The sequence below is a fragment of the Saccostrea cucullata genome, unplaced genomic scaffold (assembly GCF_032062105.1).
Source record: "Saccostrea cucullata isolate Sc308-1 unplaced genomic scaffold, CSIRO_AGI_Scuc_v1 ctg5796, whole genome shotgun sequence".
Taxonomy (NCBI): domain Eukaryota; kingdom Metazoa; phylum Mollusca; class Bivalvia; order Ostreida; family Ostreidae; genus Saccostrea; species Saccostrea cuccullata.
The window spans coordinates 5141-77229 of NW_026937612.1; the positions used below are offsets into that span (position 1 = coordinate 5141).

The 72089-nt window shown below is 33.5% G+C and overlaps 3 protein-coding genes across 3 annotated transcripts; all 3 read left to right on the forward strand.

The window, feature by feature from the left end:
* The first annotated feature begins 10017 nt into the window (after positions 1-10017).
* Positions 10018-16148, forward strand: LOC134248488 (dynein axonemal heavy chain 6-like). Its single transcript, XM_062730880.1, has 9 exons — positions 10018-10381; positions 10819-10875; positions 11386-11429; positions 11903-12007; positions 12444-12558; positions 13041-13420; positions 13771-14017; positions 14282-14445; positions 15446-16148. Exons 1-9 carry the CDS (start codon positions 10165-10167, stop codon positions 15539-15541), a joined length of 1425 nt encoding a protein of 474 aa, XP_062586864.1. The 5' UTR covers positions 10018-10164; the 3' UTR covers positions 15542-16148.
* Positions 16149-18998: 2850 nt separating this feature from the next.
* LOC134248489 (uncharacterized) lies at positions 18999-49515 on the forward strand. Its single transcript, XM_062730881.1, has 2 exons — positions 18999-19060; positions 48479-49515. The coding sequence occupies exon 2, from the start codon at positions 48487-48489 to the stop codon at positions 48964-48966; it is 480 nt and encodes a 159-aa protein (XP_062586865.1). The 5' UTR covers positions 18999-19060; positions 48479-48486; the 3' UTR covers positions 48967-49515.
* Positions 19001-21398, forward strand: LOC134248487 (uncharacterized). The gene is made up of 3 exons (XM_062730879.1): positions 19001-19055; positions 19405-19823; positions 19970-21398. Exons 2-3 carry the CDS (start codon positions 19816-19818, stop codon positions 21396-21398), a joined length of 1437 nt encoding a protein of 478 aa, XP_062586863.1. The 5' UTR covers positions 19001-19055; positions 19405-19815.
* Positions 49516-72089: the final 22574 nt, after the last annotated feature.

Consider the following 72089-nt stretch of genomic DNA (forward strand, 5'->3'; position numbering starts at 1 on the left):
AATAAGAAAAAACAATTTATTAAAAGAGTACACATGTATTTATTTAAAAAAAAATGAAAATACCGGGAATTGTGATTTATTTCTTTTTCGTTTTGCTAGTGTTTACCTGGCCGATTAATGTTTATAAGATGGTATCAACACCCATTGTTTCAATCGCCCTTGGGCAGAAAAATCGATATATGTTATTTGGGTATTTGTATCAGTGTTACACCTCATTGAACTTGCTGGTAAACAATGACCCTAATTTCAATTTATTTAATGCGAAAAAATGTGATAAATGAAATGTGTATTAATTTCATACGGGATTAATAAATTTTGAACATAATCTGAAGCTTCCATTCTGGTGATTTACAGATGTCATATTTACAAATAAAACACTTAAAACTGAATTTTATAGAGCTAGGCATTAACGATAATTAAATTGACATGTCAGTAAAAATAATCATGACTAGAAAATAATACTTGGCAAAATTAACAAAGATTTTTTTCAAAGCCCCAATACTTAAGAAAACTCTAACTTTAGAGTATCCCGATAGTGTAAATTGGCCATATAATGATAAGCTCTATTTAAAGCTTCATCTGGTGGAAAATTATTAATTCACGTTTAATTTTCTGTATTAAAAATAAATATGGGAACCAGTATCAATCACAAAAGAATTATTTATATACCCAAGAATTGTGATTAAATGTTCATGTTCAGTGTAATTCATATTTATGTACATGTAAGTGTGAGAGCCTTCTTCCTCCAATAAATATTATAATTATTTCAATTTTTATGCGCGTACATGTTCTGTTCATAAATGACCTTCGCGTACATGTAAGGATCCCTGGCATACTACCCAGAATCAATTTCTACTGCCTTTTATAGTTCCATTATTTATTGGAAATATTTCTGAGTTAGCTCCGCCCATTAAATTAATAAACCCCGCCCACTGGGACTGCTGGGACTGCTTTCTGGGACTGCTGGGACTGCTCTCTGGGACCACTGGGACTGCTGGGACCGCTCTGGGACTGCTCTGGGACCGCTGTGGGACTGCTCTGGGACCGCTGTGGGACTGCTTTAGCAGTCCCAGAAAGCAGTCCCCGGAACTGCTCTGGGACTGCTTTGTGTCAGGTTGGGTCTGGTCGGTACTGTATGTACGTGATCACCACAGAGATATTTCGTGGCAAATCCTGGGAATCTGTCAACAAATCTGCAGGGACTTCCAGGGAGCTCTAGAATCTTACCAACATTCGTTACAACAAAATCCATTTCACATGATTCAGGAAGCAACACTATTTAGAATGAATACACTTTCTTAATGATTGGTGTATTAAAAAAAAAATCCATATAATTGACCTCGGGGGGAGGTTTTTATCGCACCAGTTTTGACTGTTTTTAATATTAATTGAAAGATCTGTTGTAATGTTAAAAAAACATTTATTTTTTTTTATCATAAATGCTGTTCGTTATCTCCATTTGTTTCATCATTAGTATTCAATTGTATTTTTTATTGCTCGTAACTTTCTGTATACAATTTTTTAAAATTTTAATGTTTGATTATTTTGCGTTTTATTTTATGTGTAAGTCTGTGACATGCTTCTAAGATTCGAAAATACTGTTGTTGAATTGTTGAGATGATTAATATGGAGAATACGATTAGATTTCAGTCTTAATTCCCCTTCTCCAATCTTTTTAATTTTACAAAAAAATGTTGGGGGCATCGATAAGCAATCTTGAATATATTAAAGAAATTTAGCGTTCAATTTCATGTTATAATTTTAAGCAACATGAAACATCATGTCAGAGAGATTTTTTCTTTGTCAGTATCAATGTGTTGAACATAATAAAATTGAATTTGTGATTTACGTGAAGATTCGTAGAAACTAAACTTTATAAGTAATATTGATATTTGATTTCAGTATCAATGCATGAAATCAAAGCGAATTCTTTATTTTTGTGCTATATACATGTTTTGTTTAAAGGACGGGAATGTGTTGAAAAGTAAATATATAAAAAAAAAACAGATCCTTGATAAATGTTTTCTTTTTAAGTCTTATTTTTTCTGTTCATATTCTTTCTGGAATTGAATTTTCCTCACTAATGGATATTTGATATTAAATATTTACAAAGAATGTGATGAGTAGTAATTTTAGGCTCAAAAGTAATGAAGCGATTTATGATTAAATGTCCAGAGTTACAGGCATTTGTATGCAATGCTCAGACTAGTCAAGCTGTGTTGGGGTAATTAAGAGTAGAGCAGTGTCTAGTGTGGTCAGGAATAATGAGTCTTTAATGAGTGGAGCAATGGGAGCTATTGTTCGTAGAATCGGGAGCCATGTATTGAGTTAAGGTCAAGCTAGATTATGACAGTTTGATAAGGATTTGATAAAGATATATGTAGAGTTGGAGTAAGTTAATTAATAGGATGGAGCTAATGTTTTAGATAATCATCTGTTGGAGCTAAGACTCGTATATAATGAGTGTGACATTTTTAGAAGGGGGGAGTGCTTTGCTAAGATTTAGACAGTACATATGCTAGCATAAATGTAACATCTTTCGTTTGTATTGTGCCTCCTCATTGTATATATGTAAATAAATAAGTGCACTGTTTAAAGAGTTTTTATTAGATTTAGCATTACAGGAATTACCATGATTTATTAACCAAGGATATCTTAATTACAATTGGATATATACACAGTGGAATTAAAAAAGTTATAATTGCTCGGTCACCTCCGTGACATATTTTTGGTGTCAGAAGTTGGATTCCAGCATTCACTTGATCTGGAAGTATATTAAAACCTGTGTCTTTTTAAAAATTAGATTATTGTGTTTGCGTTTGAAAGAATTTAATATTCATTGGATTAATTTGTGAACATTCATTGGGATAATTTGTGAATTCTGTTAAAAATGGGAAGAAAAGGAAGGCAAAGAAGTGTATCTCCGATTTCGTCACCTACGATGTTCACTAGTCAGCGTGAAACTACCAATGATAGAATAGAGTCAAAATCTCATGTTACGCCATTCAAATTCTATGGAGATGTTGGAGATGATTTCGAGAGCTGGATCAAAACATTTGAAAGGATAAGTCTTGCTAACAAATGGAGACCTGAGAGGAAAATTGAAATGCTACCTGCATATTTGAGAGGTCGTGCAGCTGATTTTTATGAAGATTTAGATCAAGATGTTCAAGAGGATTTTGATAATTAAATTACTTGATCGCATGAAGGAGATATTTTGTCCAAAAGAGCAGCAGGGAATGTATTACACAGAATTATTTCAAAGAAAACAGGTAGCTGAAGAAAATGTTGAAGATTATGGAAGTGCTATTTTGAAGTTGGCTAGACGTGCACATGGAGGAGTTTCTTTAGATGAACATGACAGGCTTGTCATGGAGCATTTCTTGCAAGATTTACGTCCTGAGCTACGTCGTTATGTCATAATGGCAGATCCTCAAACTTTTGAACAGGTTTTTAGAATTGCAAATAGAGAAGAATGTAACGAGCAAATAATAATTAGTAGCCAGCCAGAACCTGCTAAAGTCAATGTACATGTAGTTGCAAACGAAATGAAAGTTATTATGGATTCCTCTGAGAAGATGACAGGGAAGATGGATACCATTGCAGGAAAGTTAGATGGTCTTAATCTTACATCAATGAAACGTGTTGGACCTACTCGCCATGTTCCATCTCAAGTAATTTATGAGTCAAGAAATCGTCAGATAAGACGTTGTTATAATTGCGGACGAAATAATCACCTTGCCAGAGGATGCCGATTTGCAACAAGCACTCCAAGAAAATTTGTAAGGATTCCGCAGCGTACAGGTTTAAACTAAAGCAGACCTCCTTAGGAGAGGGTAAGGTGGTCATCAGTGAAAAAGAAAATGCCTCTGACAAATGGATTTTATGTAAAAACAGTGAAAAAACAAAATGTGAAAATATTGTGAAAGTACCTTCTTTAGTTAAAGGTGATTACCAGGGAATACAAATTAAAGGGGACATTTTTGGAATTGATGCTGTTTTAATGTTGGATACGGGAGCTGTAGTTTCTTTGATAAGTGACAGATTTATTGGCCCAGAAATGAGAAATAAATTGACTTCGACAGACAGACGTATAGTATCAGCAACTGGTCAGGCTATTGATGTGATAGGCATTGTTGAGTGTGAAATTGAAGTTAATTGTGAATTATTCAAACATAATGTGTACGTTGCAAGAAACCTTTGTTATGATGTGATTATTGGAACAGATATTTTGAAAAGTGTTGATGCAGTTCTTGACATGGAGGATGGCTCAGTATATTGGAATGGAAATTATGTCAAGTTTTTGAGGGAAAACTGTAATGTTAGATGTTCTGTTCATTTGGCTGAAACAATTAAAATACCTGAAAGATCCCAAGTCGTGTGTAATGCAAGAGTTAGTCCAGAATTTTATGGAAAAATTGGAATTGTGCAGCGTAAGAGCGATTTTATGGAGAAGTATAGTGTTATTCCAGCAAGTGTATTAAGCAGAGCGTGTGAATTGATGGCAGTTACAGTTGTAAATTCATCAAGTCAACCTGTGATTCTACATGAAAAAGTGAATATTGGAAGTTTCTGTGAAGTGTGTGAAATTCACGACAGTGATGCAGTCAATGAAATATCAGAGAAAGAAAAGGAGAGAACTGACATTTTGAAGAATCTTAATATAGACATAGGAAAAATGTCCGAAGAACAGAAATAGGAAATCAGAAAATTATTTAGCGAATATCTTGATGTTTTCGCAAAGGATGATAATGATTTAGGAGAAATAAGTTTAGTCAATCATCAAATTGACACGGGAGATGCTCACCCTATAAAACAGCGACCTTATCCAATACCATTTGCACAGAAAGAAGAAGTAAGGAAACAGATTAAGAGTATGCTAGAAAAAGAAGTTATAAGACCTTCAAGTAGTCCATGGGGATCACCTGTAGTTTTGGTGAAGAAGTCTGATGGAAGTTATAGGTTTTGCATAGATTGTAGAAGAGTGAATGCAGTCACTAGGAAGGATGTGTACTCCTTGCCTAGAATAGATGAGATGTTAGAAGTGTTTCAGAAAGCGAAGTTTTTTTCTGTCATGGATGTATTAACAGGTTATTGGAATGTACCTGTATGTGAAGAGGATAAAGAGAAAACTGCATTTGTAACGTCTGAAGGATTATATGAGTTAAATTGTCTCCCGTTTGGATTGTGCAATGGTCCTAGTACATTTCAGAGGTTAATGGATTTGGTTTTATCAGGAATACAGTGGAAAATGGCGTTGGCATATAATGATGATATCATAGTTTTCTCAAATACATTTGAAGAGCATATTGAAAGATTGGAGGACGTATTCAGAAGATTAAGGGGAGCAAATTTAAGATTGAAGAGAAGAAAGTGTTCGTTTCTCAAAAGTGAAGTGGAATTTCTCCGACATATTATATCATCAGAAGGAGTGAAAGCAGATCCAAAGAAAGTAGAAGCTGTGCGCAACTTTCCAAAACCAACTTCCATATGATTTTTAAAAGCATTCCTTGGACTGGCCTCATATTACCGCAAATTAATTCCCAACTTTGCGAAGATTGCAGATCCATTAAATAAACTTTTACACAAGGAGACATTATTTTCCTGGGATCAGAAGTGTGAAGAAGCTTTTCAAAAATTGAAAGAGTTGATGACTATTGCTCCAGTGTTGTGCTTTCCTGATTTTGGAAAACCATTCAAACTCAGTACTGATGCCAGTGATCAAGGGAGTAGTTCTTTCACAAGAAACTGATGTTGAAGAGCGCCGTATTGCATATGCCAGTAGAAGTTTGAAGAAAAGTGAATTAAACTACCCTACCATTGAAAAGGAAGCTTTAGCTGTTGTGTGGGGAATTGGAAAATTTAGACAGTATTTATTTGGACATAAATTCACTGTCATTACAGATCATAATCCTTTGCGTTGGCTTATGGAGATAAAGAATTCAAGTGGAAGATTAGCAAGATGGGCTTTAGCTATCCAGGAGTATGATTTTGAAATTCAATATAAACCTGGTAAGAAACATGGAAATGCTGATGGATTGTCGAGATGTGGTAGTGAAGAACCAAGAATAATGTCCTTAGAAGAGCTACCAGAAAAACCTCAATTAAAGAGTATAAGTGAAATGCAAATGAAGGATCCAGAGTTACGAGATATTATTGACTACCTGAAAGATAATAAACTTTCAACAGACGAGGGGAGAGCTAGACGAGTTATGGCTTCTGTTTCATTTCATGAGCTAGTGGATGATGTGCTTTATCATATTTGGGCACCAGATGTTAAAGGAAAGCGTAAAGAAGACACTGACGGATGAAGTTTTAACGTGGTGTCACAATGACCATATAGCAGGACACATGGCATTCCACAAAACCTATTATAAAATTCGATCGAGATTCTTTTGGGAAGGAATGTATAAAGAGATAGATTTCTGGTGCAAATCATGCCTAAACTGTGCTAGTAGAAAAACACCTAAAATGAGAAAACGAGCTCCAATGTTTCCCATACCTGTTGATGGACTATTTGACAGAGTTGCGGTTGATGTTTTAGGACCTTTACCACCAAGTTTGAAAGGCAATTCTTATATAGTAGTGTTTTCAGATTACTTGACAAGATGGGTAGAACCATTTCCAGTATCAAATGCCGATGCGAAAACCACAGCAAAACTGTTCGTTGAAGAAATTATTTGTCGACATTCAGCTCCTCGTACATTACTTTCTGACAGAGGACGAAACTTCACTTCGAGTTTGATGAAGGAAGTATGTGATTTAGTAAATAAAAAGAAGATATTTATAACTGCTTATCATCCTCAGTGCGATGGATTGGTAGAGAAATTCAATGACACTTTAACAACTATGTTGTCAATGTTTGCGAATGATTATCAGTGAGACTGGGATGTTTTTATTCCATATGTGTTACATGTACGCATGTTTTCTGTAAATTTCAAGAACATTGCAATTTCTGAAACCTGTTTTATAATATCCGGATTCTCAAAACAAAATTTTGTTATCGAAAATGATAGCACCAAGTGTCTACTTTATTTTGATATATGAAATTGGAAAGAGGGTGATAGTTAATAAATTGATATATGTACATGGCCATTTTATGCATAAGATGGCTCTTACTCTTTGTCAGGTGTTTTAACCAGATTTGTGGGATCAATGAACGCTCAAGAGAAGTTAAGTTTAGTGTGCTCATACTTTATCGTAAAATCCAAAATGGCGGCTGCGCAGTTGTAGCTCCACATATTTGCAAATCTTAGTACCTGGAAAATAAATTATATTTTATATGTCTGTGTAACTTTTATTCATTTCTTGGATTCAAAGTCAAAAGTAGTAGTGAGTTTTGGGGCGCTGACAGTTGAACTAATACAAAAAAAATACGCACAGAATCAAGTCAGGGGCAAGGTTTAGTACCTTTTATTATTCGTAAACGGTAAAAGTCGTATTACTCAAAATATATTTGATGAAAACTGCATTGATATACTTCATTTTAACACAGGACATGTTTTATTTCAAACAATGGAGAGCTATATAAAAGACCGAATATTCAGCCGTATCATGTGAATAAAAATCTTAAGTGAATGTCGATGATAGCATAATCGGACAAAAACCATGCTCGTAAGCAAACCATACAATTAATAATGGAATTGATAAACAGTATCATAGTCCTGTTCTACGTTTTGCGTGTAACAAAATTCTTTGAAATAAGCCTTTGGCAGCACTTTTACAATCGTCTCGTATGGATAAAAACTCGCAACTTTACAGTTTATATTGTGACGTCATTTCCGGAGTAATTGAACCATAAAAATTATACAGTAATGTCACAATATGTGTATATTTTTCCCAATGATTTCCGTAAAACGGTAATTTTTTTATCATGCAGACAGTTGCCAGAGGCAAATCGGTTATAACAAATTAAATTTGTTATAACGAATTCAATGAATTTGTTATTACAAATTAAATTCGTTATATAACGAATTCCCAAAATCTGTTATAACAAATTAAATTCGTTATAACGAATTTGAAAAAACGTTATGACGAATTCAAAAAATATTTTTAATAGGTTCTAAATGGTCTTCCGTACTTGTCCGTCTTTATACCGAGAATTTTTTATGTATAACATGAGCCGTGATAATTTAAGGCAACATGAGCTGTGACAATTTAAGGTTGCCAATAAACACCAAATACCACATAAATAAGAAAAATTAAAAGGTAAAGTTTCTTGTGTTTAGAAGAATTTTATGAGTTATATCTACATACCCCTGGTATTTTTACGCTTGAAATAAGCAGTTTGAAGGATGCAGAGGAGACACATACAATTTATCTTATTGCCCATCAATTCATTTGTATGAAATACATGGATGTGAAAAACATATAAAAAAAGGTTAGAACAAGGTTGATTTATTTTTCAGTAAAATTTCCAAACATGAGAGAGATGACTTGGCATTTGTGGCATCTTTCATTAAATGCTCAGCATGAATGGGAAAAGTTGTTTTGAGCAATACGTTGTCCATATATCTACATTTTGAATTGAGGCTTTACATGTGCTTTCTGTGTTGTGTACTAATGAAGACTTTTGTTAATAGGACTTCCATGAATGCAAGCTTTATTTTTTTTTTTTACATAATTAATAAAATGCTGAATATGAAGCTATAATTATCCCTGTTCTATGGCAAAAAGATGTTAATCGTTTGCAATATATTTTTCTACCACGGCTTTAAAGGGGAAGGGTTCATGTATATAATGACCGAGATATTCGTCCATATATTACGTGTACGTTTTGGGTTACATGTACTCATCCCATATCTGCAGCTCTTTCTTTAACATTGAATGGAATCTTAAGAGACTCCAAGGAATTGCTTGTTACACTATATTTTATTGCACTATGTTATTTTGGTCTTTGATTGGAAACATATTTCGGGTTTCTCACACCAAAAATTGACGTGCCATTCGTTCCATCATATCTAAAAAAAAATAATGATATTTTCACCGATTCCTTTCAACATAATGTAATTGGGCTCATTTTCTTCAATTTTTGATCAGAATTCGGTTTTTTCAAATGTACTTTGCTACAATGATCATGTTGGGGACCTGGAATTTATTTAGGTCTTTGGTCATATTTTCTCTACTTTTATTCTAGAATGCAAAGTTACTTGTTAAAGCTATTCAACAAAATGCAGTTAAGTGATATTAATAATATAAGCCGTATATCAGGTAGGGTAGTCAGTGACAATTCAAATGTAGGTCTCCCTAATATATCTACAGACACTGGACTACTCCAAATTATCAGTGTTTTATCTAACCCAGAAAAAAATCGTCAAAAAAGTTATCATTTTGGGGAGAAATTATTTCAATATTTCTTAGGCACACGGCATACGCCCTGGATGAATTAATAAGGCAATTGTCTGAATTTAGATTATACAGTCATATGAAAATTATAAGCACAAAAATAGCTCTGAAAGGGAGTAACACACTCAATATAAAGGTAAAAAAGGTCAGATATATAAACTTTCTAAAAAGTCTAAAGTGTAAGAGAACTAGTTTTTCATTATATTAAATTTCAAAAATATATATAGATTATCATGTTCATGAAGGGATCTGTTAAAAAAATACCTAAAAAAATCCAGCTTGAATTTTTGTTGATACAAACAAAGCATATGTTTTAAAAAGCCTTGATGGGTGGACCATAAGATGAGTAATAGGAAAGGAAAATGCGCCGTACCAGATCGGGATTCGAACACGGGCCCCCTGAAACTCCGGTCAGGTGCTCAACCATTAGATCTATCTGGCCACCGGCAATCGAACCCGGCTGACCGCCACATTTCTCCCTCCTTAAAGGTATTTGGCACTCCAAAAACCCCAACACATGTATTTTAACCAACTGATCTAGTAACCAACTGATCTAGCAAAGAATTAACATATTACAGTGCAAGACAATTGCTTAATAAATTCATGATATCAAATAATTATATAACATTATGTGATAACTTTCCAACTCACATTATACAATACTGATACATGTTTATTTAATTGATTCAATCATTTTACAGTGTTCAGTCCATCTTTCTGGGTCAAGGACAGGGACCAGTTGCCGAGAAACTAATCCATGCCGCCGTGAAAACCGGTGATTGGGTGTTCCTCCAGAATTGTCACTTGGCAGCGTCGTGGATGTTGGCCATGGAAAACACAGTGAAAGGAATGTCTGAAAAACCAGATGAAATCCATGAGGACTTCCGACTTTTCCTCAGTTCCATGCCAGCCAGACATTTCCCTGTCAGTGTCCTTCAGAACAGTGTCAAGGTCACTAATGAGCCGCCCAAGGGCATCCGTGCCAACATGAGGAGAGCTTTTGCTGAAATTACACCCCAGTTCTTTGAGGAGCATGGTAGGAGGAATTTTTTTATTACCTAGCATTAATTTTGTTTTAACTTTTTAGCTGAGATATGGAAGTGCACAGCTCAAAATAGCATTTTTTTACTGATTTTATGTTATTGTTAGGTTATACATGTTAATATTTTCATAAGAGATTTTGTCAGCTATATTGAGTTAAAAATAATAATAATTCTACATGAAAAAAAACAATAGTTTGGACATTTTTTATCATATTAAGAGACTTAAATTAATCTGATTTTTTTTATGTATTATGTCTTAATACACACATATCATATACATATATATACACCCAATTATACAAAATAAAGTAAATTTTCAGGGCTAAAAATGTTGTGCTGTATTTTTATCTAGTATAATATAAACAAAACTGCTGGCCTCTGACTGACTTTATTACTGATTTTACTGATATTGAATTGTGACCTTTTTCAGTGCTTGCGTCCAAATGGAAGAGGATGATCTTTGGTGTCTGTTTCTTCCACGCTGTTATTAGTCCCCTACCGGTGAAACCGAAAGGGACTATAGGTTTCCTCTGCGTCCGTCTGTCCGTCCGTCCAAAAGAGCGGTAGTAAGTTGATAACTGTCCCCGTCAGTCTCACTTGGTTTTCCGACTTTTTTCTATTGCAGATATTTTGAATTTTTACGTGAGTGTATCTTAATGAGTTACAGCTCAAGTTTAATTTTGCTTTTCATTGATTTTTGACAGAATTATGGCATTTTGAATATTTTTCATAATCGCTTAATTAAGAACGGGTTCGAACTGCGCTAACTTCCGATTGTCGACAAAAATATGAAGCGAGGAAAAGACGGTGGTTAAATGAGTTGAATTGTCGTCTTATTAATGTTGATTATTTTATTAGTTGTAAGGCATTTACAACTTGAAAATCTTTCAGTTTAACCTTGGACATGACTTTTACACATTAAAAAATAACATTCTGAAGAGAAAGGGGAATCCGGTAGGGGACATGTATTGCTTATGCAATACTATCAGAATGCTTGTTCTGGAGAGGAAGAAGTTCGGTCCACTGGGCTGGAATATCAGGGTTGGTCTTACTACGTCTGGCTATCTTGTGTTTCTATTTAGGAAAAGCTACTTCCTCTATACAGAACTTTTGCTTTAGTTGATTTATGAAATCATTAATTAAAGTTGACTTACTGGGTATATTTCACTCCAAGTACCTTTGCAAAATGGGAGAAGGAACTGACAAAGAGTGTGTTTGTGAAAGACATATTTAATCATATATATTTTATTAACAGTTTGGTTGGGCTCATTACTATATTATCATTGAAAAGATGCAAATCTTTTGACAACTTGTTTAATATCGGATAATGAGTGTGTTTGTTACAGACATAATTTAGCAACAGTTTGGTTGGGTTTATTACTATGTAACATTGAACTGTCAGATGCAAATCTTCTGACAACCTGTGTAATATCAGTATGATCAGTTTAGTTATCGTGAGTGCGCTCAGTTGAACATGTCAAATATTTATGAGTCTCTAATTATCTTGATTTCAGTATGAGTTCAGTGACAGTGATCGTGAGTGCGCTCAGTTGAATTGTCAGATGTTCTGTGCCGAGGGAATCATTCCATGGGACGCCCTAATCTACATCACAGGCATGGTATGTATTATTCTGAATGTTTCATAGGTAGTACATGTATTTGCAAAATTGGTAAAAATTTAAACTAGTCTTAAAATTTTGAAGGATGCACATTTATTGGCAATAAATTGGCAGGTATGAGCGAAGTCTTTATCTGATATCCTTATTTCATACATTGTATTTCTGATTTCTAGCTTATAAATATTAATTTTGAATCAGGTAGTTCTTTAAAAAATGTTTAATGTAGCAATGCATGAATTCCACATTAATTTATTGTCAAAGTAATCATGCTGCAAGGAAGGTACGTTGTTGTAAAAGCAGTAAATTTTATCCTTTTATTTTAGTTTTAGATCCCCATCATTTATAATTATTTATATAATCAAACAGTTTTCCATGAACATTAATCCCCCTACAAGAAGCTGAACTTGTACATGACATATTCTCTGTTACTTATCAGATCACCTATGGAGGTCGTGTTACAGATGCCATTGATCAGAGATGCCTGGAGACCATCCTTAAGACTTTCTTCTACCCCAACACACTGGAGGAGGGCTACAAGTACTCACCCTCAGGTAAAACTATAGACTTGTCAATTCTTACTCCACTAATATGTCCTACAAATACAGTCTGAAAGTACGAATTGTAAAAATTCAAATACAGTCAGACCCTATTATTTCCAACTTGTTGGGACTGTTGAATTCAATATCTCAGACTTTTTCCAAGCATGAAAAACTTAAAGGATAGGAGATACAGACTTTGATATATTAATGGCATTCAATATATCAGTGTTTTAGATACCTAAGTTCAGCAATTTTAACTTGTGTGCATGATGTCACTATGCCCCTGCTTGATGCATGTCACATTTACAAATGGAGAATATTATTTCCTTAACATGCGCTTATCTTTTCTCTCTGCTGCAGAATACATAGATAATTTTTGTTGCTTATTTTTCAAATTCCCATCCTACATTGAAAATTTGTGATGTTAGGATAAAGATTTTTAACTACAGAAATTAATTATGAAATAAATGCTGACATGTTGTTAATTTTTACAGGTATATACTATGCCCCTGACTACCCTACCCTACAGGAGTACAGAGACTATATAGAGACCCTACCTATTAATGATGAACCAGAGATCTTTGGCATGCACGAAAATGCCAACATTGCTTTCCAGGCAGAGGAGACTAACCACTTGATCCAGACCATTCTGGACGTCCAGCCCCGTCAGTCGAGCGGTGGAACCGGAAAGTCTAACGACGAGATCGTGTACGAGTTAGCAGAGAGCATTCTGGGTAAACTGATGGACAAACTGGACATTGAGCAGGCCAATCAGGAAATGTTTGAGCCGGACGAGAAAGGTCGACTGAATTCACTGACCACCGTGCTGACCCAGGAAGTGGACAGATTTAACAAACTTCTGAAGGTCATCAAGGTAAGAAGAGGTCAAGGTTATTTTAATTCACATTCCATTCTCAAAAACAAGAAGCTTTCTGTTAAATGTAAATATGTGCATGTTCAAGATCCAAATACAAATGCTTTTCTTATTCATGATATATGTTTCCAGTTATAAATTGGAAATTTAAAAGCAGTTAACTCCATTTTGTGTACCTTAAAAAGAGTATTTTTCATAGCCTTGGAAGGAGAAAATACCTGTTAAAAGTATTTACATCATGCAAAGGCATTCCCATCCCAATAATTCTTAGATTGATTTATGACACTGATATAATAAAGCCAGCTTATTAGTTCTGACGTCGTTAATTCTTACATTGTTTTATTTTGTAGAACTCCCTTGACCAGCTGAAGAAGGCCATTAAAGGTTTTGTTGTGATGAGTGACGAGTTAGAGCTTGTCTACCAGGCCTTCATCAACAGTCAGGTCCCCAGCCTGTGGGCTAATGCCGCCTACCCCTCCCTGAAGCCCCTGGGTAGCTGGGTCAATGACCTCATTTACAGGTGTGCCTTCATTGATAACTGGGTCAGGCACGGACAGCCCAAGTCTTTCTGGATGTCTGGATTCTTCTTCCCACAAGGTTGGTTTTTTTCTCACTTTCAAGGATTAATTTTTTTATATTTTTAAAAAAAAAATAAACGGTTTTAGAGAAAAATATTGTAAGTTTATGAAATAATTGATTTTTCTTGATTCCTAAACCTCGAAACTTGGATAGTTCCCATTGATTAGCACTCAAAGCTATTGATTCAGCAATTTTAAAGTAAGAATTATATACATGTATATTGTATGCTTTTGGCTACATTTAGGTTGATGGCTATCTTCATGTTTTTTCCGTCTGTTGTAGGATTCTTGACTGGTACCCTACAGAACTATGCCAGGAAGTACAACCTTCCCATAGATCACCTGACCTTCCATTTCCACCCCCTCCCTCACTTCCGGGAGCAGAAGGAGGTCACCGCTCAAATGGCGGAACTCAAATTCGGGGAGGAGATCGAGCTGGACAAAGAAGTAAGGAGTGTTGTATTGGGTATACTGAAACTCAGAATTTTGAAACAAATTTCACACATATCAAGATTAATATTTAATACAAAATTTTATTAGTACTTTCATAAATTAAGTTTTTCAACTTGTTTAAGGACAATAACTTTGTGGTGTTTGTTCATTAAAAAAAACTACTGGATATCTAAAGGGGCTGCCCTCTTGTGTCAACTGAATGACAAATGAAGACAACTTTGAAGTTTAAATATAACTACTTATTTGTCATAGTGCTTGGCTTTTCACAGATGTGCCCAGTTCAAAATGGTGTGCTGAAATTTCATGGAATGTTTATATTCCGCTTATGAGACTTTATTTAAATGTGTAAGACTCCATTGAAAGGCATATTGAACTCGGCCCTGTGTAATGTTCCACATGGAGCCTAAGATATATTTGTTTATATATATGTATTTTCGCCCCATAAAATGACTTCTGCCAGGGTGCAAGTTGTCCACAACAGGTAAATCTGTATACAGTTAAATAATTTATATTATGTTTTATTATCTGACTGTGATTGGGTGTGCCTATTTTAATGTTTTTACAAAGACAATATCTGTATTTTATACTAATATATGAAGCAATTTAATCTGTTTAAAGGACTACATTTAAAACTTCTGTTTAACATCAGAATTATTAAATATTTTACACCATTTAAGCATTGATGTTAATTTTATGTGGCTATGTTTTTCTTCTGCATCTTCAATTCAATTATAAAATTCTCATCAAATGTATGTTTTTAATTCAAATTAATCACTTTTACAGTATATTACATTATATTAAAGGTCCTTTGTGTGTTTTTTCAAATCTGAACATTTTGGGATTAATTTTTTTTTCAAGACTTGTGTGTTTAAATGTATAACTTTCAATGTTTAGTTTTACTTTGTAAACAAATTTCACACATATCAAGATTAATATTTGATACAAAATTTTATAAGTACTCAGCATTAAGTTTTTCTTTACTTGTTTTTTGTAGGACATTCCACTAACTTTGTGGTGTTTGTTCACCTGCCTTCTAAGCAGCCTCAAGACTACTGGATATCTAAAGGGGCTGCCCTCTTGTGTCAACTGAATGACTAAAGGGCAGACAACTCTTAAGGAACTATATGGAACTTTTATTTGTCAGAGTGCTTGGCTTATTGCACAAAGGATGTGAAAGTTAAAATGTTGTAAATAGAAATTTCACAAATATTCCGTCCTTATAGACTTTATTTATATGTTATAAGAACTGTGATAAGTTTACAAGTATTGGAGTGCATTTTGATTTAATTTAGAACTAGTAGAGTTATGATATATTTTTTATATATGTATTTTTGTTGACTTAAAAATGTTTCTTCTGTTAAGTGCAAGTTGTAATGAAGGCCTTTAATCTGTATTTTTTCAGAAATGATTTATTTATATTATGTTTTATTATCTGACTGTGATTTGGGTGTGCCTTTTGTTCTTTGTTTTTATTTTCTGAAGTACAGTTCATCTATGTATTTTATAAGAGTTTAATATATGAAGCATTTATTTACTATTGTTGATTTTACATTTAAAAGGTTCCAGGATAAATAGACCAAATTACAATATTTTCTTATGTTCTTATTTAAGCATTGAATGTTAATTACTATGATGGCTTTCTGTTTATCATTCTGTACATCTTACACAAGTTGTGATTAATAAAATATCTCATCAAATGGCTATGTTTTTCATTTCATGAATTAATCACTTTTACAAGAATAATAAGGGAGCTAAAGGGCTTCTGTGTGTTTTATTGACAATCTTTGTAGATACATGTAATTTCATAAAATAATGATATGGAGATACAAACAGTATTCAAGATCAAAAGTATATAAAACAATACAAAACAGGAGCAGAGCAAACACAGACCTCCAAAACATCAGAGGTGGGATCAGGTGCCATTAACATTTAAACATATTTGTTTACTTTAAGGGAATGCTTTCTGTTCAATGTCACCTGATCCTTCTTCTGTTTTTTTTTTCTTTTTGGAGGCCGGGGTTTCCTCTTCTCCCAATTTTGTATTGATTGAATAGACTTTGGACATTGGATACTGTTCATTATACTGTAGTTCATTTCTTGTTTCCTTCAATATTTCTTGATGAAGATCTGTTCATGTCAATACTTTTTTTCCTTAATAGTACCATTTCCCTTTAACAGTATTTAATAATTGATTCAAATATTAGTAAGCAACAACAGTTCCTGCTCTTTGAATGCTTGCATCAAATCAGCTGCAAAACGAAGGTTAAAAAACAGATAAACAGACAGACAGACGTGACAAAAAGAATATCGAGGAATATTCTTTCGATCCAACTGTTCTTTATTTTGGCGCTAATGCTTTAATTCAAAAAATCCACAAATTTGTGTAATTTAAAACGCTAAAACCACTAGAAGTTTGTTTCCGTTTACTTTTTTGCAGCTTAAATATTATATCACAGCCATTGAAAAATACTGAAAAAAAACATTCATCATTTGCTATATGGGAATTGAAAGTGATCAAATATTTGCTATAATATTTCATTATATGTAATAAGCCCCGTGTAAAATATCTTCGTGGTAAGTCAAAATTAAAACTAAAATAAAGTGACACAATGTAATGTTTTCATTATGTTCATGAACCCTGTAGATTTAGGGATTGCACACACATAATGTGCCTCAGCTACATTGTACTTACAGTTAAATTATATTGTGTAAATCCATTTATTTATCACGAAAAATATTTTAAGACCTGCAAAAATGTTCAAAATCGCCTGGAATATAGGGGGAATTGAGGACGTACTTGGAGAATATTTTCTCTCTACATATATGGTGATACAACAGTTATTTTGTAACTGATAGTATTTTCTTAAGCGTAAACGGTCAGGAATTCTGAGGGCAATTTTAATAAAAATGAACACTACGGAAAAATGGCTTTTCTGCCCGTAAACTGAAAAATTACGCCTGGAAATTTGTCTTTAATGTTCTAAAAAAGGAATATCAATTCATCTAATGTCTTATTATTATATAATTTTACACTTTTCCTATATATTAAGTGTTCAAGGAAAAATATTGTGTGTTTGATTTACAATGTTTTGTAAAAATTTAATTTTTAAATAAGAAAATATAATGTATATCATTCAAGTACAGTAAATATTAGGGAATCAAAAGATTGAGTTGTATTTAGAATTAAACTTTTTTAACAATTGTACATTCACTTCAAAATTTATTCAAAAATTTTAGTTACGTGACTGAATACATTCTTCATTTCCAGCTAGTTTACAGTTAGATTCTCACTGGGCCTTTATATCAGATATTTCCATGTATAGTGAAAACCAAATATCTAAAGTAATTTTAGGGTCAACCAGTTTTAACTATCATTGTACATAATCATAATCAAATTTACTCAAACAGGTCACTAGTGTGTTTTAAACACACCTACCAGAAGACACTGTTCATCCCAAGTGTAAAATTGATTGAATTAACATTAGATACTGTTCTGCATTAAATAAAACACTATTCCTTAATGAAATTCACACAATTTTTAAAATAATTTTTTGACCAATTAGATACTTCTCTGAATATCAAATAATTAATTGTTTCTTTGTCTGTGCATTTACAAAAATAAATTCGGAAAAACCCGCCTGGATTCGTCCTTTTGAGGCAACGTCGTCCTGCCTCAAGTACGCCCGGAACATGCTTGCATCAAGGTCCACCCAAATTCCAGCCTCAAAATCCCACAGTATAGGCATTAACATTTTAAGTTTTTTTTGTAACCGGTTAATAGATAACGTACGTATTTAATAATTTTTGTAATATTAAGATTTTTACTTATGTATGGTTGTATTTACAATATTTACATTCGCTGTGTTTGAAAATTGATTTTCATTTTTGTGAAAACTGTAAAATATACACCCAAATATACGTGCATTAACGGGACGTCACAAATATTAAAAATGCAGCTAAGGGCAAGAAATTCAAAATTTGTATATTTAATTGATAATATCATCATAAAATTATTGCGAAAACACAAATATTAATATAAATATAAATCTTTTTAAAAGGAAAAAAACATTCAACTCGATATGTTAGATATAAATGAAAGTAAATTCTTAAAATGATAATGAAAGTGTAACGAAGGTTAAAGTTTGCAGACAAACAGATAAACAGACAGACAGACGTGACAAAAACAATATACGCCTCAGATCTTTCGATCCAGGCGCATAAAAAGTAAAGTGTCCAAGTGGCGCTAATACGCTTTCGTAATATGGAAACAAAAATCCACATAATTTAAAACACTAAAACCTCTATGAAAGTTTGTTTTCGTTCGTACTTTTCTGTACGTCTTGAGTTTATTATATGATATTACATGTAACAGTATACTGAAAAGAACCATTCCTCTTTCGCTACTAGGAATTGAAAGTGATCAATATGTTTGCTGTCTATTTATCGTAATAAGTAGTAAGCCTTGTGTTAAAAATCTTCATAGGAAGTTAAGCATTAAAACTAAAAATAAAGTAAGGTAATGAGATTTTCTTTTGTTCATCAAACAGAAAGTAGAGACTGGGGATTTTCCACACATTAAGTTTGTCCCTCAGCTGACATTCAAGGTATTGTACAGTTAAATCTATATATCTGAAATAATGTACTCTTAATTACAAAAAATATTAATATAAGAAAAACATTATTTTAGATATTTTTTTGTAAAATAACGTATTTACATATTTTTGTAGTATTGAGATTTTTACTGATGTATGGTTGTATTTACAATAAATTACAGGAAGATATTATTATTAATTTTGGAACTGAATGTCCCAATCAGATCGAAAACTGATGAAGGGTTAAATATACATGTATTATTGATTGAGATTTTGATCTTCAATATATATCTGTAGTCTGTAAACAGTTAATGAGGAAAATGGCAATATTAATAAAAGATTCCTACTTTTCTCATTTCAGATTATACATATTATACAGTACCTCTAAATGGATCATATACCCCGCCTGTCAGAGTCTGTGTATGTAGGACTGTGTCGTAAACTAGGGAGTCCTACAGAAGTGAAAATGAGGAGAGAAGTGATAGACATTGTGGAGACGGTGAGAAAACCTGTGCACATCATGAGGGGATTAGACAGAATGTATAGTGGGAGTCACGTGAGGGATTCAGACTGAAGACTTCAGATGTAGATTGGATGATCTGGCCTCCGGACCACAAAGTGATATGTGATCTCTCTCAGATCAGCCTTTATCGTATCGCTCAACACACCGTTATCATGATGGAGTGTGATGATCTACCACCGGGATTTACCAGACTAAAGCTGATGAGTCCATCTAATGATGAAAAAGTCAGATCCTCCTGTGTAGAGATCAATGATAACGTGTATATATCTAGTAAATTATTCCGTGATAATCACTTAGAATTCCTACAGTCTAGTGATTTCGCCCCTTCTTCTAAATCGCATGGTCCTTGTGCTACATATTGTCAGGATGGAATATTAGAAGCAGATTGTGCATTCTGTTTCAGTTCCCATCACTGGCCCTCATTAGCTTTTCCATGGATACAAAGATGTCATCAACAAGGTTGGCCGTCTAAGACTGTTTTATCAGATATATTCAAAGGAGGATTCCATCTTGTTCCTATAGGCAGCACTGTTGAAAGTATACTAGAATGGAGAATTTCATTCTCTTTGGCGGAACAAAAACTAGTTTATTCAATGAACCACACTCAGTTTTTATGTTATGGTCTTTTAAAAATGTTTTTAAAGGAAGTGATTAATTCAAATGAAGGTTCACCCATTCTATGTTCATACTTCACAAAAACTGCTGTATTTTGGGTAATTCAATATAACAGTTCCTTGACTTGGACACCTGAAAACATTTTGCCTTGTTTCTGGGAATGCTTTAAATTATTAATATATTGGGTATTTACTGGAGAATGCCCGAACTTTTTTATTCCACAAAACAATATGTTCCGATTTAAATTAACTGGATCCATACAAACATTATTGTTTAATAAGTTGTATGAATTGTATTGTAAGGGTATATCAAGTCTACTACTGAGTGAAACGTTAAGACCGTTCCTCAGTCAAGCCATTTTATACAGAGGATTGAGAGTCTGTACTGACGAGGGCAGTATCATTACTAACACTGAGCTTGAAATTAGTTTATTTGAGGAATTCCGTGAATATGGCCATACAGTTTCAAGTGTTGTAGAATTTGCAGCTCTCATGAAGAACATTGAAATAGAGATAAGTAAAAGGTTGACCCCATACCAGGAGGCTACAGTACAAATTATGACATCAGACATATTACGTAACACTGCGATGCTGAAACTGTGTAATGTGTATCAACATAAAAATCGTAATAAGTTTTATTACACAGCTAATTACGTATCCCGATTGTTAAAACTGTCATGTACATTAGGTTGTGTCACAGATATTCTGCATCTTGCAATGTATTACTACAAAACGTGTAGATATGAAGAGTCGCTCAATTGTTTACAGAAAGCACAGGACAGAATGACAAAGCCATACATTATATACTGCGGTCATGGTAATTTAGATATATATAGACGTTGCACGATTGGAATGTCTCTGTGTCGTAAAATGAGGATTGCTGTAGTGAAAAATATTGAGTTAGAAAGTCGTTACACATACATTGATGAACTAATTCTAGAGCAGAAGATCAGTGACGAGAATGGCAGAACTGTATTGTTCATCCCACCTCTAGTGATGTTACACATGTTGTTTATACTGACTCACCACAGACTGGGTGACACAGTCAGGTCACAACAATCTCTACAGGATCTACAGACTCTGTTGCTCCATGATGACGAGGTTTATGATGGCAAATTCTGGAATCTGGTTTATGAATCTTATCAACATTCGTTACAACAATATCCATATAACAAACTGCAGGAAGCAACACTATTTAGAATTAATACACTTTCTTAATGGTTGATTTATTAAAAAAAATTATATAGCTGATATCAAGGGGGTTTTTGTCGGGCCAGTTTTGACGGTCACATTAATAATTGTAATTGAAAGATATGTTGTAATGTTCATAAAATTATTTTTTTTATCTGATCGTGAATGCTGTTTGTTATCTCCATAATTATGTTTCATCCTTAGTTCTCAATCGTATTTTTATTGCTCGTAACTTTCTGTATGCAATTCTTTCATTTTAATGTTGCATTGTATTTTACGTGTTTCTCAGATTCTGAAACCCTGTTAAGGCCTACGATAAAGAAATTAATGGAATATAAACGCGCAACAAACGGGAACTTTTGAAAACTGAAGGCAGTAATAATTGCATAACTTAAACACATACTGAAATATCATACCCCGCTGTGTACTTTACAAAGTTTGGTCTCATCAATGGTCAGTCAAGTGATAAATGCATAGTATTTGTACTGAATGGAGGTCATAAACAAATTCCAATATCGCAAGGGCATACCCTTGTTGAAATCAAAAATTTAAGTTACCATTTGTTTTTGCGTACTTCTGCACACTTTGTACTTTCTGGAAAGTGCTGCTGCTTTAAAAAGGATTCGCATTTTATTAGTAAATATTTCAAGTAAATATGCCCATGTCGAATATGTTTGACCTTTACCAAGTGTCCTTATAAAGTCACACTCTCGATTTTAAGAAAGCAGCAGCACTTTTCAAGTTAAGGAAACCATCCTTTATTTATATTCAGGAAATTGATAACATATTTTGTGTGTGCCCTTGCGATAAGGCGATTCAATAAGCTATATCGATGTTAAACATGCCAAACCTGTACACATAAATCAATTATATGTGACGCACCAATCAAAAACCCCCGGCCCTTATCTCTATCATGACGTAACGTCAAAAGGCGTATCCAAAGTCAACGAGGTAAAAGCGACGTAAAATTACCTACAAGAGAGAAACTCTTCCAAGTAAAATAAGGGAATTGTATTATTCATATGCTCAGGAAGACTCTTGGATATGGTTTGATGTAGTTTATTCTTTAAAAAAAGATCGATGTCTTTTCTAATAAATGCAAGTTGCTAGATGAAGGCCTTTAATCTGTATTTTCTCAGAAATGATTTATTTATATTTTGTTATATTATTTCACTATGATTTCTGTATGCCTTTTTCCTATGTTTTTTTTTCTGAAGTACGGCGCATATATGTATTTTAAAACAGTTTAATAAATGAAATATTGATTATTGTTGTGAATTTCATATTTAATAGATTCTAGGTTGAATATTACGATATTTTCTTAATGTTCTGATTCAAGCATTGAATGTTAATTGCTAAGTTGACTTTCTACTAATCATTCTATATATTTAATATACAAGTTGTGATTTTTAAATATCAGATCAAATTGTCTTGTTTGAAATTTAATCACTTGGAAATTATTGAAGGAGCGGAATTTTTTTGTGTCGGGGACGGGGTTATTCACAATCTTTGGAGATGAGTTCAATTTTTAACACTTCTGTTGAAGATAAATTTCATGTCAGCTGATCTTTTTTGATCTCTGTGTTTAGCTCTTCTCACAGTTAAGTATTATATGAATTGACTTAAAAGCTAGCACTCTTTAAAAGTATTAACAGTTTATTGAAATAACAAACAGCAGGTTCTACATATTGAAAGCTAGTTCAGACAAGCCCTCAATGGCAGTAGGAATGCCTGAAGAACACTACGTCACATTGCAGGAAAACTTTATCTTTCCAATAGCGGAAATAACGATCATGTAAGCGATATTAACAGGCAGAAAAATTGTCAAAAAAGGCTAAAATCGGGACGTCCAAGGTGTACGGTAGTCCGTGGGCATCGTTATTTGGCTAATTTTGCTGACGCACCGCTTCCAAAGTGCTCTTAAGCTTAATACTGGGCAGCAGAGAGCAATGGACAGACGGATTTCTACTCAAACAGTTTGGAACAGAATTCAGGAAGCAAATCTAAAGGGGACGACCATTTGATCCTGAGAGGGGGGGGGTGCTGGTAATTTTTTGAGACGGATTATTTATTTTCATGCCTGTCGTGGACAGATTATTTATTTTCAAGATTATCAAAGACAGTTTATTTATTTTCTTCTTCGTCTTACAGTATCTTGATCAATTGATTCTTAAGGACTTATCATTTATATACCAGAGGCGGATACAGGATTTGGAGAGGGGCGTGAATAACTTCGTTTAGGAAAGAGGTCTAGGGCCGCTGTAAAGCCCCCGGTAGGTCCTGGGTGACGCGAAGGAGTACCACCCCCACCCCTTGAAGCTCTTTGGTTTTCAAGTATTTTCAGAGTAAAACCAGGCAATATTATCATAGTGGCATTGGTTATTATGACATAATTAATACTGGTAAAACATACTTTGAATGAAGGGCGTTCAGGGGGGGGGGCGAAGCCCCCTGAAGCTCCTAGGGTTTTTTTGTATTTAAAAGCGTAAAACCAGACACAATTGTGTAGGAATTGGTTAATTATGTACCAAAGTATGACAGTATTTATACTAATCATATTATACTTTGAATGAAAAGGGCCTAGGGGGCAAAGCCCCCTGAAGCTCTTCGGTTTTGTGTATTTTATGAGAAAAAATAGGCATAAAAATATTGGTATTGTACCAAAGTATGGCATTATTATTCGTATCATACTTTGAAATTTTAGGGAGAGGTCGTACACATGTACGTCCCCTCTTAAATCCGCCAGTGTATATTTTGTATGAATTTATCGGGGAAGTATAATTCTTTGACAAGAAAATTCGTCTTTTGCGGTGTATAAAAATTGGCTTGTATTTAAAGTGATTCATCACACCTACTAGGTGCACATTGTCATGATGATAAACTGACTACAAGTATCCAGTCTGGTACTCTGAATTTAAATACTATTTGGTTTTAAATTGGCGAGCGAAGCGAGCCAAAAAAAATTGTTGAATTGAAGATTTTTGAGATTAAATTACACGTAAATCAAAATGATTTTTTCACAATATTTAAATATCATAAGTCAAGGTCAGATTATTTATTTTCTTTGTAATGGAGGACAGATTATTTTCAGGGACAGATTCTGCAAGGCCCCCCTCACCCCCTCAGAATCAAATGGTTGTCCCCTAAGGCTTGCTGACCATCTGTACGTCCTGTATTTAATTTAAAGTGCCGCAGAAATCGACTACAGTGGACAACAGAACACAAAAAATTGACAATAACGTCATTGGTGTTCTGTTCTCTTCTCAGACGAGTTGCGATTTTGTTTTAACTTCCACGAAGACAGAAGTAGTTGGGTAAAATTATGCTGATTGTGGCATTTCTGAGCAATTCAGAGTAAATGGGGGTTTGGTGATGATTTGGACAGGTATAAGTTTTGACTGCAAAACTGATCTGCACATTATTGAAGGCAACCCGACAGGTTTAAAATACCAAAATGATATTCTTCATCCTATTATTAGACGTTACTATGTACTCTGGGGGGGATAAATTCATCTTACATATGTAATGGACAATAATGTTCGACCTCATACAGTCTTAATCGTAAACAAGTACATGTAAAGTGAAACAACTTAGCATATGGACCCGCCAAGTCGTTGTCTAAACCTGAAGTTAATTGAACATGCCTGGAACATTATTTTAGCAACGCATTTGAGTTCGTCTTACACTTCCCCAAAATCGACGGGAGCTTCTGACAGCATTGCAGGAGGGATGACAACAGATCCTTCAGGCTAGCCTTGGACGGCTGATTTGCAGCATGGGTTTGTGCTGCAGGGCCGGGGAGGTCATATAAAATACTGACAATCATTTTATTATATACCCATCAATTTCCTTGTTTTTTTACTGTTAATTTTACAGAGTTTGATCCGATTTTCCGAATCACCACACTGTGGTTTTCTGAATCCATATCACCACTCTCTGAAATTGATGACGTAGTACGCAAAACATGACGTTATTTTTCTTGCGCGTTAAAAAGTCTCTTTTTATTATGCTTTCTTTTATGGATAAATATTATACAATTGACCTCTAATGTGTTATTTTGCTATATTTAGCTAGTTATAAGGCAGTATATAATAAATTTATCATTATAACAGTATCTTGATCCGAAGAGCCGTATCACGTCTCGTTGACAGGCGCGGATACTCAGATCAAACTCAACGCTTCGCGTCTCGTTAGATCTGATGATCTGTGCCTGTCAACTGGACGTGATACGACCCTTCGGATCAAGTTGCTGTTATAATAATATATATTTATTGACGTACGTTGAGTCTTCTGGAAAAAGTATCATTTTCAGGTCTACCCCAACATGCCGAATTCTAAAGTGAACGTAATGAACAATTCGTAGAATGTGTTTAGGGTGAGTTAACCATACATCGGACACATACCTTGCTTCGGAAACTTTAGGCAATAAATTCTTTTTCAACGTAAAAGTTTCGTGAATTTATTTGTTTCTGTCTTAAAGCAGAAGATTGATATTTTTTGATAATACCTATTGTTATTAGAATGTTTTGATAAAAATATTCCGAGAATGGCCTTGAAGTTACGTCATATTTTACATCATCAACGGGGAATAACCAGAAATTTATGATTTTGCAATTTTTAGAGTTATCGGTCTTCAATACGACTTCAACGAAACGAATCGGACTTTGGTGAATTTTGTCAATGATTGGTAATTTTATACAAATTATAAAGAAATTTCACGTCAATGTCTGTATAATAGCTGGTTTTTACTAATATGCTCATTTCACCGTACATCGGACACAAATTAACTATGCATCGGACACTTTCCGATGCATAGGTAATCACTACCATTTCCATACCGAACCCAACTGACAGCTGTTTTTTGCTGAAATAGAAAATAAAAACTCTAATTTTTCAGTTAAAATGCAATTTAGTAATATATTACGTGTAGAATTTCACTCAATTTATTTCTACAAACCAGAGTATTTTAACATTTGAGGAAATGGCGCGAATTACCGCATTACAAGCATTTTTTACATGTTTAAAGCCTTTCCAAGGCAAAGTAAGGTATCTTGAATATTTCCATATAAATATAAGTGAAGGTCTAATTTTTAAATGAAATATACAATTATATTCATATAAATAATTTTAAAACACTGTGATAAAAGTACGATATTTTTTCCGGTTCAAATAACGTTTGTACGATGCATGGTAAATGATGTCCGTTCCATGGTAAATTCTGAGTCATTTTTTAAAAACGGGTTTTTAATTATATTTTCTCAATAAAAAGCAAATAATAATGTCCCAAATTTATATTTTAATCACAGGGACTTGCTCCTGGCGTGTAAAAAATATTTATTAAAAAAAACCCAAACGATATACTATAAACTACACAAGGGAGGAGGCCATTTTGGACCCCTTCCTCGCTTCAACCTCTGTTTTCGTTATATTTTACCGTATTTTACTGACTCTTCGCCGGGGATCTGTTAAATAATGATTCTTCTAAAACCTTATGCTTAAATTTCCCCCTTTGGACCTCTGCAATACATATTTCAGACTAAAAATAATCCAAACGCGCTCGTAAGGACAGTTGGTATGGACAGAAAGCGAAAGTAACCTCGGCGTTTTACATTCGAATACGATTTAGATCGTTCGGCAATCCTCGGCGGGATTTGAATGTGCTTTCGCATTCTGTCAAGTCCTTTCATGATGTACACTGGTTTAATCACCGCCTCCACAGTGTCCGTCACCTCTCTCCTGATCCTCACTTCTGTAGGACTTCGTTATAAGGCTTATTAGAGATGTTTCTGAATATGAATCGAATCCGAATCTGAATATGAATCTGAATCGGTGAGATCCCGATCCCGATTTAAAAAATAAGAAAAAACATTAAAAAAAGATATTTCCTAATTACGCTATCAACATTTGTTGGAACAATAACGGAAATAAATACTGGATGGTATTTATGCTTTTGTCACTGGGATTTTTATTGTTATAAATGTGACAAGTCAAATTCTATAGACCGAATAACAGAACAGGCTATCCTTTTAATTCACAGGAAAACCTGCTCGTGAAATATCATTACTGATTTTTCATTGGCTCACATTATTTGTTCCTCGCAAGAATCGTGTTCTGAACTTTAATTTGTGTAAATGTATTCATACGAGTCATCTTATATATTAATACGTATACGTTATTGAAATTATGTCAGAATTTTTTTTTTCAACAACCCCATGGCAATGCACTTTCTTGCAGCCCACATATTTGTCCAAAGTTTTCGGTCATTGACATTGATATGTCAATAAGTTAACTAATATCTATAAGTTTCTAGTTGAAACGCTTCCTTTCATTTCTCGAAAAATGTCCTTGCTATAATGTGTACATGTAGTAATTAAAATAGCTTTAAGTTGTCTCCTACATCGCAAAGTTTTTTGACTGCCTCCACAGGCACCAAACCCGCTTGAATTTTTGACCCCCTAGTATAATATATATATAATATACTAGGGGGTCAAAAATTCAAGCGAGTTTGGTGCCTGTGACTGTCTCTTCCTGTCTTCGTTGAGCAATTTAACTCATTTCTCACTATAAAAACGAGGATCTAGCGAGTTTAAAATACAAAACTGGTAGGTTTCCTATGAACTTATAAGATACTTATAACTACATAAGGTATGTAATATATATTACATGTATATGTAGAATGCACCTACAGTATCGGGGCAACTGAATAAAAAATTAGAAACTCATTAGTAAAATTAAAACTCTACGTATACAAAGTTTGTTCATTTAGGACAAACTAATTTTGATAGGATTATATTGTAAAGTTGGTTTGTTCCCGATTTGCACACATTTAATTACAGGTTATTAAAAAAATGTGTGAAAAATGGGAATTTGACCAGGTGAGATGATTACTTAATTGCTATAGTCTATACTATACATAGCTTAGTAAGCATGTGAAAGATGAACTTATAGTTTTTCATTCATTCTATCTTTATTTTCCCCCGTAGGAGGTTATATAATGCGAAAATTAATAGAAGGGTGGGGGGCTGGCATCCACGTCTCCCCCAGTTCCTACAGACCTGCCTGGTATCATATCATTAATTTGGACGTCTTGAACTGAGAAGCCGATCAGTAGCGATCAAGTGAGCAAAGTGTCAAAGTAGAATATAGAGTAAAATATGAACTTCTTAACCCCCCCTCCCTTGGGAAACACGTACCTCTTGTAATGTGGTCGAAGGGAATTGCAAAAACCCATGCACATGGATAGGAAAAAAATATTACACCTGCCTATGGGAGTTTATTAATAACCCCCCCCCCCCTTCTTTCATCGCCCCCAAAGGAAAATCTCTGGTTCAAGTTTGACACTTCAATCACATTCCCTAGCCCACAAGAAAAAAAATCTAGCTAACTTGATAGACTCTTATTTTTTCACTTTGTTACATCCAGATAGTAATACGATACATGTATTTCTTGCAGGATATTTGTTGATGCGTGTGTGTGGGGGTGGGGGGGGGGTGTACAAACATATACATGTAGATGGTTTTATACAGGTTATTGATGGATATAACAAAGACAAAACATCAGTAATCAAATTTTCAGTGTAAAATTAAAAAATGTCTGTTTTTAAATCGGGATCGGAATCCCTTCGATTCAGATTCGTTTCATATTCATTTTCAGATTCGGATTCGTTTCATATTCAGAAACATCTCTATTAGAGAAACAACGACATCTTACGAACGAACGTAACTCTCCCTAACTTCCCGTATCTCGATAGTTTTCTCGGGACCAGTGATTGTACCCATATAAAGTTTAAAATCGGAAGAAATAAGTATATGTGTAAAATAGAACGGATAATGTTTTAACCACTTTGTATTTGAAAATTGCTCATGTCAAATTTTTTGTGATCACTTACAATGTTTTAAAGAAGCGAACAAATGGAAGAATATACACCATAATACTGTAGACAGATTTGTCATGCGTCAGTGATTAAACGTATTTACACTACTCGTAGTGTGCGCCTTGTTCATATGGGGAATGGTTACCTTTTACAGCTTGAAACAATCAAGTAAATAGGTGTCTTGTATTGAGAGAGAGAGAGAGAGAGAGAGAGAGAGAGAGAGAGAGAGAGAGAGAGAGAGAGAGAGAGAGAGAGAGATTCTTTTTAAAATCTATTAAAATATCACTTTAAAGAAATAAACTAGCATTCATGATAGACAGTATATCTTCTTAGATGATGTATTAAATGGCGATCTTAACTAAATTATCTTGGGCTGCTTTTATTTTATATAATATATAATATGTAACAGGCCTGAAGTAAGTAATTTCAGTTAGAGGGGAGGGGGGGGGGGAGGCACAACCAAAAGTTTAGAGTCACTACCAAACAATTCCTTGGGAAGCCAAAATGAAAGATTTTTTTAATTGAGTGGGCACAAGCATACAGTAGCTAAGTTTTCTATAATACCGGTATAATGTTTTTTTTATTTATCGACTTCAAAGGGGGGCGCTTATCCCCAACCCCTCAACCTCGTTCCTATATACGACCGTGCGTACATGTTTATCTGTTTATATGTGTGGATTATAAAAAAAGCTGAAAATAGCATTTATTTAGTGTTGTGCATTTTTCACAATAAAGTTCTTTTCTTTGTTCTTAAAGTTATGCTCCACTATGTCATTGTTTGTTAATTCGTCAAAATATAAAATTAGAAGAAAAACTTTATACTTTTGACCACACACAGACCAAGGTCCAATATACATATAAAAAACTATAACCGAAATTATAACTTGCTTCATTTGTAAGGAAAAATATATATTCACCATCCTGATGTTAAACAAAACAGAAAAAAGAAGATTGATTCTAGAATACCGACAATAATATATACGGACTTTTAAAAGTGGGAATAATATGAAAACGTAGTTGTCATTTAGTTGTCATGGCATCCTTAAAACGTATGTGCACACATATGCTCATCACAAGTGCTTGTAGACCAGACAACCTCCCCAAACCCACCTCCAATATACATATACAGGCGCGGATCCAGAAATTTTTTTCCAGGGGCGGGCTCCACCCCAGTCCAAAAAAAAACAAAAAAAAAACACCAATCCTAGAAATTTCTTGACAAGCAAGCAAGCAAAAAAAAAAAAACAAAACAAAACAAAACAAAAAAAACAAACAAAAAAAAAACCGTGAAAAACCTATTTCGTGTGGAGGGGGGGGGGGTAGTCTATGACTTCTATCTTCTATTTCCTAAAATCTTTCACTTTTCAAACCAATTAATTGCATACATATTTGCGTTTACCAAGGGGTTGTCAGCGTTTTCCAAGGGGGGCCCAAAGTAACTTTTTTTCTTGCTTTAGTATAATACATTTTTTAACCTTGTATATTCCAAGGGGGTCCTGACCCCCCCCCCCCCCCCATCCCCCACCCCCCTTCCCCTCTAGATCCGCGCATGCATATATATACCGGGTCCCAAGATATTAATATTTGTTTAATTTCATAAACTAACCGTCTAATACGTCGCAGCACTGTTAAGGCCTACTATGAGAAATCAACGGAAAATATACCTGGAAAAAGGGGGATTTTTTTTAGAATTGAAATTATTTTAATTAAGCTGTTTTATTATGACAGAACTTTAATACTTATGGAAATTGCATTGTATAACCCTCTCTGTACTGTATGAAGTTTAGTCCCATAGATGGACAGTCACATGATAAATGTATAGTTTGTGTACTGAATGTAGGTCATTAACAAATTTCAATATCGCAAGGGCATACCCTAATTTAAATTAAAAATTTAAGCTATTAATTGCTTCTGTACACTTTGTAGTTTCTGAATAGTGCTGCTGCTTTGAATAGAATTTGCGTTTTTTAGTTGAATTTTTAAGTAAATAGGCCAATGTCGAAATATTTTGTGTACTTATAAAATCACGGCCTGGATTTAAAGAAAGCAGCAGCACTTTTCAAGTTAAGGAATATATCCTTTATCTATTTTCAGAAAATGGTTCAGATCTATGCAGTGTATGCCCTTGCGAAAGTACGATTTTATGAGGCATCTTGATGTAAAATTTACGTAACTTGTACATAAAAACACGACATTATTAATAAAATACTTTCTCTTGGTAATTGATTAATAATCGCACTAAACAAAGGCTATTCATTGGTATTAATCGTCTATTTGAAACCTGTAAATAATATTCCATTTAATAATAAAACGCATTTTTTATTGTTAAAAAATTCCCCAAGCTGCCTCTCACAGCACATGAAGTACGTCATTTTTACCAATATGACGTCACGTTTAAAAGTTCATCGCGATGAGTGCTTTGTTTTTAACCAGCTATATGGAATTTAACTAGCAACTTTTTTTAATGCATTGATAAGTTATATTGTTGTTTATTATGATAATACATTCAAGAGTTGCAAATTATTCCATTTTCAGGTATTATGAGAAATACATAAAAGTCACATTTTTGTGTGACGTCACAGTAAACTTTTCCCGTATAAATTAGGCCCCGCCCCCTTATTCAAGCCTTAACAATGCTGCGGTTTGTACAATGTATTTCATATGAAAAATCCAAAAAGTACATAGAATTCACTTTTTATTTAAAAAAAAAATCATGCCCGTAGTATCTTAAATCACCTGTGATTTTCTAACTGCAGATATCAATTTTGTATGTTGTAAATTGTAAAATTAATGACTGTTATAAATGAAAAAAGTCCATTAAAATATCTTTGGACCCAGATTTACATATATTCCAGGGGGTGGGGAAGGGGGGGGGGCATAGGTCCTATGATGGCATGCTAATATGGAACTTGCTCTCAAATATCTTAAATTATGTCAAAAACAATTCACTAAACTTCAATTTTTGCGCCGACCCCCCCCCCCCCACCAAAGTTGGGGATATTAATTATTTCGGTCTGCCCGTTAGTCTTATAATTCTGTCTGTCTGTTACACTTTTGTTTCGAGCAATATCTCGAGAAGCCTTTGAACTTTTACAGTGAATTTTGTTTTAGGCGGGGGGGGGGGGGGGGGGGTCCAATCCACTAGCACCCGTGAGAATTATATGAAGATTTTTAAGATACATGTTTGTAATAAGAAGCTTTATCAAACGAAAAATTAGGAACGGGCATCCCCCTGGATTTACGATATGGCTATACCTGTGTATAAAAGCCGATTTAATTTTATTTTTCGCAGCATATAGTATTTTGAACAAGAATTTCTTTAAAGTTTTTGGGTTATTGCAATTTAATTTTAGACCATGATTTCTTGTTGTCCCGATCGCCCTTCGTCAAGTACCCCCCCCCTTTCGACCCCAACTAAATCAGCACATACTATTTTTTTTTATTTCATGCCACAGAATGACATTTTTAAATTTTCCTTTCATTTTCCTTCTCGAACCCTTTTGCTCGTTTAATTGTCCATTGAAATGTATTGAAGCGTCACGGTAGCGACTACGAAAAGACGTGGATTTGAGGTATCTTGTGGGAATTTTATCTATCGAAATCCCAATAAAATTAAAGAATTCAATAATCCAACCGCGAATACAATAGACTACAATGACTGATCCCCCTTTTTGGTTACGTTCGTTCGTAAGATGTCGGTGTTTCTCTATTATAACGCTAGTTAGTCAGCCCGCGGGCTGACTAGTTATGGTACGAAGAACTTCCAATGCGCTTGCGTGACCTGGAATTCTGGGAGTGGTTCTGCATTAAATCACTCCTGCTAATTTTATTTCAGTAAAATCAATATAGATTATAAACCAACAAATCCCTATTAAACACCAAAGTAATCTGTAAATTTAACTCAAAAAGGAATTTACCGATGCTTATTTTTGTATAGAAGGTTTCAAACAGTTTACTGGTTCGCAGTAATTTAACTGGTTCGCACCTGATCATGTGTTCTACGCAGCGAAGCATACACTTGCTACTGTTGGACGAATTTAGTGTTTGACGTGTAAATTGAAGCTCTTTAATAAAATATATTGAAGGTATTTTACTTGTGTATTTAAATATACAGCACAAACATTGCTTTATTACATATTTTTAGCTCTCAGGTTTTACTGCTTTTACTTTCGTTTTCACTACAAATCATTTCGATCCCGTAGTCTCGTTCAACCAGACCCTCGGCTGTCTCCGTAAATCTCCGACCACCCAGAGGGTCTGGTAAAGATACGTAATATCGTTTGTAACGCCAAAACGAGGCTTACCGAAATTCTGGTAAAGTTTTTGATTGGCTGAGAAGAACACACCTACACGATTTAAATAAATACATGATAAAATCAGCAGAAAAACAACTTAAAGATGTAAAAGTTATTTGTCTAAAAGTTAAAGCTGTTAGATAGGAATTGTTTACTGTAATACCCACCAGTTATAGGTAAGTATATAAGTGTGTATCTTGCAAATATCCTGTACGAAGGCAAAAGTGAAAGTAGCGTAGCCCCACCTGCGTAATACACATTCCTTCGATTGACATTGTAATTTCTCGTTTAATGTCCCAAATTAAAGATTAGTTTATTAATATTAAGACACAATCCAGAAGAAGAAACACATATAACGTTTGTTTTCAAAAAGGATCGTCAAAATGAAAACAAAATAGCGCCCTCTGACGGTTACAAACGCTTACGTGATTCTTTACCAGACCCTCTGGGTGGTCGGAGATTTACGGAGACAGCCGAGGGTCTGGTTGAACGAGACTATTCGATCCCGATGCTAAATATTTAGCGTACAGACTTGTTAAGTCATACAACAGATACTTCGTAAAGAAAACACAAGTGGCTAAGCTTGCTCGTTTGCCCCCCCCCCCCCCCCCCCCCGCTAAAACTAGAGAATATCAATTTCAGTTTGTCCGTCCGTCCATCTATAGTTCTTTCTGTCTGTAACACTTTCACTTCCCTGCAATATTGCGTGAAGTCTTTGAGCTTTTGCAGTGAATTTTTACACAACTGTTTACACCTTATATGGCCTTTAGAAGACCCTCTCGATTTTGAGATCAAAGGTCAAGGTATTAAATTCAGAAATTCTGTCTGTTTAAACACTTGTTTTCGCGCGATATCTCTACCAGCCTTTGAGCTTTTGCAATGAAATTTTATACTACAACTTGCTATGACCATAAATATGGCGTAAGGAATACCCCTGTGTATTTTGAGGTTCAAACGTCAATGTCATAAATTCATACTTCTGTGTGACTCTGTGTAAAACTTTCATTTCCAGTCAATATCTCAAGAAGATTTTGAACTTTTGCAATTAAATGTCATAAACCATAACTCCCTATGGCTCCGTCCTGGAAAGCCCCCCCCCCGATCTGCGCATGATTTTTTTTTATCCGTAAAATGGCTTGTTTTTCATAAACTACGTCCTGATAATCTAGGTTGTGGCAGTCATGTTTATGAATTAATGGGTTTATTATATTTTAACAGGTCTGAAAAATGAATTTGTATGTTTTAGTAATGTTTGCTTTACTTCAATTCTACTTTTTATGAAAAAAAATTAAGCCAAAATTCAGCTAGCTACTAGTAAGTCAAATGACGATAATAGTTAATAAACTAAGAAAAAGCTTAGGCTATACCGTCAAAGCTTACATGTTACCTGTTTGAATGAACAATAAATGGTTTTTTTTTTATTCTAAAATATACTAGAAAAAAGTACTAGGTATTTCAACAATCCTTTATTTGTATTCTCATACGAAGGTTCAGTTTGGTTAAGTATCGCAGGGACAAAGGTATTTCATTTTTCTAAACACCAAGCCAAGAGTGATTCAACCGGGTGCATGATAAACTCGAACAAGGATGATAGTGAAGCTTATTGGGATCCCTTTTGTTAAAAATGGCATAATGTCCATATATCCCCCTCCCCCTTAAATCTAATGGATCTGATACATGTAATGAGATTGTAGGTTTATAAATTCTTTGAATTATGTTACGTGAATTGGAACTTTAAATGTTTATACATACTTTCCGTTCTTTTGATTTTGAGACAAACATGCAAGAATCTGCATGCACAAACTTTAACGCTTCTGTTCCTATGCCTATGGAGAAAAAATATTAAGACGGTGTTTTGATTTAAGTGCCCAACTCTGCTACTGATTAAAAATTTGTCGAAGGATTTTTTTTTCAGTTTTCTATGATTTTTTAAAACATTATCATAGAGAAGAAAAATCCACTGGCTGACTCTCTAAGCTTTTTTTAAAAGCTAAAATTGAGAATTGCTCTAGTAAAAGATATTAAGTTATACCATGAATACTCATACACTGATGAACTAATTCTAGAGCAGAAGACCGGTTACGAAAATGTTGAGTATACATTGTTCATTCCACCTCTAGTGATGTTACACATGTTGTTCATACTGAATCACCACAGACTGGGGGACACAGTGACGTCACAACAATCTCTACAGAATCTACAGACTCTGCTTCTCTATGATGACGGGATTAATGTACCTCCTCCCCTCAGAGATATTCCGTGGCAAATACTAGGAATCTGTCAACAAATCTGTGGGGATTTCCAGGGAGCTCTACATCACATCAGAGATATTTCATGGCAGATACTAGGAATCTGTAAACAAAATCTGTGGATATTTGGAGGGAGCTCTACAATCTTACCAACATTCCTTACAACAAGATCCATTTAACAAAATTCAAGATGCAACGCTGTTTAGAATGAATATACTTTTTCAATGATTGATGTAAAAAACTTCTTTGTAGCTGATAGCTGAGTATGTTTACAGTTTTGACAGTCGTATTTATTGTTAGTGGAAGATTTGTAATGTTCAGGAAATTATTTTAAATACCCTCATTTTTCAATTATATTTTTATTGCTTATAACTTTATATGTTCGAGTATTTCTTTTTTATATTCGACTTATGGCATTTTTAATGTCTAAATGGGTGTCTAATATTTTAAGATTCAGAAATAGTGTTGTAGAATGGTAAAAATTAGCAATGTTGATGGGAAGAAAGAATATTTTTTAAACTCTTCTATGACTTTTTTTAAATAATATTAATCATAAGGCATCGAAGTACGTATACTTTCATTTCTATTCCACTTTATATAAGATAACAAAAATGTTCATCTGATTATTTTGATCCAGTGTCTGTGAGTGAAATGAAAATAAAATAAAATTTACAATGTTTAAGTTGACTTTTGTCAAGCTGATATCCATGCATGTTACCTAAGGCACGGCTTGTGAATAAAATTAAGGAAAAATATAAAATACCAAACTGTCTTTCTGTAATTATTTTTAAGAGGGTATCTATTGAAAAAGAATTACTATTTATTTTAAGATTTTTTTGCTTAAGAGGAATTCAGAAGAGCCTTGGTATACTTATTTTTTTTTCTATATTTATACTTAACAAAACTACTGTATATTTTTAATTCATAATAATAACTCCTTGGATAGAATATCTGAAGACGACTTATGCCCTGTTTTGAAGAAACCCTTAAATCATTCATTCATTAATTAACTGGATCCCGTGGGGATTCAGGTTAGAATAGGTCCTCAGTATCCCCTTGCTTGTCGTAAAAGGCGACTAAATGGGGCGGTCCTTCGGATGAGACCGTAAAAACCGAGGCCCCGTGTCACAGCAGGTGTGGTACGATAAAGATCCCTCCCTGCTTAAAGGCCCTGAGTGCCGAGCATAGGCCTAAATTGGCAGCCCTTCACCGGCAATGGTGACGTCTCCATGTCAGTGAAATATTCTGGAGAGGGACGGTAAACAGTATACAATCAATCAATTAACTGGAGTTTTCCTGGAAATGCTTAAACTTTCTAGATCCTCAAAATATATGTTACGAATAAAAGCAACAACTCCCGAACAAACATTTATATTATTGTTCAATTAGTTGTATAAGTTCTATTGGAAGAGTATACCAAATTTATAACTTAGTGAAACATTAAGACCTTTCCTTGTTCAAATTCTAACACAGAACATTGAAAGTCAATACGAACGAGAGCAGTATCATATCTAGCACTGACATAAAAAAAAGATTAATCATGGAATTCCATGAATATTATAAGATTGCTTCAGGTGTTTAAAATGTGCCAACGGTTTATCAATAAAAACCTGTTATCACCCTGCCCCAAAATTAGTATTGGTTGGAAGATTTAGAATATACAGGGGTCACAGTGAGGTCAGGAAATAAGTCAATGTTCGGATTTTCTCATTATAATGCAAATTTTTCATCGTTTTTACAGCACATTTGGTTTCGAAAACATAGAGCATAAGCATGCATATCTACCAAATTTATATATTTTATAAACTAATATACTTATATCAGATGCAGTTTATTTGTAAAAATCTCAAATAGGCAAACTTGTGCTTTATGTTTTCCGAAGAGAAAGGTATCTCAAATATGATGGAATTCCAGCATAAATGAGAAACTTCTCGAAAATATTCTTCTTTTGTACCCTCTATTTACTTCCATGTGAGCTTTGAATCTAACTTAGTACTTGTTTTAAAGTAAGCATCATTTTACCTTTGTTACTACAAAATTATAACTAGATGCTGTCATGAGACAGCAATACCCGCACTAAGGTCTTTGCCACTAAATACATAATCCTTGATATCGATGTTTTCAAATAAAAATTCAGAATAATTCGATAATTTATACAGTACATGTATTCGTCAAATAACACATAAAATTACCAGGTGACCAATGAACCTTTTTTTATGTATTTCATATCCTTAATTTATTACCAGCCTGAAATAACAGAATTTGATTAATGATGTAAATAAGTGTTTTTTTTTACCATAATATTGGAACTTTTTAGATTTACTTCCTCAACAACATTATTTTAGTACAATTTTTTTTAGCTTTTGGTCAGGTAAAAAAAAAATTGAAAATCCAACCCAATCAATTTTGTCAACCCCCTCCAACACCCCCCCCCCGCCCCCTCCCCCCACCCCCGCAACACACATATCCACCCACAAACACAAACACAAACACAAACACACTCTCACAACCTCTCAGACACGAACACCCTCACACAGAAGGAGATCATTTGACTAATAACGATATAAAAAGCAATTAACCACCCAGAAATTGTCATAATAACAATTTCATTTATTGGCCGAACATGTACATGCCATTAGTGATTTCTATAAAACAACTGTTACAACGTACTTTGAATAATAACGCACTTTGAAAAACATTTTCAAAGTGCGTTAAATTTTGGAACAATTCAATGCACTTTGAAAAACTTCTCAAATTGCGTTAATATCGACCATATCAACGCTTTTTGAAAAAGGTGTATAGTCGATATTTTTGCAAATCTTAGGTATGATAAATAATTGAACCTGTTGTATAAGGTCACTTCTAGATGAGAAAGTGAGCGATTTCGGTTTATCCATACTTTGAAAATTCTTTCTCTCTTAATGTGTTTTAATTTTTGTACTTAATTTTCAATTTGCATGCATTTTTTGTAAACTAAAATTTATCGAAAGTTTTCAACGTCATACTAGTTATGCAAATACATATTTTGGTGTAGCATAGGCATCGGGTACCGGGAAGGTGCTTAGGCACACGAATTTTTTACAAAGATAAAGTTACATAATATAAACTTTGAAAATTGGGGCTTACTTTCGGGGGGGGGGGGGGGGGCCTCAAATTTTTTATCCAAGGCTATATAAAAAAAAGTTGGACTAAGAGACGTTCTTCTCGTCTTCTCCTTGTTGTTGAGATTAAATCAATTCAGCTAAATTAAAATGTTTTTGAAAGGTATAATTATTACAAATTAATTCTCTTAATTACTAAAATCGATGTATAGAGTTTTTGTTTAATATATAATCTTTTACAAAGTATGTTAAATGTACCAATGGAAAAATTGTTGATGTTCACTCTAAACACATTTTGAAAAAAAAATTTCAAAGTGCGTAATTTTTTCAAAGTGCCTTGCCACAAACCACGTTGTTATTTTCCTTTCAAATTCTGGATGAAAACTGATTAATTATTGAGTTCACAAAAGACACCAAATTCCCATAATACAACGCTTTTTTAACACACTTGGTTATAATAATTTTCTACAAACTAATTACTTAGGAGATAACCAAAAAAACAAGCTACCATTTCAACATTTATTATGTTAATCATAATAATTGGTGGATGTTGGCTGCATTAACACTTTTTGTGGGGCAACTTGGGAGCCGTCCAGTGCACCAGTTTAACTTTATATGAAAGGGACATACTGGGGGCCTGCGTGAACATCAGTGCCCAAGCCTGAACGATCACCAGGGTTCTAAGGAGGCAGACATGACCTGCCCTTCTCACCCTGTCTCCTGCAGTGCTACCTGGTTAAAGTTTTGCATGGGAGAGGCATACACAAGCCTAATTGTTACATGCACCTGTCGGTAGCGTCCCCTCACTCAGGTGAGGTGGATGTGGCCCCAGCCATACCTGGTGTGGGCCCCACTATGACAAAAACATTAGAATACTGACAACAGTTAACTGTGTCCTGACTTCGTATATTTTAATTTAATTTACACTTTAGATTAAATCCTGTATTTCAATCCCTTGCTTTTTGGAGCAAGTTGGGGGAGACACCCAGGGTTTGGAGCAGAAAGTACCAACACCTACCACTGCAGACTCCCCAGTCCTGCAACATACATTGGAACAATGTCCCCCACAAACAAACCTTTTACCGAAGAACCTTTTTCATTTGTCAGAAAAGCAGAAGCATAATCCTAAATATAGGATAAGGTTTACAATAAGCATCCCCTTTTCATACTAATGTCATCTTATCAAGACCATTGAATGAACACTACACTTACAGCTCATAAACAAAATATAACAGCCTATCCCATGCTTACAAACACAATGAATTAAAAACCTATGCACTTGATCTTAGAATGAGACACATGTTGGACTTAGTAAAACAATGACATAAATGTGCATACTATACATACATATATATATTAAGATTAATTGGATTGGAGCAATCTTAAGAACTTCAATATGGCTGATAATTATGCAATTTGAACTTAAGGGCAGATGGTGGATAATGGCTCCCCCTTCCCCCAATAAAATGTCCTAAGGCAGCTTACATAGCATAATATAAGTATATGCTGTTGCCTATGGCCGACAGGTGTGTACCATCTGTTCGTAACAACTCTATTTCTGGGGCTTTAATATTGTGAACGTGGCCAATGTACAAACCCTGCACTTGGCCTGCCGTGAAATTCTTCATACATTATATTTGTTTATTGATCCTCATACATTTTTTGTTGATTTATTTTCCCATTTCCAAAGGTGAAAATGCCAATAGCTCCTTGATAGGATATCTCAGTTAGTGTTTTTTCCCAACTGATCCAATACAAGTCCTCTTATGCCTTTCCCCTGAAGTGAACCCTTCAATTTGAGGTTCGTTACACCAGGCCTGATATATACAGCCAGTCCAGACCTGTATATGATTGATGATCCAACTATCCATATCATTTTATCTGAAATGCTTTTGTAAATTTCCTTGAGAGCACTTTTTGTTGGTGCGTGTATTGAGTGTATGATGTTTGTGGAGTGTGAGTGTGGTGTATGCGTGGAATGTGTGTAAAACCTTGCAGTTGTATTATGTAGAGTGAACTCATATGCTGGGCAATTTATTGCGGGTGGATGTAAATCAAAATGAGTTAGATTTCCATCTCCCCATTTCTTTAATCTGTGTATCAGGAGTTCTGCAGTTTGCCTATTCTGTGGCCATGACAATGCGGAAACTATGAAACCTGCAGTGACCTTGCACTTTTCAAACACTGCCTGAAATTGAAAACGGGTAATCAGTGTACCATCTACAAGAACAAACAATGTTTCTGTATTTGGGGGGGTGGGTGGGTCTTAACTGCAAATAAGGCTCAATTGTTGCTGTTGGACAAAATTGTGTGTCAGATAATTTTTGCCAAGAGTGTAGCCTGCGGAAAGAAGTGAAATCTCGAATGGTGACGGCATACTGATTTTTAGGGTGTGCATAATGATCTAAACAGCTGAAATGATATGGGGAGTCACATGTCTTTGCTTAAACCACCTGATCTCATACCCTCAATAGATTTTGTAACAGTGAAATTTTTGTATTATTCTGAATCTCGTTGATTTTGTAATAATTAGAAAATTCTGTATGTGAAGTTGTTGATTGAAGGGTATGCAACGAATTTTAACAGTTGATGAACTGGGACAGGCCAACTTTGATCTTACCCATACTAAACAGCCAACTTTTTTTTCTTTTTTGAATGCAGTGTTATAAACCTGATGAGTATTGGTTGCTAACAATCTATAAAAAAAAGTCTTGAAGCTCCTTGTTCTAAATGTCCCAAATGTGACTTGGTAGCGGTGTGGGCCACATATCTGCCTCTAGTGCAAGTCGACGAAATCTGGCCCACTGCGAATAAATTAATGCATCAGCAATGCAATTTTCTTTTGCGTGTATGTATTTCGCTGTTAATTGAATATTATACTGCAGTGAAAGTAATATAAGCTTTCTGACAATATTCCTTACTCTGTCTGATTTAGTAGATTGTGTGTTGAGGACATGAACTACTACCGTGTTGTCAATGTGGAAGAGGATTTTTGTGTTTTGTTAACACCCATGCCACAGTGTTATAGCTACCATGACTGGTGATACCCAAATGCCCATTTCCCCCAAATAAAAACCGAAAACCCATGTTGCTTCCCCTTGCACTATCAGTGTAAAATTCGATGATTATCTATTCAAACGCCTGGAGGGCCTGCGTGTTGACTTGCATGAGTTAATTGAGCTTTTTATATACACTGTACATGTACATCTGGACACCAAACCTTATATTCAATTTATTTGGCATCTTAAGACATTGAATCTTATATGTATCCCTGTTCGGTTTAAAATAAAGTGTATGTTGGTTTTTCTTTGTATATACAGGTTGGCACTAATGGGCTTCCGTACAAATTATCGTTAAAACATGAATTCTAAAATTTAAGTACACTAGCTGCGGTAGTCAGTGTTATGGAGTAATTAGTTGAAAGATTCCTACAGCAAATCTGGATTATAAAAATAGATTATTCAAGCACACTAGCTGCAGCTAATGAGAGCAGAAGGTGTTTGTGGTAGAGAGTATTCTAGGTAAATTATAATAAACTACTAATGGGAAGATTAAATCTGCCTAACATGCTTGAACATATATTCATACGCTGTAAGTGTATATCGTACAGATATTTAATCACAAATTTCTTTAACGAGGCTAGGGTGTGGCAGCCATTTTTAGACTATTTCAATCTCCTTTAGAAGGAGAGCTCCATATAAAGATATACAAAATGATCAAATTTTAAAACTAAAATATATGAATTTTTTCTTTGTCAAATGATAGTTGAAAGCTAAAGATACCGTATGTAAAAAAAATAATTTAAATCTGGTGGTTAATTTGGGATTTATTTGTTGACCCTCCAGCCTCCTTAAAAGCATGAAGACATAAATTATATAACAATATGACATATTATACAGTTTTTACCTCCTTGACTTTATACAATCCCCAACAAAAGCATTTTCTTGCTAGAACTATTATATTTGGCGTATGGATCACGTTGATGAATGCGTGAAAATTTTACAGCTCTGAAACGGCTGCGTCAAAAAGGAGTATCTCGCTACGTGAGCCAACTCATCAATTGAGTTTTGATCACTGAAAAAACCGTTATAAACCGGAGAAAAACTTGCCAAATAAGGACGTCTTGCTTTATATTGTTAGTAAGCCTAATTCTGTGGTGAGTTTTTGGAATGCAAAGAAGGGGAGTGGGGGTGTGAAAGGCCCAGCTATACTGCAATCTAATACCAAGTTTAAAACCCTTGAGCAGAAATGAGAATGTTCATAACCCTGTTAGTGTTTTTGTAGCGGGTCAAATTAAATAGAGAATGTCCATAACCCGTTCATGTTTTTGTAGTGAGTCATGTTGAATAGAGAATGTTCATAACCCTGTTGATGTTTATGTATCGAGTCAAATTAAATAGTAGCATGCCTTATGTATAGAGGTGTTTATTTCCTTGCGCAGATAACTCTGGGATGATTTCCTCTGCACTGATTGCAAGTGTGACTGTAGCGGCATCTGGGGAAGAAAATACAGAATTTACCCTGGTTGTATATATTACAAATTAAAGGCTGTTTAGCACTTGTCTGTGTTGTTTTAGGGGGCATATGTTGTGATGTATTCTTGGAATAATGTCCTAAATTGGCATGTGTATATTCTTGTGACCATACCATAAGTTTCGGGAAGCGACGCTGTTTAGAATAAGTACACTTTCGATCTAAAAAGACTTACAGTACACATATATATCAGTGTATGTTTTGACAACTCATATTAAATGGTAAGATGCCTAGATTTGATTTTACATTTCTTTTTTTCTTTTCAATGAAACTTCTTATGCATAATACATCACTAGAGGAAGAACAAACAATCTCAGCCTAACCCTGTTATTCTTGTATCTAAGATTTCATATCATTTATATTAAGACTTGATTTAATTTTAGAAATGCAAAAAATCACTTTTAAAATATTTTTAGACACGTTTTTCACGCCTTTGGTCTACGAATATCAGTCTGAAAGAGTACGGACAAACGCATTACTTAACGAGCTATGTAAAAAAAGATTTTCAGTGTACAGATGTATATATCAGTCGACATATTTCCACAGCTCATGTTAAATGTTAATAACGGAATACATGTTTTAGTATTTTCCATGAAACATATAATTTTGAATGTATATTTTTTCAAGTTTAATGTGGATTGGTGTTGTATAAATCACACAGATTTTAACGTGGGTATATGTCTTTCAGAAGCGCGAAGGCGCCTCATAAAATGTGTCCTAGTGACAAGCTGTTGACATTTGGAATATATTCAATACTTAGTATTAATACATTTTAGTTAGGAAGTGTGCAAAGCATGGTTTGTAATATAATTATACTTTAAACGGAAATATATGGGCTAGGATCATAAAAAATATCCTATTTCTAATTTTGAAGCAAATTTTCCCTACTTGTGCAGCGATAATTCAATCTCTAGAAAATCAGCTAAGTCATAACAAAGAGTCCCTTTATTCACTCCTATTCCATTTTTTTTCTTCATACGCAGGTTTGTTCAGGCAGCACACAAATCAAAATTCTGCGAATAAACACTTTTTTTAGTTATATGTAACACTAATAAATCGGAAAAGTCATGGATAAAAATTTTGCTATCATTATGCATTCTTTAGCCTTTAACGGGACTTAATATACTACAGGAAGCACTTCACCAAGATGTCACCACGTAAACACTATCCTGGTATAATTCATTTAAATTTGTAATAAAAGATAAGTAAGAAGATCAATGTACCATAAAATTGCTGCTAGAATCCTACTGTCCTTTCACGAAAATAATTATTCAACATTTTTTGGACGGACCTTCCCAAAACTTTTACATTTTGTTCATGAGATCGAAAAAAATGCATCAATTTCCGTAAACCATACGATTCTAACAGCATTTTCCAAAATCAATAGAAAAAGAACTTTAGATAAAAACAAAAAGTAGGTTTCAAAGTGTGCGGCATAGTGTTGAACTTTTGCAATTTTTTTTATTACGAACGACAGAGGACAAGCTGATCGGCAAGTTAACACCCTGCCTGCTTTTATATTACGAAGAAATTGTAGATATATAATTGCAATCTTCATTTTATATATTGATTTCCTGTGTTTTGATTGGACGAGAACACTTTCCAGAAAATTTTTACACATCGATAAATTCTTTCAATCAGAACTACTTTCTTGATGACACTACTAGATTATCGAATAAACAATGAAAGCAGTTATTTCTGGGTCTGGCTAAATAATGAATTCAAGAAACTTTAAATTTAATTAGGGATTAAACAAAACTGACAACATATAGACTGCCTAACTGATGGACGCCGTGAAAATGTTTTTGTCAACTGTCCGATCACGAGTGTGAATTTTAAAAATCGCTGTCTCAACGTTCATACGTAGAAAATAAGCTCAGTCTGTATCGTTTTGACAGGGAAAAGAAACGTATCTCAAACCCCTGCCCTACAAGCATCAAATTCATATTAACTTTCTATATTGTTCCTCAATATTTGAATAATCAAGTGCAAATTGAAGGCGTCGTCTGTCTGCAAGTTTCGCTATGTCAGAGAGTTGTTGTTTATGTCAACATGGCCATGGTCAAAGACGAACTATTCTGAAGTAAACTCGTAATTACGATATTTGTTGACTTAAAAAGCATTCCATTAGTTGTTATAAGTTTATTCATCGATTGTTTTGACAATTTAAGTTGAACTCTATCGAAATTCATCTCGATTACGTTCCTTTACGGTAAAATGTATTCCTACGCCGTCCAGAAATAACGGATTGTATGGAGGCCTCAAAGAGAAATAATTTAAATATTTTAAAAAAATCGAGATTGGAATTTAAGGATTAAACGTTCTTTTTGAAAAATTTATCGATGTGTAAACTCTTGACATTTTACTCACAAACTTAACATAAAAGTGCTTCTCACTTTTATTTAGTTTATGAGTAAAATGTCAAGAGTTTACACATCGATAATTTTTTTTCAAAAAGAACGTTTAATCCTATAATATTAGCATACCTTATTCATCAGCTTTATACCAACATGAATTATACATGATATTCATTCTAAATGCTTTTAAACTCCGATTTCTTGTGTGTTTGTTAACATGAATTCTCGTTATGTTTCACTTTCACTCTGCTACTGCATGATCAACAGTTATGACGTCACGGGTTTGGTATTGAACCCCTGTGATAAATACAGAGACCCAGAAACCTCAAAATTCCCTTTATATTATGCCTAGGCAAATTCTGATTCATTTTTACGACCTCAATTCAATCTTAGATATCGATTTCAAGATATTGTTATCTCTAAACTTCACGTCATAAAGCTTATATTGACGTCATATCATATAGGCAGGTAGAATATTTGGTAGTAACTTAACATACCTGTGTATAGAAAATTTGAAAGATAATTGCAACTTGATTTCATCCTGGGTGTTACTTTCTTTTTTCTTTTTTTTATAGATAAAATAGTGTTGTCTGGAACAGCTAACTCGCATTTTTTTCATAGCTTCTTTTTCCATGTCTTTGAATCTCGTAACTCTGCCATAATATGATCAAATAAATATTGCTAATTTTCAGTTAAAATTTTGATTTAATCGCCGTTTGGGCTTCGACAATAAGGTTCTCCTCATGTGGTAAAACCATTGTGCTGAGAGAAGATTAAATAATACATTAAAGCTTGTTTAAGCGAAAACACTATTGTAATAATAATTACGCTTTATAATATCCAAGAAATTTTCATTCCCCATTAGTTTTATACAAAGTGCTAAATTAATGTATATAACGAATTATATTTAAAACCTAGCACAATCGCCCTACATACAATGACAATGAATCATATCTAATATTTTTGAGTTAAAATGTCCTTACAACAAGATTAAAAGAATTTTTCACTTTAAAAAATCTGTTCAAAATAAGAAAAAATATATATAAACAAAAAGCTTATACTCGTATAGCATGTGCACTTTTTCTATTATTAGATTAGTCGTAATTTCCTTTTTATATCTTCCGTTTTAATCAAAAACATAAAATATTTAATCAAAAGATGAACAGGTGTATTTCTATTTCCGAACAAATCTGTGTCTGTTTCACGTGTCCTCATTCTATCATATTTTTATTTTCAATAGCATTCTATATATAACTCTTTATACTTATTGTTGTATTTTCCCCCTATACGTTAAGGATTTTAGTTCTTATTCAAACTGTCTAAGGTAGATTGAATACTGTTCGTTATCTCCATATCCTTCTTATATATAATATATCTCCAAATTTAACAGCCAAATTATTTTTGGAGATGTATCATCCTGTTTTTTTTTATTTATTTATGCATTCAAATATACCATTATTATATTGAAATGTATGAAGATCAAAGATATTTAAAAACTAAGGGAATTTTTAAAGATTTTCACTGAAAGAAAGTTGACCAATGTTTCTGCCCATGCCATTCAAACAGAAAATTACATATCACCAAATAATACCATTATTTTGATAAACTGATAACATGTCGTTTTTTCTTTAAAATTAGTAGGAATTATACCTAAGGTTATCAAAGACATATATTTTATCACTATTGACTTCATAAAGTTTACAAAACAGTCCTTTTAACATGTATACCCCATTTTGGCAATACCAAACACGGTTTGAAGAAATACCTCTAATGATATAAGCATAAAACTTTTAAAAATGGTTAAGATTTGTGCAAATGTGTAGATCTTTTTTTTCCTTATCTGACATATGGGTTCTAGCGGTATATTTTTAGGCATAATAGGTGTCTTCAACTATATATTTTACTCAAATGATTTATCAAACACTGGGATATGTTATTCATTCTTGTTTTCTTTTTTATTAATGAAGGCGAACATATTGCTATTATTAGCAGTTGCCTGATAACGATGAGGTGGGGTACTTCTTTTCATTCTTGGGTTTATGCAATAGTTAATAATATTTTACGTTTTTTCAGCGGCTTTGATGAATTAGCAAAAAAAAAAAAATTAATTTTCTTTAAAAGTATAAATTTCCCATTTTAGTACCCATGAAATTTAATTTATTCAAAAGAGTAGTTTTTTTTTACCAATCGGACAGTTGGTTTTTAGCTGTATTTTGTGTAGACATAATAGATGTTATTCAACTATATTATTTCATCAAATGATTTCTTGGAGTAGTATAGTGTTATTTACTCCTATTTCTTTATTTAGTAATGAAGATGAACATTTCGCTATTAATAGCAGTCACGTGATGACGATGTGGCGGTGCACTTCTATTCCTCATTCCTCGATTATACAATAGTCAATTGTTCTTTACTCTTGATCAGCGGCTTGGATATATTATCAAACTTAATTTTCTTTAAAAAGTATAATTTTCCCATTTTGGTACGACAACAAAAATTAAATTAAGCTACAGATGCTTCAGGATGCTTCAGGATCCTGGACATTGAGAATATCAAGTGATTAAAATATTTGCTGATAACCCCAGGAATAGGTAAGATACCTCGTTTAGATTTTTTTTTGTAAGTAAATCTACAAAACTTAAAATGAAGTACCTGTAATGAGATTATATCTGATAATTTCGGAATAGACATAGAAAAAGACATAGAAATGGATCATATACCTCGCCTGTCAGAGGCAGTATACGTAGGACTGTGTCGAAAAATAGGGGGTCCTACAGAAGTGAGGATCAGGAGAGAAGTAATTGACACTTTGGAGCTGATGAGACAACCTGTGCACATCATGAGGGGATTTGACAGAACGAAGAGCGGAAGTAGACGTGAAGGATTCAGACTGGTAACTTCTGATGTAGATTGGATGTTATGGCCTCCAGACCACAAGGTGATGTGTGATCCTTCTAAGATCAGTCTCTATCGTATCCCACAACACACTGTGATATTGATGGAGTGTGATGATTTACCACTGGGATTTACCAGACTTAATCTAAAGAGTTCATCAAATAGAGAAATAGTCAGATCCTCCTGTGTAGAGATCAATAACAACGTGTATATATCTAGTACATTATTCCGTGATAATCACCCACGGTTCCTACAAACCTTTAATTTATCTTCATCTCTCTGGTCTCGTTGACCTTGTTCAACATTTTGCCATAATGATAAGTTAGAAACTGATTATGCATTCTTGTTTCCGATCCTATCACTGGCCGACAATCGCTTTACCGTGGATACCAAGATGTCGTCAACAAGGTTGGTCGTCTGAAGGTATTATATCAGATATATTAAGATCAGGATTCCATGTTGTTCCTATCGGCAGCACACCTGACAGCATACACGAATGGAGAATTTCATGCTCCACGGCGGAACAAAAAATAGTTTATGCAATGAATCACTGCCAGTTTTTGTCTTATGCTCTCTTCAAAATATTTCTGAAGGAAGTAATTAATTTAAAGGACGCTTCTCCTGTTCTATGTTCATACTTCACAAAAACTGCTGTATTTTGGGTAACTCAATCTAACAATTCCCTGACTTGGACATCTGAATGCTTATTGGCCTCTTTCTGGGAATGCTTTAAATTATTGATATATTGGACATTTACAGGAGAATGCCCAAACTTCTTTATTCCACTAAACAATATGTACCACTTTAAATTAACAGGGCCCATACAAACATTTTTGTCACATAAGTTAACAAATTAAAAACGTCCATAACATCTTAAATTGTTTCTTATCTTTGTATTTTGTTCGTAAGAACATTTTTTTTTATCTTGCAGTCCATTAATGATCGTAGATTGACCTGAACTACGTGTTCGAAGTAAAATGTAAACATGTTTTTGGCGTAAACGTTGCTATTCATTCAAATATTGGTCAGTTGCTCGTGGTTAGATCCTCTGTGCGCATTTATAACAATAGCCATATAAGGAAAACAAGGGTTTGTCAGAGTACCGGTAGATGATAATGCACATTTTTTACCAGCGAATCGGTCACTAGTGAGCTTTAATTTTCGCCAAAAAGTATGATATGTTGTTATTTTTACACCCCCTACTTTAGCCACCCTTTGTCAGTTGAAAATCATGAAAGTCTTTCAAAAAGGTCTGGAAACATTTATTACAGGATATGTTTTCAAAAGAAACAGGCTATAGCAATATCATGTTTACTGCCAATCTTATGTATAAAACCGGTTCTACCCTATAACCTTTGAATAGATCGACCTAAACCACGTGTCTTGAATTTAAATCACAATAACATTAGTAGGGGTGATGAAAATACAGTATGTGTTTTTTTTATCTGTTTTTTGTGTGTTTTAATGTTTTTCCGGAATTGAAATTTACTCACTTATTGATACTATATATTTACAAAGCATGTGCTGTTGTTGTTATACTTTTTAATGATATTACAAGATTATGATCAAAGTTTTTTTCAAACAATTTGAATAGCTTTTATCGTCTTCTTTTTAAAAAAAAAGAAATCTAAAAAGGGAGTATACCTTGTATATAAATTTCATTTCTCATGGTTTACTGAATAATTTCGAAACGAGATAAATTATTGACAAGCAATAGGAACAGAACACACGTTCGTTCGAAACATCAGAGATGGGATCAGGTGCCATGAAGGAGTGAGCATCTCCAGCTGACCGGTCACTTCGGCCGTTTTGATAATCGGGATTTAACGGGAAAATTCCGTCTTAAATTCAGTGTATAAATAATGGACTAACAATTAGCATAAAAATGGCTGTCAGCATTCAATTCAATTATATATTGTATCTGCTGACAAGGTCATTGTATCGACCATAGAACTTACGAAATGATGATTTTAAACAAGACTGTTGATATTTTTGTTTCATCAACTTGCTAGTCATTAATTTATCTCGTTATATAAATTGTTCATACGTACAGCATGCTCTTGTGTATCGAATTAACTGTGATATATATACATTACGTTTGCAGGTGATAAGGGCATATTGCTGCATAGGGGAATTTCACGATAGAAAAGTAAATGTAATCACGTCTTTGGTCTTCTTAATAAAATCCATGATTATCAGTCTGAGAGAAAACTGACAAAATTATTTCTCAATGAGCGATATAAAAAAGACTTTCAGTATACAGATGTATATATCAGTGCATATATTGCTACAGCTCATGTAAAATACAAAAAAAGAAATACATGTATTTCTATTTTCAATTAAGTATTTAATTATGAATGTATAATATTTTTAAAATACTTTTTTAGAGTTTCATGTGAATTGTTGATGTATAAATCACGGAGACTTGAATGTGGGTATATATTTTTTATTTTGCGCGATCGCACCTCATGAAATATATGTATGTGACAAGCTTTGTATATTTTTTTCTGAAAATGTTCACTTCGAAATGGAATAAATAATTTATTTTCAACACGAAGTCTTAATAGATTTTAAGTACATCGGAAGTGTTTAAGGCAGGGTTCTTAAAATATAATTATACTTTAAACGGAAATACATAGACTGGGATCATAATAAAAAAAAATCATACTTTCTTTTCCTTACTCATGCAGCTATGATCTAATCTAGAGAGAATCGGTTTATTGGTTACAAAGAGGTCAGTAACATCAGTACTCTCGTACCATTGTTTTCTTCATAAAACGAATTTGAAAGAAATTGCTACTTAATTGCATCCGGTATGTTACTTTTTAAAGATAAAAATTAGTTTTTTTTTCTGGAACAGCTGACTGGCATTCAAAATTTTATTCATGGTTCCCTTTTGCAAGTCTTTGAATCATGTAATATTACCATCATATGATAAAATAAATATTGCTCTTTTTCTCAGTGAAAATTATTATCTAACAGTTTTTTGGGGCTCGGTCAATACAATTCTCCACATTTGGTCAAATTATTGTGCTGAGAAAAGAATGAAAAATACAGTAAAGTTTGTTTTAGTGAAGACACAACTTAATAAAATACAATTATATGCTAGAAACTTTCATTCCCCATGGGTTTTATACAAACAGTTAAATTAACGTACGTAAAGGATTATGTTTAAATACTGAGCCAAATCGCCTTGCACTTCGATTTGCATTTCTTTTTACTGTAGCTGTATACTGCTTAGATATTTGGCACGTTAAGTTTAATATTAATGTAGAATATTTGTCTAAATGCATGTAAAATAATACAGTATTATTACTTTACTGTATAAATTTGTAGTGTTTTGTGGTTTTTTATATAACTTGAATGCTGTTCATTATCCTCATATATTTCAACGTACGATATTACACTATATAATGAATTAAGAATACGTTTGGTGATTGCATACTTTTTTTTAAAATTATCTTGAGATGACCTTAAAGGGTTTTTATCACACATCGAAATTTCTGAAAAATTAAACACTATTATATTCTAGAAACATATATTTATCGTTTCATTATAAAATAATGTTTTAAACTGTCATATTTAAGCCATAATACGTCCGTAATGTAGGGTCTTCTGATTGAAAATCTCCACTAATTAGATAGGGGTCACGTTGTACTGAAACGTCATAAGTGTCAATGGGTAATTAGACCTCGTAAAGCGTATCGTAAGAAAACATCAACCGTATTGATATTTGCCTGAAATAAAAAGAATACAACACTAGGTTGGAAGAAATTTTGATATTGACAATATTACTTTGGCTATGGATGGTTTATCTTATATGTTTTAACTTCAGATCTACAGCATAAAAATAAACAAAAAACATACCGTGAAAAGAGGAAAGGGCATTGAAGACGAAACCGTTGACAACTCCAGTGGCTTCGACTGAATAGATCGAATTATTAACTTTGACGTCTAAAATAATTATAAAAATGATCATTTGTTTTCTTCGTTATTTTGATAAATTATACATAAACAGGTCGTGTGTATCCTCTATCTGTTACAGCAATAAACATTAGAAAGACACTTCGATCTTCAATGGCGCCGTACGCCATTACGAACTTCACAACACCAGTCTATATGCATGATGTGTGTTCCGGACCTTTTTATACCTTTAAAAATGCATGTTGATTTTTTTTTTTTGGAAAAAATAGTATTTCCATTAGATAGATATTTTATATAATACAAAAAAATTGTGATCGTACATAAACGAATGCTCTGAATGGAGACAAATCCTCGCACCGACCAAGTCCCTGGCAGGTAAAAGAAACTTCCTAAAACCTTTCCTGTGCTGATTTTTCATCTAAACGTTACAAATTATATATAATTATCTATTAATTAACCAATTATCATTTCTTTAATTCTAAGTAGGGTTTATAGACGAAGCCATCGGGTCGTTTTGTAAACACAGTAAGTACTTCGTTTGACCAGGACTGACACGTATGACGTCAGAGCAATGGAGCGCAACATCGGCGATCAAAATATGCATATTGAGAAATTTAAACTTTGAATCGTTGATATACCCGACATATTAATTTTAAATTTGATGGATGATTTTAATAGCATAGAAACTTTGTTATATCAAAAAATCATGATGCATGATAAAAACCCTTTAACCATTAGAGTGTCAAACAAGCACCAGTAATAAAATGGTTTGCTTTGCTACAAATACCAGACGTTTAATGCAAGAGATAAAATGTACCTTAATAACAAAATTATGTGTATTTTTTCTTTATGCTTTCTTTATGTTTTTCTTGAGACAAGCAACCGTGGAACACAGTGACATATAATGTTTACAATACATAATATGACAATGAATTATTTCTACGAACAAAAATTTTTCTTGAGTATATAAATGTCCTAACAACTTTGAAGTTTAGAAGAATCATTCGCTTTAAAAAAAATCTGCTCAAAGTAGGAAAAAAATGTTTAACAATAAGCTTATACTCGTATAGCGTGTGCATTTTGTTTCTATTATGAGATCGGTCGTAATTTCCTTATTTTCTTCCGTTTTTGTCAGAACTATAAAATAAAATCAATAGATGAGAAAGTTTATTTTTATTTCCGAACAAGTCTGTGTCTGTTTCATGTTTCCTCTCTGAATCAGATTTTTATTTACAAAAACATTCTATAACTGTAACTTTATTGCTCTTATTTCCTACCTTTTAGATATAGTGTCACCAAAGCAGGAAGATATAACTCATTTTATTTATTGTTATTTTTTTCCCCTATCCGTTAAGGACTTAAGTTAAAATTATAAACATTGCAAAGGTTGTGTCGAACACTCGCGGACGTTTGTTAAAAGGAAGAAAGAGGTGATCGTTGCAAAGAATGAGTTTTAATAAAGTGGTTTTGTACTGAATGAGAGAGAGTGAGAGAGAGAGAGAGAGAGAGAGAGAGAGAGAGAGAGAGAGAGAGAGAGAGAGAGAGAGAGAGAGAGAGAGAGAGAGAGATATATATATACTTATTACTGATTGCAAATGTGGAGGAAATAAGAAGTGAATTACATCTTTAAGAGAAACACCGTTTTCTATTAAATCTTAAAATTGACCCAGACTTTCACAAATTTCTGTCGATCTTCTATATTTTTTTTTTAAATTTTTAATATCTTGAATAACTCATAAATCAACCATTGCATATTTAATTTTATTCAACCTGTCTTAGAGTATATGTAATATCTCTCAAAATTCAACAGTCAAATAAACCTTGGAGATGCATCATCGTATCTTTTATTTATTTATCTAAGCATTAAAATATACCATTATTATATTAAAACGTATGAAAATTAAAGTATTTAATAACAAAGGGAATTTTTTCACTGAAAAAAAAAAAATTTGAAAAATATTTCTGCCCATGTCATTCAAAAAGAAAGTTACATATTACCATATAAAACCATTATTTTGATAAACTGATAACATGCCGTTTTTCTTTAAAATTATTAAGAATTATTTTTAAAGTTAACAAAAACAGATTTTTTATCACGATTGACTTTATAAAGTTTACAAAACAGTCCTTTGAACATGTATACCCCATTTTTGCATTACAAAACATGGTTTGAAAAAATCCCTATAGTAATATATGTATGAAATTTTTTTTTAAAAAATGGTTAAGATTTGTGCAAATGTTTAGATTTTTTTTGTAATAATCTAACATTTGGGTTCTAGCAGTATATTTTTAGACATAATACGTGTTATTCATCTATTTATTTTACTCAAATGATTTATTAAACACCGGGATGTGTTATTCACTCTTGTTTTTTTTTTATTAATGAAGGTGAACATATTGCTATTAATAGCAGTTGCATGGTGACGATGTGGTGGGGCACTTATTTTCATTCCTAGGTTTATGCAAAAGTTGATAACATTTTACGTTATATCAGCGGCTTAGATGAATGAGCAAAGGAAATTTAATTTTCTTTAAAAGTATAAATTTCACATTTTAAGACCCATGAGATATATTATGTCAAAATTAATAGTTTTTGTTTACCAATCGGACAGCTGAGTTCTAGCAGTATTTTGTTTAAGCATGATAGATGTTATTCAACCATATCATTTCCTCAAATGATTTAGTAAAGTAGGATAGTGTTATTCACTCCTGTTACCTTTTTTAGTAATGAACATGAACATTTCGCTATTAATAGCAGTCACGTGATGACGATGTGGCGGTGCACCTTTTTCCTCTTTTCTGGATTATGCAATAGTCAATTATTCTTAACTCTTGATCAGCGTCTTGTATTACAAAGTGAAAGTTGTCAATTTTACAATGGTTGTGGCATTTTCTGATCATACCAACCTGATTTTTGATACAAATCACTAAGAGTGACATTTATTATTTCCCACAACCATGTGCAAAACGATGTGTAAGGGATAGAATTATTCAAGGTATGTCCTTATATTATTACTTGGTAATCTATTATTTACTCATTATAGGAGGCATTGAAATCAATCCAGGTCCTACATTGAACTCCGATATAAAAATTATACATAATAATGTGTGTAGCATTCTTCCTAAAATTGACATTATATATAATGAACTATATGATTATGATATTGTTGCTATTACTGAAAGTCATTTAGACCAATCTATAACTGACAATGATATTGAACTTGAAGGATTTCAAACACCTGTTAGACTTGATCGTAACAGGTATGGGGGTGGTGTTATGATCTATGTTAAAAGTAACCTCAGTTTCAAGAAACGAGAAGATATCTTTACTTCAAATATTGAAATTATATGGATTGAGATTGAAAATGGTAATCATAAAATCTTAGTTGGTGTAATATATAGACCACCTAGTGCAAAAGCAGACTTTGTAAACCAACTTGCTCTATCTATAGAAAGTGCTTTGAATGCTGAATTACCAATATTTCTATTGGGAGATTTTAATTTTGATATGTTAGCTGATGGTAACAATGCATTTAAAAACATGTTGCAAAATTTTTCTTTATCAAATGTTGTTACAAAACCAACAAATTTTTCAAGATCAAAAGGTACATGTATTGATCTTATTATTACCAATGCTGTTGAAAAAATAGAGACTGTAAATATCCTAACGCCTTTTTGTAGCACTCATAGTCCAGTTGGTGTTGATCTACATTTTAAAACATTCAAGCAACACTCATATAAAAGATACATAAGAATTATACAAAAGCTAACTACTCACAACTGTGCACAGATTTGTCAAATGTCGATTGGGATAGAGAGGTATTTAATACACACAATATCAATGACATATATGATAACTTTATGAATATATATAACCATTATGTTGACAAAAATATACCTAAAAAGTAGTGACCATTAGACCATCAGATAAACCATTTATGACAAGTGCTATTAGATGTAAGATGCGACAAAGAAATAGAGTACATTATAAAGCAAAAGCAAATAATAATGAATATCAATGGAGTAGATACCGTCATTTAAGGAATGAAGTAATAAGTATGGTACGTAAATCAAAACAAGTCTATAAAGAAAAAATTACCTCACAAATATTAGATAGATCAATACCACCTGGCAAATGGTGGCGAATTGTAAAGTCTATTACTAAATTTTCTAAAAAACAGACTAAACCCCCACCAATAAAATCCAATGGTAGAATTTATATACACCCAGTTGAAAAAGCTAATATAATTAATAAACACTTTGCAGAAATATCTCATATTGATGTCAGCACAGAATCCCAATTACCCCCTCAAGGGCCAGGTCCACCATATTCAATAAACACAATTCATATTACACCCCAAGAAGTGGAGGATCAATTACATAATATCAACCCATCTAAACCTCCCGGACCAGATGATATTTCTCCACAAATACTGAAAAATATAATTCCGTCTATCACTGCACCCCTAGCAAAATTGTTTAATGCATCATTAACCAGCAAACAGCTTCCCCATATATGGCAACTATCAAATATTACACCAGTTTATAAAAATAAAGGTAGTCCCGAAGAACCAGGAAACTACAGACCTATTGCTTTAACTAGTATTCTCTGTAAGATTATGGAAAAAATTATTTTCAAACATCTCCACAACTATATGATGGATCATAATCTTTTATCTAAGAATCAGTCTGGATTCCAACCTTGGGACTCCACTGTAAATCAGCTTCTAGAAATATACAGTACTATTATAAGCAATTTAGACCAAGGCAAAGATGTAAGATTTGTTTTCTGTGATATATCAAAAGCATTTGATAAGGTCTGGCATAAGGGGTTATTATTTAAGCTTAAGCAGAATGGTGTTGTCGGAAATATATTGGATTGGATTGAAAACTATCTTACTGATCGTGAACAAAAAGTTTTATTAGAAGGGTACTCCTCAGTCAGAGAAAGTATAAATGCAGGCGTCCCACAAGGTTCGGTATTAGGACCATTCCTCTTTTTGATATATATTAATGACATAACTGAAAATTTAGAAGATCAAATTAGGTTATTTGCAGATGATACTTCTTTGTTTGTAATTGTAGACTCTGATACACAAGCCCCTGCTGTCTCTTTAATAAATGACTTGGCAAAAATTAAACAGTGGTCCAAACAATGGATGGTAGACTTTAACCCTAGCAAAACTGTAAATGTTAATTTTACCCGATCAAATAAAGCTCATCCACAAATCTCATTTGGTTATGTAAATAGTTACATAGAACAAAAGCAAAGTCACTGCCACCTTGGACTTATACTACAATCCAATGGTGGTTGGTCAGAACATATATCCAAAATATATGATAAGGCATGTCAACGTTTAAATGTTCTTCGCACCCTTAAATATAAATTAAACAGAGATTCTCTCATTAGTATTTATATTGCTTTTATTAGGCCTATTTTAGAATATGGAAATGTAGTATGGGATAATTGCACACAGGAACAGAGTAATCTATTAGAGAGTGTGCAAATAGAGGCAGGGCGTATCATTACTGGGTTAAGACGCAATTCTTCAAAACAAAAACTGCATAATGAATTAGGATGGCAAACACTTAGTGAAAGAAGAACTAAACATAAGCTTACACTTATGTACAAAATACTTAATGATTATACACCTGAATATTTGCAAGAATGGTCAATCAATGCCTACCTGTTTCACATAATTATGCGTTACGCAATAATTCGTATCACTTACCAATCACTAGAACAGTTGCATACTACAATAGTTTTTTACCATCTACAATTAAATTATGGAATGATTTGCCAGATAGCTTAAAATCTGTAACAAGTGTAGCAAAGTTTAAACAGTGTATGCAAAATAAAAATCTTGAAGATAAAACAAAATCCAAATTATACAATTATGGACAAAGAAAATTAAATGTACTCCACTGTCAGTTGAGAAACTTCTCTAGTAATCTTAATGCAGACTTGTTTAATCATAATTTAGTTGATTCACCTAAATGCTTAAAATGTGGATATTGTTTTGAAGACTCTGTTCATTTTTTCTTTCAATGCCCATGTTATGATTTTGCCAGGAACATTTTAATTACATACATGAGTGACCATGATATACCAAGAGATGTCAATATTGTATTATCAGGTTATGATTGTCTATCTCTTAGCGAAAATATGTTATTCTTTGACCAAGTTTATAATTTTATAAAAAACACTAAAAGATTTTAGTCTGAGCCTTCTTTTCCACATTCTTTATTACTTGATTCTTTGTTTGTTTGTTTTTTCCATCATTTTTTTCTTCTTTCTCACTTTTCTTTTAAGTTTATGTTATTGTTTTCTTTATGCATTTTTTCTCCTCAATTTTTCTTCAACTATGTATTCTTTATAATTCTCTTAATATTAATTTATAATACATGTTTTTTGGAACTTAAAGTACGTACAGTAATTTAATTGTACCATGTGTACCTTGATCTCAAATGGAGAGAACTAATATAGGCCCTTGGCCTGCTGTTCAATCCATATTCATATTGTACTCTTTGTATATTATGAATAAAATACTTCTTAAACTAAGCGTCTTGGATTAATTATCAAACTTAATTTTCTTTAAAAAGTATAATTTTCCCATTTTAGTACGACAACAAAAATTAAATTAAGCTTCAGATGCTTCAGGATCCTTGGCCTGGAGAATCTCAAGTGATTAAAACATTTTCTGAATAGGTAAGAAACCTCATTTTGATTTTTTTTCTACGTAAGTCTACAAAACTCAAAATGAACTACCTGTAATGAGATTATATCTGATAATTTCAAAATAGAAATAGAAATGAATAATATACCTCGCCTGTCAGAGGCTGTGTATGTAGGACTGTGTCGTGAAGTAGGGAGTCCTACAGAAGTGAGGATCAGGAGGGAAGTGATGGACACTGTGGAGGTGGTGGAGAAACCTGTAGACATCATGAAAGGATTTGACAAAATGAGAAGTGGGAGTAAACGTGAGGGATTCAGACAGAGTACTTCAGATGCTGACTGGATGTTATGGCCTCCAGACCACAAGGTGATATGTGATATATTTACGAAATCTAGTGATCAATATGATGTTTATAATTACAATTGTATATGCAGCATAAAACATGAGGTTATAAAGATTTTTTTTCAGCTTCAATGTGTTGAACAAAATAAGTTTGAAGTTGTGATTTACGTACTTTTTTGTGTAAAACTACACCCTATATGTAATATTTATCTTTGATTTCAGTATCAATGCATGAAATGCAAATAAAAAGCAAATGAAAACCCTGTGGAGGCCTAATATAAATAATTAATGGAATATAGACACGCAGCAAACGGGAACTTTTGGAAACTGAAGGCCGTTTAAGTAATAATTGCATAACTAAAACACATACTAAATAACATACCCCGCTGTATACTTAACAAAGTTTGGTCTCATCAATTTTTCAGTCAAGTGATAAATGCATGGTATTTGTGCTGAATGGAGGTCATAAACAAATTCCAATATCGCAAGGGCATACCCTTGTTGAAATCAAAAATGTAAATTACCTTTTGTTTTTGCGTACTTCTGCACACTTTGTACTTTCTGGAAAATGCTGCTGTTAAAAGGATTCGCATTTTATTAGTAAACATTTTAAGTAAATATGCCCATGTCGAATATGTTTGACCTTTACCAAGTGTCCTTATAAAGTCATACTCTCGATTTTATGAAAGCAGCAACACTTTTCAAGTTAAGGAAACCATCATTTATTTATATTCAGGAAATGGATAACATTTATTATTTGTATGTCCTTGCTATAAGGCGATTTAATAAGCTTTATCGATGTTAAACATGCCAAACCTGTACATATAAATTAATTATATGTAATACACCAAGCAAAAACCCCCGGTCCTTATCTATATCATGACGCAACGTCAAAAGGCGTATCTATAAAGTCAACAAGGTAAAAGCGACGTAAAATTACCCAAAGAGAGAAACTCTTCCACGTAAAACAAAGGAATTGTATTATTCATATGCTAAGGAAGACTCTTGAATATGGTTTGATGTAATTTATTCTTTAAAAAAAGATGTCTTTTCTAATAAGCGCAAGTTGCTAGATGACAGCCTTTAATCTGTATTTTCTCAGAAACTATTTATTTTTATTTTGTTTTATTATTTGACTATGATTTCTGTATGCTTTTTTTCTATGTTTTTTTTTTTCTGAAGTACAGTGCATATATGTATTTTAAAACAGTTTAATAAATGAAATATTCATTATTGTGGTAAATTTCACATTTAATAGATTCTAGGTTGAATATTACGATATTTTCTTAATGTTCTGATTCAAGCATTGAATGTAAATTGCTATGTTGACTTTCTGCTGATCATTCTATATATTTAATATACAAGTTGTGATTAGTAAATATCAGATCAAATTGTCTTGTTTGAAATTTAATCACTTGGAAATTATTGAAGGAGCGGAGTTTTTTTGTGTGGGGGACGGGGTTATTCACAATCTTTGGAGATGAGTTCAATCTTTAACACTTCTGTTGAAAATAAATTTCATGTCACCTGATCTTTTTTTGATTTCTGTGTTTAGCTCTTCTCCCAATTAAAAATTATATGAATTGACTTTAAAGCTAGCACTCTTTAAAAGTATGAACAGTTTATTGAAATAACAAACAGAAGGTCCTACATATTGAATGCTAGTTCAGACGAGCCCTCCATGGCAGTAGGAATGCTGGAAGAACACTACGTCACATTGCAGGAAAACTTTATCTTTCCAATAACTGAAATAACGATCATGGAACCGATATTTACAGGCAGAAAATTGTCAAAAAAGGCTAAAATCGGGACGTCCAAGGTGTACGGCAGTCCGTGGGGATCGTTATTTGGCCAATTTTGCTGGCGCACCGCTTCCAAAGTGCTCTTAAGCTTAATACTGGGCATCAGAGAGCAATGGACAGACGGATTTCTACTCAGACAGTTTGGAACAGAATTCAGGAAGCAAATCTAGAGAGGACGACCATTTGATCCTGAAAGGGGGGGGGATGCTGGTAATTTCGTCTTACAGTATCTTGATAAATTGATTCTAAAGAACTCATTTATATACCAGAGGCAGATACATGATTTGGAGAGGGGCGTGTAAAACCTCGTTTAGGAAAGAGGTCTGGGGCCGCTGTAAGGCCCCTGGTGGGTCCTGGGTACCCCCCCCCCCTTGAAGCTCTTGGGTTTTCAAGTATTTTCAGAGTAAAACCAGGCACTATTATCATAATGGCATTGGTTATTATGAATCAAAGTCTGACATGATTAATACTGGTAAACCATACTTTGAATGAGGGGCGTTGAGGGGGCTTCGCCCCCTGAGGCTCTTAGGGTTTTTTGCACTTAAAGGCGTAAAACCAGACACAGATGTGTAGGAATTGGTTAATTATGTACCAAAGTATGACATTATTAATACTAATCATATACTTTGAATGAAAAGGGCCAATACAGTGGACAAGAGAACACAAAAATTTGACAATATAGCGTCATTGGTTTTCTGTTCTCTTCTCAGACGAGTTGCGATTTTGTTTTAACTTCCATGAAGACAGAAGCACTTGGGTAAAGATAGGCTGATTGTGTCATTTCTGAGCAATTTAGAGTAAATGGGGGTTTGGTGATGATTTGGACAGGTAAAAGTTTTGACTGCAAAACTGATCTGCACATTATTGAAGGCAACCCGACAGGTTTAAGATACCAAAATAAGATTCTTCATCCTATTAGACGTAAACATGTACTCTGGGGGATGATTTCATCTTAATGGACAATAATGCATCTTAATGGACAATAATGCTCGATCTCATAGAGTCTGAATGGTAAACAAGTACATGGAAAGTAAAACAACTTAGCATATGGATCAGCCAAGTCATTGTCTAGACCTGAAGTTAATTGAACATTCCTGGAACTTCTTTTAGCAACGCATTTGAGTTCGTCTTACACTTCCCCAAAATCGACGGGAGCTTCTGACAGCATTGCAGGAGGGATGACAACAGATCCTTCAGGCTAGCCTTGGACGGCTGATTTGCAGCAAGGGTCTACGCTGCAGGGCCTCGCGGGGAGGTCATACAAAATACTGGCAATCATTTAAGTGAAATAATTGGAAGCTTCTGGAAAAAGTATCATTTTCAGGTTTACCCCAACATGCCGAATTCTAAAGTGAATGTAATGAACAATTCGTAGAGTGTGTTAAACAAATTTATCACATCCAATGTCTGATGTTCACTTTTAACATATACGAGGGTTGTCCCAGAAAAACGCGAACTTTTTAAATATTTTGAATACTATTCAACCAAACATGATAAAATTTGGTATGGTGTTGGGAAATCACCTTTAAGATATTCTGACAAAATATTAGAAGCATGTGATGTCATATGCACATATCAACAGCATTTAAATGATGTTAAATATCGGTGGTCGGCGCACGACAATTTTTTGAATTTTACAAATAGCATTGTGATTGAAGTTTTCGTTGTTATCAGGCTATATGGCAATATAATATCAAAAATTTTATTATCATAAATGCTCTATGATTTGGTATACTTGTGTTTAAAATTTAATTTTTCTTACATCAATAATGACAAATATATGACGATATATAGCAAAGCGGTCTGAATTAGACTTTGTCAAAAATGGTGACGTTAAGTTGTGATGCAGCGCACAAAATTATCAAGCAACACTATGTTGAGCGGGATATGACTCCTGCATATAGAATTAACGATGAAAGAACACAAACATATTATGGGGAACAGGTTTATATCTAGTAGAAGAGGTTCTAGGTTGACTTGACTAATTTTCTGACAGAAGAGAATAGACATGTACACATATTAAAGACTAACTGAAAAGACAAAAGTGGGGCGTCATAGGCCTACGTGAAGACCGCTGTTAAATAATGGCCTTTGATAATTCGATACGGTAGCTTTATAATCGGGATTGTAAAATTGTCTTTTGAAAGAATTAACACACACCCCACCCCAACTCTTTTAGTAGCACTAGTATTTGAGATGCATAACTTGGTAACAAAAAAAAAATTCATTGCCGTATGTGTGCTAAAAATAGATATTAATAGAGGCGCAATTTTCCTTAAAAAATTCCTAAATATTACGAGATACGTTTTGACGTCGTCATTGTTGCGCCGACAGCTAATTTGATAGGTTTCTTTACATAAGAGGAAAATTTTATTTATAGAGATATATTTTTGAAATTTTTATGCATTATTCAAAAAATGTTGATCATGATGTATGCCAATTTTAAACTATATAGGCCTAGTAAAACAAAAGATAATAAAAAATGTTCGCGTTTTTCTGGGACAACCCTCGTAAAATATGATGCAAAAATTATATTAAGCCGCATTTTGTTTTTCATGATACAGTATTTGTAAAACATATTTAATTTGATTATCCTTAACTTTTTGTCCAGTATATTAATGTCAATATTTACTTGCGCTGCGTATATGTGAGAATGTGGTATGAAAGACTCTTTGTGAATGAGCATGATGATGTAGGTATTTTTTTACACAGTAGACGGACAGTCACATGTCTTTGTCCTATTCACTAAAATCCCCGTTGCACGAATTAACATTGGGCACTCTGAGCCCAATTGGTAAGATGTCTTTAATGGGACTTGAATTGCATTCGTGCGACAGCTAGAGCAAAATGATCAAATGCGAATTGAAATTTAATGTCCACAAAAAGGCTATTCAGTCTGCTATGTTATTTCAACATCACTTTAAATCATGTCATGTACATATGTAGTCAGTTGTCAGAACATAAGAAAATTACCATGTCTGGTATATGTTTAATAATTTAATTTATTAAACATAGAAATAAAACCTGCAATTACACACAGCATATAGACGACACATAGACAAACAGATAATAAAACACAATAGACTTTCCTTTTGAATAGATTTATATTACCGGGACACACAAAGAAATTCGCCAAATATTAATGTTTAGAATAAATGGATCGAGTTATTTTACTGTCAATTACTAGTACACTCTCAACGTTTTATGCAGAAAAGTCTCAAAATTGTGGGCGATGTATGTGCTGTATATATATATTTTCTGTAAAACTTGAATAATATGGGAAAATGCTCAAGTTCATGACGTTACAATTAGCATAAAGGAGGCCATATTGGGAGAACGATTTGTATGTTTACTGCATCATGTACATGGAATTCAATAAAAACGATAGGGTGAATTTTTATTTCTTAAATCATTTCCATATTTATGAAAAATAAAGGGCAATAGCTGTATTGAAACCGTACAGTGTCGTTTTCTTAATAAGGTCATCTCTAAGAATAGAAATAAAGTTCATAGGCCTATACAGCAAATTGAAGGTTGCCGAGCGCTCGCCAAATTCCTGGTACCCAAAATAGTAATTTTAGCGAGCACTCGAGAACGTTCGTTCTGGTTAAAAGCCCCAGGCAATGATTTATTGCTATAGATTGGTAACTACATTGTACTGAATCATATGTATGTAATTAGTATTTTATGAGTACAGTACATAATTTGCTACACCAATTGTTTGTATTCTAGTTGTGTCCTAGAGTATTTTCATGCTTATCACTATGTTTTCTATGGGCCTTTACCAATTACTGTAATTTGCATTTTTATTTATTTTACAAACCGAAAGTAGAGTCTAGGGATTTTCCGCTGTTTGATGTTCTCCTTGCAGACCTGTGACATTCGAGGTATTTCGATTCTATACAGTTAAATTTATATAATTGAAATAATGTTCGTACTTTATCTTTATAGTTATACCTACTCTTGCAAATATTATTAAACTTGTATCTGGAATATGGTGGAAGATTATAACCCCTCTTTTTTGAAACAAAATAACATTCCTTTTACAGATTTATATTATGTAAACTTCATGGTCATTGTTCGTTTGCATATTGAACAACAAAAAGAGAAATACATATATCACATTGTTTACCGTTTTTTTACATTCATAAATGAACGAGAAAATAATACGACAATACAATATTTCCAATCCCCTCTCTACGTAGAACATATGATCTTATAATTTCAGAGTATAAACATGTACATCTAAATGGAACACATACCACGACTATCGGAGGCTGTGTATGTAGGATTGTGTCGTAAAATAGGGAGTCCTACAGAAGTGAGGATCAGGAGAGAAGTGATGGACACCGTGGAGGCGTTGAGTCAGCCTGTGTTCATAAGGAGGAGTCTCAACAAAATGATGAGTGGGAGTAGACGTGAGGGATTGAGAATGAAAGGCTCAGATACCGATTACATGTTTTGGCATCCAGACCACAAGGTGATATGTGATCTCTCTCAAATCAGTCTCTATCGTATCTCACAACACACCGTGATTCTGATGGAGTATGATGATTTAACTCCTGGATTCACCAGATTAAGTCTACTGAATCCATCAAATAGTGAAAAAGTAATATCCTCTTGCAGAGAGATCAATAACAATATTTATTTATCTAGTACATTATACGGTGATAATTACCTACGGTTCGTACAGACCTTTAATTTCTGCTCCTCTTCTATCTCTCATGGACCTTGTTGCACATATCTTGCGGGTAATATAGAAACAGACTGTGCATACTGTTTTCGATCCCATCACTGGCCGACATTAGCTTTACCATGGGTACAAAGATGTCGTCAGCAGGTTTGGCCATCCGAGGTAGTAATACATATATATTATTATAACAGTAACTTGATCCGAAGGGTCGTATCACGTCGAGTTGACAGGCGCGGATCATCAGATCTAACGAGACGCGAAGCGTCGAGTTTGATCTGATGATCTGCGACTGTCAACGAGACGTGATACGGCTCTTCGGATCAAGTTACTGTTATAATGATAAATTTATTATATACCCCCTCACAACTAGCAAAATATAGCAATAGAAAACTTTAGAGGTCAATTGCATAACATTTATCCATAAAACAAAGCATAATAACAAGGGACTTTTTAACGCGCAAGAAAAATAACGTCATATTTCTGCGTACTACGTCATCAGTTTCAGAGAGTGGTGATATGGATTCAGAAAACAACATGTTGGTGATCCGGAAAATCGGATCACGACGTCACGTGATAGCGTAAATTCAACAGTAAAATTGAATGATACACATTAGGTATATAATAAACTATCAGATATATCAAGATCAGGATTCCATGTTGTTCCTATCGGCAGCACACCTGACAGCATACTTGAATGGAGAATTTCATTTTCAATGGCGGAACAAAAACTTGTATATTCAATGAACCATACTCAGTTTTTATATAGTCTGTTAAAAATATTTCTTATAGAGGTTGTCAATTTAAATGAAGGTTCGCCCGTTCTTTGTTCATATTTCACAAAAAACGGCTGTTTTGGGGTAATTCAGACTAATAATTCCTTAAATTGGACTCCTGAAAACGTAATGCCTTGTTTCTGGAAATGCTTTAAATTATTGATATTTTTGGGTATTTAATGGAGAATCTCCAAACTTTTTTATTCCACAAAACAACATGTTCCGATTGAAAATAATTGGATCCATACAAACATTTTTGTTTAATAAGTTGTATGAATTGTATTGCAAGGGTATATCAAGTCTACCACTGAGTAAAACGTTAAGACCGTTCCTCAGGCAAGCCATTTTACACAAGGCATTGAGAGTCTCTACTGACGAGGGCAGTATCATCACTAAAACCGAGCTTGAAATTAGTTTATTTGCGGTATTCAGTGTATGTGACCATAGAGTTTCAGGTGTTGTACAATTTGCAGCTCTCATGAAGAAAATTGAAATAGAGATAAGGAAAAGATTGACGTCATACCAGGAGGCTACAATGCAATATATGACGTCAATTGTATTACGTAACACTGCCATGCAGAAATTGTGTGACGCATATCAAAATAAAAATCGTGATAAGGTTTATTACAAAGCTAGTAACGTATCCAGATTGTTAAAACTGTCATGCACATTAGGTTGTGCCTCAGATATTCTATATCTTGGAATGTATTTTTACAAAACATGTAGATTTGAACAGTCACTTAGTTGTTTACAGAAAGCACAGGAGAGAATGTCAAAGTCATACATTATTTACTATTGTCAGGGTAATTTAGATATATATAGACCTTGCACGATTGGAATGTCTCTGTGTCGTAAAATGAGGATTGCTTTTGTGAAAGATATTGACTTACACAATATATACACATACATTGATGAACTAATTCTAGAGCAGAACACCAGTAAAGAGACTGGCAAACCAGTATCAAATATCCCGCCTTTAGTGATGTTACACACGTTGTTTATTCTGAACTACCACAGACTTGGTGACACAGTCAGGTCACAACAATTTCTACAGGATCTACAGAATTCCGCTTCACTATGACCACGGGACTAATGTACCTCTTCACCTCAGAGATATTGCGTGGCAAATACTGGGAATCTGTCAACAAATCTGTGGGAATTTCCCCAGAGCCCAAGTATCTTTCCAAAATTCCTTACAACAAGAGCCTTTAAACGGGATCCAGAAAGCAACCGTATTTAGAATAACTACACTTTTTCAATGAGTAATATAGTAAAATCGATATAATAAAAGTAGTAACGTATACACTACACTCTCATTTCAAATGTTTATAGTGATATTAAACATTTGTAAAAAAAAAAAAAAAAAAAAAAAAAAGATAGTGATTTATCACTTCAATCTTCAATTTTATATCATTTGCCTTTTTAACAAGTTTACAATACAAAAAATATTTTGGTACCGTTTGTTTGAATATTATTTCGTGAGTAATTAAAAATGACCTTTCAGAAATTTAAATTGAGAATTTCTAGCTGATTTTTGGTAAAGAAAAAAAAAGATTGATAAGCTAGGTTGAGAACAAGAAAAGACCTCATATTTTTATCCGTCTCGTTTTTTTTAAATGTTAAATAAGTAAAACTTGAGCGAAATATCAATCGTTTATGGACAAGTTTTCTTTTTTAAAATAGCAATCTCTGAATCGTTTTTATGTAATGAAATTTATCGAATAAAAATCATCGATAAAAATGATTTTTATTTAAGTGTCATTGTGTGAAATAAAAGGATCTACGTATTTTGTCTATTTTATTTTTAAGTTTATACATAAGGCCCCAGGATCAAAAATCAACTTATTTTAAGTAAAAAAAAAGTATATCGCCCTAAAAATATTTAGAATTTAATCAGTTTAAACTGAAAATATTTTCCAAATATGCATCATCAATCTGCTGGTATGGCAAAATTAGAATATCATCATTAACTTTTTTCAAAAAATCGAAAGTTTTATTTAGGTCTGCCTTGGCTTCATTATCCAGGGACTAGGAATGGGCAGATGAAAATTACGTAAACGTTAAGAAAACACATACATTGAAGTGTCAAGGAAGGAATGCATATAATAAAGATGATAAATAGGTGAACTCCCTCCATAACAATGCAAAATAGTTATCCCTTCTTCTAGGATGTTTTATATTGGAAATACAGTTGCACATATAATTATAATTATCATTAATTTAAATGAAATTATTTATCATTATTATTATTACTTTACTTCAAATGAAGTAGGATATGGAGATTACGAACAGTATTCAATCTCAAAATCCATAATCAATACAAAGTAAGAGCAGAGCAAACACGGACCTCCGAAACATCAGAGGTTGGATCAGGTGCCTTGGAGGAGTGAGTATCCCCTGCCGACCGGTCACACCCGCCGTGTGCTCAATGTCATGGTCAGCATAAATCGGAAAAATCCTTCGTAAATTCAGTGTATAAATACAGGACTAACAATAAGTATGAAAAACAGCCCTCAGCATTTGACTCAATAATAAATTGTATTGCTGTCATGGTCATTGTATCGCCCATAGAAACTTACGAAATGATGACTTTAAACAAGGCGGCTGATATTTTTGTTTCATCAACTTGCTCGTCAATAATATCCTTCGTTTTATAAATTGTTCATACGTAGAACAAGCTCTTGAGTATCAAATCAATTGAGATATGTACACTCCGTATGCAGGTGATTAAGGTATATTGTAAGGGAGGTTGGCGATAGAAAAGTTTAAGTTATCACCTTTATCATATAGCTTGGTTGTTAGATTACCATAATTGTCTTTTTCAAGTAGACTATCCAAGTATGAAACAGATTTGTCCGACTCTGTGGTATCTTTTATCTCAAGCTCACCAGGATATATCGTATCCACGTAGGAAAGAAAATTACCATAAGATTGTTAATTTATAATACGTCGTCGATTTATCTAAATGTTTAGTTGAACGCCACTGCAAGTGTTTTCTTCTTTTCACGCATAAGATTTTGCACAAAATATGCTTCATATGAATGTAAAAAAAGGTCTGCTAATAATGAAGCGCAATTTGTACACATGGGAATTCCAGTAGATTGGTTGAATTCTTTGTCTCCAAAACCCACGTAGATATTGGCAATCAGAAGCTCGAGAATCTCTTAGATGTCAATTTCAGATTACTTATGTGTGCAATCAGAATGTGTTCTAACAACATAATTTAATTTAGGTTGTTATACGTCATTTGATGAGTTCTATGGTTTTATCCATTTTGTATAACAGAACTTGCGTCACAATGAGTTACATCAAAAACGTATTACTCCGCTTGACATAACATTTGCCATATCATAAAAACGCATATTACCAGAAAAATAAAATTCTCAAAAATGCAGCTCATATTGCTTTAATTTATGAGTTCCATTTTTTATTTAAAAAAGCAGTTGTCAATGATATAAAAAGCCAGGACTTTAATCTATATTGTGGAATGGTTGTTTATAAAGTTTGAAAGTCGTAAAATTTTAAGCTGTTAATTTCTTTTAATTTCAAATTGTCCAAAAGTTTTTCGGGATTTTTAAGTATCAACATCTTATTCACACCATATCTTGAATGCATTGTTGCACAGTACTCCTGAAGTTTTTCCTTTACCACTGTCAATATCTTATTTAGGAGTAACGATGTATACATTACATAACGATGAATACATTACTTTTTTTTTTAATTTTCCTGCAATATCTTGTACCGTATATTTTTACAGATCAGAATCTCTATTAATTTCACAAAGCATTTTATGACGACGACACATTTAAAATATAAATTCTATTTCCTAGCAATTTAAAAAATCCTGCATAACATTATACATAAAGTTGTTTGATTATTTTAAAATCAAATTATAAGGAATGACTCTAATTTTTCGCCAATTTATCGAGTAAAATCTGGTTTGGGTCAGTTTTGCCTTTTTATAACCACGAACGATTCCTACAAACCTGGAATTTAGCTTCCTTTTCTAATCCCCATGGCCCTTCTTCTACATTTTGCACGGGAAATATAGAAACAGACTATACATTTTGTTTCCAATCCCATCACTGGCTGATAAAAGCTTTATAATGGATACATAGATGTCGTCAACAAGGTTGGCCATCCGACGATGTGATATCAGATATATTTAAGCGCTGGATTTCATGTTTTTCCTATCGCCAGTATGCATGACAGCAGACAAGAGTGGAGAATTTGTTCAATGAATCCCTGTCATTTTTTTGTGTTATGGTTTTTTGGAATATTTCTTAAGGAGGTTATTAATTGGCATGACGATTCATCTGTATTTTGTTCATATTTATAAAAAACTTAGACTAATATGTCCTTTTTTGACCCCTTAAAATATATTGCCTTATTTTTAAAAATACTTCAAATTACTGATATACTGGCTATTCATTAAAGAATGCACAAACTTGTTTTTATTTCACAAAACAATGTGTTCCGATTTAAAGTAACGGAATCTACACGAGCAATATTATTCAATTGTATGAATTGTATTTTAAGGGTATACCATGTCTAATACTGAGTAAAATTTAAGACCCAACCTCGGAGAAGTTGTAATAAACAGAACACTGATACCGTATAGCGGGTTTTCTTGGCGGGTGTAAAATTTGGCGTTTTTTCTACTCAAAGGTATGCCAATAATTTTGGCTTAATTTGTTTTAGCGGACAAAGGGTTTCAACCCCTTGCAAATGGACACTTAGAAGAGTACAGACTATTCTAGCGATTAAAATTTTAGTGGACCATCATCAAAACGCCAAAATAAGCCAAAATTAGCACCCCGCTAAAATAACCCGCTATACGGTATTGTGTACAAACGAAAGTAATAGCACAACCAGCATTGAAATAAATATTGAGTTATTCAAAGAGCTCAGAGCATGTTAACATTGTATTTCTCTTCTTGCAGAAGTTTTAGTTCTTATGAAGAAAATTGAGAAAGAGATAAGTAAAATATTTACGCCTTTCCAGGAAGTCACAATGCAATGCATAACATCAGACTTATTACGAAGCACTGTCATGTTGATGCAGAGTGGTTTAAATCCTAATAAAGATCAAAATAAGGTTTTTTACTGAATCAGTAAAGTATGATTATTGCTAAATCGGTCTTGTACATTAGCCAATGCGTCAGAAATTTTATCTTGCTTTGCATCTTTACAGAACAGATATG

Coding starts and splice junctions, on each gene's coding strand:
- LOC134248488 (XM_062730880.1), top strand. CDS start 10,165: ATGTTGGCCATGGAAAACACAGTGAAAGGAATGTCTGAAAAACCAGAT. Junction 10,382..10,818: donor CCAGTTCTTTGAGGAGCATG/GTAGGAGGAATT, acceptor GACCTTTTTCAG/TGCTTGCGTCCAAATGGAAG. Junction 14,018..14,281: donor TGGATTCTTCTTCCCACAAG/GTTGGTTTTTTT, acceptor CGTCTGTTGTAG/GATTCTTGACTGGTACCCTA.
- LOC134248489 (XM_062730881.1), top strand. CDS start 48,487: ATGGATCATATACCTCGCCTGTCAGAGGCAGTATACGTAGGACTGTGT.